The following is a 72,089-nucleotide window of genomic DNA, read 5'->3' on the forward strand; positions in this document are numbered from 1 at the left end:
GAAGGACTTCCCATTCAGAACATGTTTCATGACCGCAACACAAACCATGATGTTTATTGTCTTTGTTCTGTGTGGAACGAGGACAATAAACACACACGCCTAAAATACACCCTGTTTGAGTAGAGAGAGGGGGGGGGGGGAGAGAGAGGGGGGAGCGACGGCCCTCTCGCTCGCCCATGTCCGCCGCATGGCGTGTTTCTTCACGCGGAACGTTCTAAAGTTAAACTTCATGCAAAGAGACGCAAAGCAGCCTCAAGCAAATCACCCGAGGTCAAAGGTCACCCTGAGAGTCAGGAGCTCAGGGCGGCCAAAGACTTCAAGGGAGGAGAAGACTCATCATGATGTGAACAATAGAGACTTCCTGTCCATATATATATACATATACATATATATATATATATATATAAAGTGAAGTATAAGACGTCATAATGAAGAAGTCACGATGATCAACAGGAAGTCAGAAAAGTGTCTCTGTAATGGTTACAGGTACTGGAACCCAAAAGCACAACAAACGCAGGAATGCAGGAGGAGGCTGTTTACTTAATCTTTCAGGAGGGTCAAAACCGGGTGGTCCGTCAAACAGGGCAACAAATCCAAAAGGGGCAGGTAAACATCTCAAGTCGGGTTAACAGGCAAACAGGGTCGGAACAGGAAGATTAGTACTAGGAATTCGCTGGAGAGTTTGGCAACGACACACAAGACAATCTGGCAGAGGACAAGCGGAAGTGAGGGAGCTAAATTGTGAGGGACTAACGAGGGGAGGGGCTGCAGGTGAGAAGGGTGTGAGGACCAGGTGAAGGGTATGAGGGACTAACGAGGGGAGGGGCTGCAGGTGAGAAGGGCGTGAAGACCAGGTGAAGGGACAATCAGGTGAGGATGACAGGATCTGGAATGACAGGAGAGTTAATTAAACGTGTAAGCAGGATAAATTTAGCTAGGAAGGTGGGGAATTCGTGACAGTCTCGTGGACATGAATTAGCATATTTACACATAATAGAGCCTCTGTTCTATTGTTGTTGTTTCCTCATTCTCAGAGTTCAGTCATCAGGTATGAATGTGCATCAACCAGATATGACAACATTCACTTGAGGAACTCTTCATCTGATTGTTTTGTGTTTAGCATCAAGATAAAACACTTGAGATCTAAAGATGATTAATTTAGATGTTTGTGTGTGAGCGAGGTTCCCTTCTTTATTCTTTATCTTTATTCTTTATTCTTTATCTTTATTCATTACTCTTTATTCGTTATCTTTATTATTTACTCTTTATTCTTTATCTGTATTCTTATTCTTTATCTTTATTCTTTATTTTTATTCTTATTCTTTATCTTTATTATTTATCTATATTCTTTATTCTTTATCTTTATTCTTTATCTTTATTCTTTATCTTCATTTTTATTCTTTATTTTTATTCTTTATCTTCATTTTTATTCTTTATCTTTATTCTTTATCTTCATCTTTATTCTTTATCTTTATCCTTATTCTTTATCTTTATTCTTTATCTTCATCTTTATTCTTTATCTTCATCTTTATTCTTTATCTTTATCCTTATTCTTTATCTTTGTTCTTTATCCTTAATCTTTATTTTTATTCTTTATCTTCATCTTTATTCTTTATTTTTTATCCTTTATCTTTATTTTTATTCTTTATCTTTATTTTTATCCTTTATCTTTATTCTTTATTCTTAATCTTTATTTTTATTCTTTATCTTTATTCTTTGTCTTTATTCTTTATCTTTATCCTTATTCTTTATCTTTATTCTTTATCTTCATCTTTATTCTTTATCTTCATCTTTATTCTTTATCTTCATCTTTATTCTTTATCTTTATCCTTTTTCTTTTTCTTTGTTCTTTATCCTTATTCTTATTCTTTATCTTTATTCTTTATCTTCATTTTTATTCTTTATTCTTTATCTTCATCTTTATTCTTTATTATTTATCTTTATTCTTTATCTTTAGTCTTTATCTTCATCTTTATTCTTTATCTTCATCTTTATTCTTTATCTTCACCTTTATTCTTCATCCTTATCCTTATTCTTTATCTTTGTTCTTTATTCTTTATCTTTATTCTTTATCTTCATCTTTATTCTTTATCTTCATCTTTATTCTTTATCTTCACCTTTATCCTTATTCTTTATCTTTGTTCTTTATCCTTATTCTTTATCTTTATCTTCATCTTTATTCTTTATCTTTGTTCTTTATCTTTATTCTTTATCTTTGTTCTTTATCCTTATTCTTTATCTTTATTCTTTATCTTTGTTCTTTATCTTTATTCTTTATCTTTATCTTTATTCTTTATCTTTATTCTTTACTCTTTATTCTTTATCTTTATCCTCTGCGTTGGTCGGTTTGCATCTCGTTCCCATATTTTAATCTCATGTAAAATCACTAATCTATATTCAAAAAGATTCTTTCAAAATAAAAGTTATTTTACTTCAGTGAAAAGCTTCACTGTGACAACCAGCTGCGTCACGTTCAGCACGTTGTGGTTTATTATCGTTTATTATAGTTTATTATAGTTTACTATTGTATGTTATAGTTTATTATTGTTTATTATTGTATATTATAGTTTATTATTGTTTATTATTGTTTATTATTGTATATTATAGTTTATTACTGTGTATTATTGTATATTATAGTTTATTATTGTTTATTGTTGTTTTAGTTTTATTTGCTGCTCCTTTAATGTTTTAGAGTATTTATTATATCAAAATAAAACTATGAGATATAACTTCATGTTCAGTTTATGTTCGTAACAAATTTAAACGTAGAAAGTAACGAAAGACGTCACAAACATTTAAGGAAAGTTACACACACACAGAGACACACACACACACACAGAGACACACACACACACAGAGACACACACAGACAGAGACACACACACACACAAAGAGACACACACACAGAGACACACACACAGAGACACACACACAGACACACACACACACAAAGAGACACACACCCAGAGACACACACACAGAGACACACACAAACACAAAGAGACACAGACACACACAGACAGAGACACACACGCACAAAGAGACACACACACAGAGACACACACACACACACACACACAAAGAGACACACAGAGACACACACACACACACAGAGACACACGCACACAAAGACACACACACACACACAGACAGAGACATTTAAATGTCAGATTAGTTGAGTTGAGGGGGGAGAGAGAGAGAGAGAGAGAGAGAGAGAGAGAGTTAAACTTCATGCAAAGAGACGCAAAGCAGCCTCAAGCAAATCACCCGAGGTCAAAGGTCACCCTGAGAGTCAGGAGCTCAGGGCGGCCAAAGACTTCAAGGGAGGAGAAGACTCATCATGATGTGAACAATAGAGACTTCCTGTCCATATATATACATATACATATATATATATATATATATATAAAGTGAAGTATAAGACGTCATAATGAAGAAGTCACGATGATCAACAGGAAGTCAGAAAAGTGTCTCTGTAATGGTTACAGGTACTGGAACCCAAAAGCACAACAAACGCAGGAATGCAGGAGGAGGCTGTTTACTTAATCTTTCAGGAGGGTCAAAACCGGGTGGTCCGTCAAACAGGGCAACAAATCCAAAAGGGGCAGGTAAACATCTCAAGTCGGGTTAACAGGCAAACAGGGTCGGAACAGGAAGATCAGAACTAGTACTAGGAATTCGCTGGAGAGTTTGGCAACGACACACAAGACAATCTGGCAGAGGACAAGTGGAAGTGAGGGAGCTAAATTGTGAGGGACTAACGAGGGGAGGGGCTGCAGGTGAGAAGGGTGTGAGGACCAGGTGAAGGGTATGAGGGACTAACGAGGGGAGGGGCTGCAGGTGAGAAGGGCGTGAGGACCAGGTGAAGGGACAATCAGGTGAGGATGACAGGATCTGGAATGACAGGAGAGTTAATTAAACGTGTAAGCAGGATAAATTTAGCTAGGAAGGTGGGGAATTCGTGACAGTCTCGTGGACATGAATTAGCATATTTACACATAATAGAGCCTCTGTTCTATTGTTGTTGTTTCCTCATTCTCAGAGTTCAGTCATCAGGTATGAATGTGCATCAACCAGATATGACAACATTCACTTGAGGAACTCTTCATCTGATTGTTTTGTGTTTAGCATCAAGATAAAACACTTGAGATCTAAAGATGATTAATTTAGATGTTTGTGTGTGAGCGAGGTTCCCTTCTTTATTCTTTATCTTTATTCTTTATTCTTTATCTTTATTCTTTATTCATTCATTGAACGATCATCTCACTCTTCCGTAAGCTTTGGTTGCCAGCTCAACAGCGAGCATGACTTCTTCTTCTCTCCTCCCGCTCCCTCTTGCTCAGTGTGTCTCATGTATAGTTATCCCCCTGCCTCCCTTAATGATAACGATACATGCAACAAGTGTAGTTTATTTGCTAGGTTGGAGGCAGGTCTAAGTGGGTTAGATGCACGGCTCCGCTATCGAAGCTCAGACAGCTATGCTAGTTAGCCCGCCCTCTCCCGTAGTCGGCGCGAGCTACAGTCAGCTGTTAGCTGTGCCCCGCGGTAACCGTGCAGCCGGATGGTTGGGTAACTGTTCGCAGGAGTCGTAAGTCTACACAGAAGCCCGCTGTGCACCAACCACTTCACGTTTCGAACCAGTTTTCCCTGCTCAGCGACACACCCGCTGAGGAACACACCCTGGTTATCGGGAGCTCTATAGTCAGGAACGTGAAAATAGCGAAGCCACGGACCAGAGTCGTGTGCCTCCCGGGGCCAGAGCGGGCGACGTGGAGTCTTGTTTGAAGCTGCTGGCTAAGGATAAGCGGAGATACAGTCAGATTGTAATACACGCCGGTGGTAATGACGCCCGAGCCCGCCGCTCGGAACTCACTAAAATTAATGTGGAATCGGTGTGTGCTTATGCCAAGACGTTGTCGGACACCGTAATTTTCTCTGGCCCTCTCCCAAATTTGCAGACAGACGAATTGTATAGCCGAATGTCGTCTTTCAACCGCTGGCTGTCGAGGTGGTGCCCAGCGAATAATGTGGGCTACGTAGACAACTGGAAGACTTTCTGGGGAAAACCTGATCTGATGAGGAGAGACGGCATTCATCCCACGTTGGACGGAGCGCGTCTCATTTCTGCGAATATGACCAAGTTGATCACGGGACTTAATCTATGACAACCCAGGGTTCAGATCAGGAACTGGGAGCAGAGTTGTAGTTTAACACCCTTCTCTGCTCTTCCATTCGAGCAGTTACCCACCCATGACTCTAGAGTAGAGACTGTGTCTGTCCCACGGCCACTTCAATTAAATAAATCAAAAGTAAGCAGAAGAGGAGTCGTACACAATAACCTTATACAAGTTAACACCATTATTTCAGCAGTGCAACAAAATAGGTCTATTAAATGTGGTCTCCTAAATATTCGATCTCTGTCATCTAAAGCTGTGTTACTGAATGATTTAATATCAGATAATCACATTGATTTATGTTGCCTAACTGAAACCTGGCTGAGCCATGAAGAATATGTCTGCCTGAATGAATCGACTCCTCCAAGTCATATTAATACTCACATTCCTCCAGGCACCGGTCGAGGAGGTGGAGTAGCAGCCATCTTTGAATCGAGCCTATTAATTAATCCTCAACCAAAATTACACTACACCTCATTTGAAAGCCTTGTTCTTAGTCTTTCACATCCAACCTGGAAAACACTACAGCCAATTCTATTTGTGATTCTGTACCGGCCACCAGGTCCATATTCAGAGTTTATATCTGAATTCTCAGAATTCATATCAAGTTTGGTTCTTAAAACCGATAAAGTTATTATTGTTGGAGATTTTAATATCCATGTGGATGTTGATAATGATTGCCTTAGTGCTGCATTCATCTCCTTGTTGGACTCGATTGGCTTCTGTCAGAGAATACAGAAACCCACTCACAGCTTTGGCCACACGCTTGATCTTGTTCTTACTTATGGCGTTGACATTGAGCATTTGAACGTCTTCCCACAGAATCCTCTTCTGTCAGACCACAACCTCATAACTTTTGAATTTATACTACCGGAGTGTACTCCGTTAGTCAAAAGTTTCTACACTAGATGTCTAACTGATAGTGCTGTAGCTAAATTTAAAGAAGCGATTCCTTCTGTATTTGATTCGATACCACGTCTCAATATAACAGAGGACTCCTGGTCTAACTTTAGTCCGTCCCAGATTGATCATCTTGTTGACAGTGCCATAGGCTCTCTGAGAATGACACTGGACTCGATAGCCCTCTGAAGAAGAAGACAGTGAGGAAGAGGAGGTTTGCTCCTGGTATAACCCTCAGACCCGCAAACTGAAGCAACGTCACGAAAGCTTGAACGCATATGGCGTTCAACTAATCTCAAGAATCCCGCTTAGTTTGGCGAGATAGTCTTAAAACATATAAGAAGGCCCTCCGTAATGCCAGAGCAGCCTATTACTCATCAATAATAGAAAAATAAAACAACCCCAGGTTTCTCTTCAGCACTGTAGCCAGGCTGACAGAGAGTCACAGCTCTGTGGAGCCGAGCATTCCTATAAACCTTAGTGGTAATGACTTTATGAACTTCTTTAATGAAAAGATTTTAACTATTAGGGACAAGATTAATAATCTCTTGCCCATAACCAGTGCCAATCTGTTCTCAAGTGGAATGGCCTTGGAAACCGCTGTATGCCCTGGTGTATATTTGGAGCGATTTTCTCCTATCAACCGTGACCAATTATTTTCAACGGTTTCTACTTCAACACGCCTACCTGTCTCTTGGACCCCATCCCGACGAGGCTGCTTAAAGACGTTTTGCCTTTAATTGGCGGCTCTCTATTAGATATTATCAATGTGTCTCTGCTAACAGGCCACGTACCACACTCCTTCAAAGTGGCTGTTATTAAACCTCTCCTGAAGAAGCCCACTCTGGATCCAGAGGTATTGGCTAACTACAGACCGATCTCTAACCTCCCTTCCTCTCCAAGATCCTTGAGAAAGTGGTCGCAAATCAGTTGTGCGACTTTCTACATCATAATAGTTTATTTGAGAAATTTCAATCAGGATTTAGAAAACACCACAGCACCGAGACGGCACTGGTGAAAATTACAAATGACCTCTTAATGGCAGCAGATAAAGGACTCCTCTCTGTCCTGGTCTTGTTAGACCTTAGTGCTGCATTCGACACCATTGACCATGACATCCTGTTACAGAGACTGGAGCAGTCGATTGGCATTTCAGGCACGGCACTAATTTGGTTTAAATCCTATTTATCAGATCGATCTCAGTTTGTATTTGTAAACGATGACGCCTCGATAACCACCAACGTTAATCACGGAGTTCCACAAGGTTCTGTGCTTGGACCAATTTTATTTACCTTATACATGCTTCCTTTGGGCAATATTATCAGGAAACACTCCATAAACTTTCATTGTTATGCAGATGACACTCAACTATATTTATCGATAAAACCAGAGGAGAGCAACCAACTCTGTAAAATTCAAGCATGTCTTAAAGACATAAAAACATGGATGACCTGCAACTTCTTGATGTTAAACTCAGACAAAACCGAAGTAATTTTAATCGGCCCTGAGCACCTCAGAGATCAATTATCTGGTGATGTGGATTCTGTAGACGGCATTGCCCTGGCATCCAACACCACTGTAAAGAATCTTGGCGTTATCTTTGATCGACTTGTCCTTTAACTCCCACGTAAAGCAAATCTCAAGGACTGCATTCTTTCATCTACGTAATATTTCAAAATCAGGCACATCTTGTCTCAAAAGATGCAGAAAAATTGGTTCACGCGTTCGTTACTTGAGACTGGATTACTGCAACTCCTTATTAGCAGGCTGCTCTAATAAATCTCTTAGGTCCCTCCAGTTGATCCAGAATGCTGCAGCTCGTGTTCTCACTAAAACTAAGAAAAGAGATCACATCATTCCTGCACTAGCTGCTCTGCACTGGCTCCCAGTAAAATCAAGAATCACTTTTAAAATTCTTCTCTTAACCTACAAAGCCTTGATTGGTGATGCTCCATCATATCTTAAGGAGCTTGTCGTACCATATTGCCCCACTAGAGAGCTACGCTCACTAAATGCGGGACTACTTGTAGTTCCTAGAGTCTTAAAAAGTAGAATGGGAGCCAGAGCCTTTAGTTATCAAGCTCCTCTTTTATGGAACCAGCTTCCAATTTCAGTCCGGGAGGCAGACACAGTCACCTCGTTTAAGAGTAGACTTAAGACCTTCCTCTTTGACAGAGCTTATAGTTAGGGCTGAATCAGGTTTGCCCTGGTCCAGCCCCTTGATATGCTGCTATAGGCTTATAGCTGCCGGGGGACGTTTTAGGATGCACTGAGTACCTATCTCCTCTTTTTTCTCTCCTTAAGGATGAATTTTCATCTCTCAATCACACGTTACTAACTCTGCTTTCTCCCGGAGTCCTTTTGACTTTACGTCTCATGGGGTCATCGGACCCTATGAGACGGCATAGATCCTATCTGCCTGATGGATCGTCTGGGTCGTGGAATTCCTGCTCATGACTACGCCACTGTCCTGTTGAGACTCCGCCCCCTCCTCCTCCCCACCGCCATCTGCCTGATGGATCGTGGAGGTCTCCATCGTGGAATATGCCTACTATGAACTATTCATACACTCTGTCATATTCATTGAATGTATTTTAACTCTAAATCTGTCCTTCTGTACACATTACATCTATTGCATCTGTCCATCCTAGGAGAGGGATCCTCCTCTGTTGCTCTCCTCCAGGTTTCTTCCTTTTTCCCCTGAAGGGTTATTTGGGAGTTTTTCCTGGTCCGATGTGAGGTTTTGGGGCAGGGATGTCTATGTGTACAGATTGTAAAGCACTCCGAGACAAATTTGTAATTTGTGAAATTGGGCTATACAAATAAACTGAATTGAATTGAATTGAATTACTCTTTATTCGTTATCTTTATTATTTACTCTTTATTCTTTATCTGTATTCTTATTCTTTATCTTTATTCTTTATTTTTATTCTTATTCTTTATCTTTATTATTTATCTATATTCTTTATTCTTTATCTTTATTCTTTATCTTCATTTTTATTCTTTATCTTTATTCTTTATCTTCATCTTTATTCTTTATCTTTATTCTTTATCTTTATCCTTATTCTTTATCTTTATTCTTTATCTTCATCTTTATTCTTTATCTTCATCTTTATTCTTTATCTTTATCCTTATTCTTTATCTTTGTTCTTTATCCTTAATCTTTATTTTTATTCTTTATCTTCATCTTTATTCTTTATTTTTTATCCTTTATCTTTATTTTTATTCTTTATCTTTATTTTTATCCTTTATCTTTATTCTTTATTCTTAATCTTTATTTTTATTCTTTATCTTTATTCTTTGTCTTTATCTTCATCTTTATTCCTTATCTTTATTCTTTATCTTTATCCTTATTCTTTATCTTTATTCTTTATCTTCATCTTTATTCTTTATCTTCATCTTTATTCTTTATCTTTATCCTTTTTCTTTTTCTTTGTTCTTTATCCTTATTCTTATTCTTTATCTTTATTCTTTATCTTCATTTTTATTCTTTATTCTTTATCTTCATCTTTATTCTTTATTATTTATCTTTATTCTTTATCTTTAGTCTTTATCTTCATCTTTATTCTTTATCTTCATCTTTATTCTTTATCTTCACCTTTATCCTTATTCTTTATCTTTGTTCTTTATTCTTTATCTTTATTCTTTATCTTCATCTTTATTCTTTATTCTTTATCTTTATTCTTTATCTTCATCTTTATTCTTTATCTTCATCTTTATTCTTTATCTTCACCTTTATCCTTATTCTTTATCTTTGTTCTTTATCCTTATTCTTTATCTTTATCTTCATCTTTGTTCTTTATCTTTATCCTTATTCTTTATCTTTGTTCTTTATCCTTATTCTTTATCTTTATTCTTTATCTTTGTTCTTTATCTTTATTCTTTATCTTTATTCTTTATCTTTATTCTTTACTCTTTATTCTTTACTCTTTATTCTTTATCTTTATCCTCTGCGTTGGTCGGTTTGCATCTCGTTCCCATATTTTAATCTCATGTAAAATCACTAATCTATATTCAAAAAGATTCTTTCAAAATAAAAGTTATTTTACTTCAGTGAAAAGCTTCACTGTGACAACCAGCTGCGTCACGTTCAGCACGTTGTGGTTTATTATCGTTTATTATAGTTTATTATAGTTTACTATTGTATATTATAGTTTATTATTGTTTATTATTGTATATTATAGTTTATTATTGTTTATTATTGTATATTATAGTTTATTACTGTGTATTATTGTATATTATAGTTTATTATTGTTTATTGTTGTTTTAGTTTTATTTGCTGCTCCTTTAATGTTTTAGAGTATTTATTATATCAAAATAAAACTATGAGATATAACTTCATGTTCAGTTTATGTTCGTAACAAATTTAAACGTAGAAAGTAACGAAAGACGTCACAAACATTTAAGGAAAGTTACACACACACAGAGACACACACACACACACAGAGACACACACACACACAGAGACACACACACACACAGAGACACACACACACACACACACACACACACATTTAAATGTCAGATTAGTTGAGTTGAGGGGGGAGAGAGAGAGGGAGGGAGAGAGGGAGAGAGAGAGAGGGAGAGTTAAACTTCATGCAAAGAGACGCAAAGCAGCCTCAAGCAAATCACCCGAGGTCAAAGGTCACCCTGAGAGTCAGGAGCTCAGGGCGGCCAAAGACTTCAAGGGAGGAGAAGACTCATTATGATGTGAACAATAGAGACTTCCTGTCCATATATATATATATATAAAGTGAAGTATAAGACGTCATAATGAAGAAGTCACGATGATCAACAGGAAGTCAGAAAAGTGTCTCTGTAATGGTTACAGGTACTGGAACCCAAAAGCACAACAGAATCTGAATCAGAATCAGAAACAGGTTTATTGCCAAAGAATGAATGTTTTCACAAACAAACGAGGAATTTTTTTTGGTGGAAGGTGCAACATTTGGACATGACAAACAACAATCAACGCAAGGAGGGAGGAGGAGTGGGAGGAAGAGGGAGGAGGAGGAAGAGGAAGGAGCGGGAAGAAGGAGGAGAGAGGAAGGTGGAAGAAGAGGTGGTAGTCCTGGGGGTGACAGTCAGTCAGTCCCGGGGTCCATTGATGAGCCCGACCGCCGGGAAAAAGCTATTGGTGTGGCGGGAGGTCGTGGTCATGATGGACCGCAGCCTCCTCCCCGAGGGGAGGGACTCGAACAGGGAGTGTCCAGGGTGGGAGGGGTCGGCGACAATCTTTCTGGCCCGCTTCAGTGACCTGGAAGTGAACAGGACCTGGAGGGAGGGCAGATTGCAGCCGATAACCCTCTCGGCCGAGCGGATGATGCTCTGCAGCCTGCGCTTGTCTTTGGCTGTGGCTGCAGGGTGCCAGACGGTGATGGAGGAGCAGATGATGGACTCAACGATGGCCGTGTAGAACTGTACCATCATCTTCCCTGGCAGGTTGAATTTCCTCAGCTGCCTCAGGAAGAACATCCTCTGCTGGGCCTTCTTGGAGATGGAGCCGATGTTCAGCTCCCACTTGAGGTCCTGGGAGATGATGGAGCCCAGGAAGCGGTAGGACTCCACAGCGTCGACGGGGGAGTCACACAGGATGAGAGGGACGGGTGGGGCTGCATTCCTCCTGAAATCCACAACCATCTCCACTGTCTTCAGAGCGTTGAGCTCCAGGTTGTTCTGGCTGCACCAGGTCACCAGGTGGTCAGTCTCCCACCTGTAGGCGGTCTCGTCCCGCCAGAGATGAGTCCAATGAGGGTGGTGTCATCCGCGAACTTTAGGAGCTTGACGGACTGGTGACTGGAGGTGCAGCTGTTGGTGTACAGGGAGAACAGCAGAGGGGAGAGAACACAGCCTTGGGTTGAACCCGTGCTGGTGGTCCGGGAGCCTGAGACGTGTTTCCCCAGCCTCACGTGCTGCTTCCTGTCGGTCAGGAAGTCTGTGATCCACCTGCAGGTGGAGTCGGGCACGTGCAGCTGGGAGAGCTTGTCCTGCAGCAGGGACGGGATGATGGAATTGAAGGCAGAGCTGAAGTCCACAAACAGGATCCTGGCGTAGGTTCCTCGGGAGTCCAGATGCTGGAGGATGTAGTGAAGGGCCATGTTGACTGCATCGTCTACAGACCTGTTGGCTCTGTAGGCGAACTGCAGGGGGTCCAGGAGTGGGTCGGTGATGGTCTTGAGGTGTGACAGGACCAAGCGTTCAAAGGACTTCATGACCACAGAGGTCAGGCGATGGGCCTGTAGTCATTGAGTCCTGTGATCTTGGGTTTTGGGGACGGGATGATGGTGGAGGCCTTGAAGCAGGCTGGAACGTGGCATGTCTCCAGGAGGTGTTGAAGATGTCGGTGAACACCGGAGACAGCTGGTCAGCACAGTGCTTCAGGGTGGAGGGGAGACGGAGTCCGGGCCCGCTGCTTTGGGGTTCTGCTTTTAAACAGCCTGTTGACGGATCTCCAGGATGACGAGGCGTCGCTGAGTTGATGGAGGGTGCTCCAGAGGTGTGAGCCCCTGATGGGCTGGGGAGGTGGGCTGATGGTCTGTGGCTTGTTGGTGGGGCTGTGGGGATTGTCTCAGGACTGCTCCATTGTCTTTCAAAGCGGCAGTAGAACTCATTTAGCTCTGCCTGCCAGAAGCACATTGTTCATGGAGTGGGGTGATTTGGGCTTGTAGTTGGTGATCTGCCTGAGCCCTCTCCAGACAGAAGCAGAGTCGTTTGCTGAGAGCTGCTGTTGCAGTTTCTCAGAGTACAGTCGTTTAGCATCTCTCACCGCCTTGCTAAACCTGTATTTGGACTCTGTGTACAGGTCCTTGTCCCCACTCCTGAATGCCTGGTCCTTCTGCAGTCTTAGCTTCCTGAGCTCCGCTGTGAACCAGGGTTTGTCGTTGTTATAACTCACCCTGGAGCTGGATGGAATACAGCTGTCCTCACAGAAGCTGATGTAGGAAGTTACAGCCTCTGTGTACTCATCCAGGCTGTTGGTAGCAGTCCTGAAGACATCCCAGTCAGTACAGTCAAAGCACGCCCCCAGATCCTCCAGAGCCTCACTGGTCCACTTCTTGAACTTCCTCACCACAGGTTTGCAGAGCTTTAGTCTCTGCCTGTATGAGGGAATCAGATGAACCATGACGTGGTCAGAGTTTCCCAGTGCAGCTCGAGGGACGGCGTGATAGGCCCTGCTGATTGTTGTGTAGCAGTGGTCCAGAATGCTCTTCTCTCTGGTAGGGCATTTAATTAACTGTCTGTATTTAGGGAGTTCGTGGCTGAGGTTTCCTTTGTTAAAATCCCCGAGTACAATAACCAAAGAGTCCGGGAAGGTCCGCCCACACACCGTATCTGTTCGTCGAGGGGGCGCTGTGCCTCGTGCACGCCCCTGCGGCATGTAAACTCCGGCCAGGATGAATGAAGCGAACTCACGTGGGGAGTAGAAGGGTTTGCAGTGAATGATGAAAGATTCCAGGTCCGGCGAACAGTGCTGTAGAATCACCGTTACGTCGTTGCACCAGCCGTTGTTGAGGTAAAAGCAGATTCCTCCACCCTTTTTTTTACCGGAGAGCTCCGTGGCCCGGTCCGCTCGGAACAGCTGGAAGCCAGCGAGCTGGAGCGCAGAGTCTGGTATCGAGCCACTAAGCCATGATTCCGTGAAACACAGAACGGAGGATGAGGAGAAGTCTCTGTCTCTCCCCACCAGCAGCTGGAGTTCGTCCAGTTTGTTGCACAGTGAGCGGACGTTGGAGAGAAATATGCCCGGCAGCGCTGTACGAGATCCCCGTTTCCGTAGCCGTACAAGCGCTCCCGAACGTTTCCCTCTCCGCCGGCGTTTCACCACGTGGGCGAAGGTGAGCACACCTTTTACAAAAATGTCCAGTAACTCCACAGAAGTTAAAAACGCAGGAATGCAGGAGGAGGCTGTTTACTTAATCTTTCAGGAGGGTCAAAACCGGGTGGTCCGTCAAACAGGGCAACAAATCCAAAAGGGGCAGGTAAACATCTCAAGTCGGGTTAACAGGCAAACAGGGTCGGAACAGGAAGATCAGAACTAGTACTAGGAATTCGCTGGAGAGTTTGGCAACGACACACAAGACAATCTGGCAGAGGACAAGTGGAAGTGAGGGAGCTAAATTGTGAGGGACTAACGAGGGGAGGGGCTGCAGGTGAGAAGGGTGTGAGGACCAGGTGAAGGGTATGAGGGACTAACGAGGGGAGGGGCTGCAGGTGAGAAGGGCGTGAGGACCAGGTGAAGGGACAATCAGGTGAGGATGACAGGATCTGGAATGACAGGAGAGTTAATTAAACGTGTAAGCAGGATAAATTTAGCTAGGAAGGTGGGGAATTCGTGACAGTCTCGTGGACATGAATTAGCATATTTACACATAATAGAGCCTCTGTTCTATTGTTGTTGTTTCCTCATTCTCAGAGTTCAGTCATCAGGTATGAATGTGCATCAACCAGATATGACAACATTCACTTGAGGAACTCTTCATCTGATTGTTTTGTGTTTAGCATCAAGATAAAACACTTGAGATCTAAAGATGATTAATTTAGATGTTTGTGTGTGAGCGAGGTTCCCTTCTTTATTCTTTATCTTTATTCTTTATTCTTTATCTTTATTCTTTATTCATTCATTGAACGCATCATCTCACTCTTCCGGTAAGCTTTGGTTGCCAGCTCAACAGCGAGCATGACTTCTTCTTCTCTCCCTCCCGCTCCCTCTTGCTCAGTGTGTCTCATGTATAGTTATCCCCCTGCCTCCCTTAATGATAACGATACATGCAACAAGTGTAGTTTATTTGCTAGGTTGGAGGCAGGTCTAAGTGGGTTAGATGCACGGCTCCGCGCTATCGAAGCTCAGACAGCTATGCTAGTTAGCCCGCCCTCTCCCGTAGTCGGCGGAGCTACAGTCAGCTGCTAGCTGTGCCCCGGCGGTAACCGTGCAGCCGGATGGTTGGGTAACTGTTCGCAGGAGTCGTAAGTCTACACAGAAGCCCGCTGTGCACCAACCACTTCACGTTTCGAACCAGTTTTCCCTGCTCAGCGACACACCCGCTGAGGAACACACCCTGGTTATCGGGAGCTCTATAGTCAGGAACGTGAAAATAGCGAAGCCACGGACCAGAGTCGTGTGCCTCCCGGGGCCAGAGCGGGCGACGTAGAGTCTTGTTTGAAGCTGCTGGCTAAGGATAAGCGGAGATACAGTCAGATTGTAATACACGCCGGTGGTAATGACGCCCGAGCCCGCCGCTCGGAACTCACTAAAATTAATGTGGAATCGGTGTGTGCTTATGCCAAGACGTTGTCGGACACCGTAATTTTCTCTGGCCCTCTCCCAAATTTGCAGACAGACGAATTGTATAGCCGAATGTCGTCTTTCAACCGCTGGCTGTCGAGGTGGTGCCCAGCGAATAATGTGGGCTACGTAGACAACTGGAAGACTTTCTGGGGAAAACCTGATCTGATGAGGAGAGACGGCATTCATCCCACGTTGGACGGAGCGTCTCATTTCTGCGAATATGACCAAGTTGATCACCGGACTTAATCTATGACAACCCAGGGTTCAGATCAGGAACTGGGAGCAGAGTTGTAGTTTAACACCCTTCTCTGCTCTTCCATTCGAGCAGTTACCCACCCATGACTCTAGAGTAGAGACTGTGTCTGTCCCACGGCCACTTCAATTAAATAAATCAAAAGTAAGCAGAAGAGGAGTCGTACACAATAACCTTATACAAGTTAACACCATTATTTCAGCAGTGCAACAAAATAGGTCTATTAAATGTGGTCTCCTAAATATTCGATCTCTGTCATCTAAAGCTGTGTTACTGAATGATTTAATATCAGATAATCACATTGATTTATGTTGCCTAACTGAAACCTGGCTGAGCCATGAAGAATATGTCTGCCTGAATGAATCGACTCCTCCAAGTCATATTAATACTCACATTCCTCCAGGCACCGGTCGAGGAGGTGGAGTAGCAGCCATCTTTGAATCGAGCCTATTAATTAATCCTCAACCAAAATTACACTACACCTCATTTGAAAGCCTTGTTCTTAGTCTTTCACATCCAACCTGGAAAACACTACAGCCAATTCTATTTGTGATTCTGTACCGGCCACCAGGTCCATATTCAGAGTTTATATCTGAATTCTCAGAATTCATATCAAGTTTGGTTCTTAAAACCGATAAAGTTATTATTGTTGGAGATTTTAATATCCATGTGGATGTTGATAATGATTGCCTTAGTGCTGCATTCATCTCCTTGTTGGACTCGATTGGCTTCTGTCAGAGTACAGAAACCCACTCACAGCTTTGGCCACACGCTTGATCTTGTTCTTACTTATGGCGTTGACATTGAGCATTTGAACGTCTTCCCACAGAATCCTCTTCTGTCAGACCACAACCTCATAACTTTTGAATTTATACTACCGGAGTGTACTCCGTTAGTCAAAAGTTTCTACACTAGATGTCTAACTGATAGTGCTGTAGCTAAATTTAAAGCGATTCCTTCTGTATTTGATTCGATACCACGTCTCAATATAACAGAGGACTCCTGGTCTAACTTTAGTCCGTCCCAGATTGATCATCTTGTTGACAGTGCCATAGGCTCTCTGAGAATGACACTGGACTCGATAGCCCTCTGAAGAAGAAGACAGTGAGGAAGAGGAGGTTTGCTCCTGGTATAACCCTCAGACCCGCAAACTGAAGCAAGCGTCACGAAGCTTGAGCATATGGCGTTCAACTAATCTCGAAGAATCCCGCTTAGTTTGGCGAGATAGTCTTAAAACATATAAGAAGGCCCTCCGTAATGCCAGAGCAGCCTATTACTCATCAATAATAGAAAAATAAAAACAACCCCAGGTTTCTCTTCAGCACTGTAGCCAGGCTGACAGAGAGTCACAGCTCTGTGGAGCCGAGCATTCCTATAAACCTTAGTGGTAATGACTTTATGAACTTCTTTAATGAAAAGATTTTAACTATTAGGGACAAGATTAATAATCTCTTGCCCATAACCAGTGCCAATCTGTTCTCAAGTGGAATGGCCTTGGAAACCGCTGTATGCCCTGGTGTATATTTGGACGGATTTTCTCCTATCAACCGTGACCAATTATTTTCAACGGTTTCTACTTAGAACACGTCTACCTGTCTCTTGGACCCCATCCCGACGAGGCTGCTTAAAGACGTTTTGCCTTTAATTGGCGGCTCTCTATTAGATATTATCAATGTGTCTCTGCTAACAGGCCACGTACCACACTCCTTCAAAGTGGCTGTTATTAAACCTCTCCTGAAGAAGCCCACTCTGGATCCAGAGGTATTGGCTAACTACAGACCGATCTCTAACCTCCCTTCCTCTCCAAGATCCTTGAGAAAGTGGTCGCAAATCAGTTGTGCGACTTTCTACATCATAATAGTTTATTTGAGAAATTTCAATCAGGATTTAGAAAACACCACAGCACCGAGACGGCACTGGTGAAAATTACAAATGACCTCTTAATGGCAGCAGATAAAGGACTCCTCTCTGTCCTGGTCTTGTTAGACCTTAGTGCTGCATTCGACACCATTGACCATGACATCCTGTTACAGAGACTGGAGCAGTCGATTGGCATTTCAGGCACGGCACTAATTTGGTTTAAATCCTATTTATCAGATCGATCTCAGTTTGTATTTGTAAACGATGACGCCTCGATAACCACCAACGTTAATCACGGAGTTCCACAAGGTTCTGTGCTTGGACCAATTTTATTTACCTTATACATGCTTCCTTTGGGCAATATTATCAGGAAACACTCCATAAACTTTCATTGTTATGCAGATGACACTCAACTATATTTATCGATAAAACCAGAGGAGAGCAACCAACTCTGTAAAATTCAAGCATGTCTTAAAGACATAAAACATGGATGACCTGCAACTTCTTGATGTTAAACTCAGACAAAACCGAAGTAATTTTAATCGGCCCTGAGCACCTCAGAGATCAATTATCTGGTGATGTGGATTCTGTAGACGGCATTGCCCTGGCATCCAACACCACTGTAAAGAATCTTGGCGTTATCTTTGATCGGGACTTGTCCTTTAACTCCCACGTAAAGCAAATCTCAAGGACTGCATTCTTTCATCTACGTAATATTTCAAAATCAGGCACATCTTGTCTCAAAAGATGCAGAAAAATTGGTTCACGTTCGTTACTTGAGACTGGATTACTGCAACTCCTTATTAGCAGGCTGCTCTAATAAATCTCTTAGGTCCCTCCAGTTGATCCAGAATGCTGCAGCTCGTGTTCTCACTAAAACTAAGAAAAGAGATCACATCACTCCTGCACTAGCTGCTCTGCACTGGCTCCCAGTAAAATCAAGAATCACTTTTAAAATTCTTCTCTTAACCTACAAAGCCTTGATTGGTGATGCTCCATCATATCTTAAGGAGCTTGTCGTACCATATTGCCCCACTAGAGAGCTACGCTCACTAAATGCGGGACTACTTGTAGTTCCTAGAGTCTTAAAAAGTAGAATGGGAGCCAGAGCCTTTAGTTATCAAGCTCCTCTTTTATGGAACCAGCTTCCAATTTCAGTCCGGGAGGCAGACACAGTCACCTCGTTTAAGAGTAGACTTAAGACCTTCCTCTTTGACAGAGCTTATAGTTAGGGCTGAATCAGGTTTGCCCTGGTCCAGCCCCTTGATATGCTGCTATAGGCTTATAGCTGCCGGGAGACGTTTTAGGATGCACTGAGTACCTATCTCCTCTTTTTCTCTCCTTAAGGATGAATTTTCATCTCTCAATCACACGTTACTAACTCTGCTTTCTCCCGGAAGTCCTTTTGACTTTCGTCTCATGGGGTCATCGGACCCTATGAGACGGCATAGATCCTATCTGCCTGATGGATCGTCTGGGTCGTGGAATTCCTGCTCATGACTACGCCACTGTCCTGTTGAGACTCCGCCCACTCCTCCTCCCCACCGCCATCTGCCTGATGGATCGTGGAGGTCTCCATCGTGGAATATGCCTACTATGAACTATTCATACACTCTGTCATATTCATTGAATGTATTTTAACTCTAAATCTGTCCTTCTGTACACATTACATCTATTGCATCTGTCCATCCTAGGAGAGGGATCCTCCTCTGTTGCTCTCCTCCAGGTTTCTTCCCTTTTTTTCCCCCTGAAGGGTTATTTGGGAGTTTTTCCTGGTCCGATGTGAGGTTTTGGGGCAGGGATGTCTATGTGTACAGATTGTAAAGCACTCCGAGACAAATTTGTAATTTGTGAAATTGGGCTATACAAATAAACTGAATTGAATTGAATTGAATTACTCTTTATTCGTTATCTTTATTATTTACTCTTTATTCTTTATCTGTATTCTTATTCTTTATCTTTATTCTTTATTTTTATTCTTATTCTTTATCTTTATTATTTATCTATATTCTTTATTCTTTATCTTTATTCTTTATTCTTTATCTTTATTCTTTATCTTCATTTTTATTCTTTATCTTTATTCTTTATCTTCATCTTTATTCTTTATCTTTATTCTTTATCTTTATCCTTATTCTTTATCTTTATTCTTTATCTTCATCTTTATTCTTTATCTTCATCTTTATTCTTTATCTTTATCCTTATTCTTTATCTTTGTTCTTTATCCTTAATCTTTATTTTTATTCTTTATCTTCATCTTTATTCTTTATTTTTTATCCTTTATCTTTATTTTTATTCTTTATCTTTATTTTTATCCTTTATCTTTATTCTTTATTCTTAATCTTTATTTTTATTCTTTATCTTTATTCTTTGTCTTTATCTTCATCTTTATTCCTTATCTTTATTCTTTATCTTTATTCTTTATCTTTATCCTTATTCTTTATCTTTATTCTTTATCTTCATCTTTATTCTTTATCTTCATCTTTATTCTTTATCTTTATCCTTTTTCTTTTTCTTTGTTCTTTATCCTTATTCTTATTCTTTATCTTTATTCTTTATCTTCATTTTTATTCTTTATTCTTTATCTTCATCTTTATTCTTTATTATTTATCTTTATTCTTTATCTTTAGTCTTTATCTTCATCTTTATTCTTTATCTTCATCTTTATTCTTTATCTTCACCTTTATCCTTATTCTTTATCTTTGTTCTTTATTCTTTATCTTTATTCTTTATCTTCATCTTTATTCTTTATTCTTTATCTTTATTCTTTATCTTCATCTTTATTCTTTATCTTCATCTTTATTCTTTATCTTCACCTTTATCCTTATTCTTTATCTTTGTTCTTTATCCTTATTCTTTATCTTTATCTTCATCTTTGTTCTTTATCTTTATCCTTATTCTTTATCTTTGTTCTTTATCCTTATTCTTTATCTTTATTCTTTATCTTTGTTCTTTATCTTTATTCTTTATCTTTATTCTTTATCTTTATTCTTTATCTTTATTCTTTACTCTTTATTCTTTATCTTTATCCTCTGCGTTGGTCGGTTTGCATCTCGTTCCCATATTTTAATCTCATGTAAAATCACTAATCTATATTCAAAAAGATTCTTTCAAAATAAAAGTTATTTTACTTCAGTGAAAAGCTTCACTGTGACAACCAGCTGCGTCACGTTCAGCACGTTGTGGTTTATTATCGTTTATTATAGTTTATTATAGTTTACTATTGTATATTATAGTTTATTATTGTTTATTATAGTTTATTATTGTTTATTATTGTATATTATAGTTTATTACTGTGTATTATTGTATATTATAGTTTATTATTGTTTATTGTTGTTTTAGTTTTATTTGCTGCTCCTTTAATGTTTTAGAGTATTTATTATATCAAAATAAAACTATGAGATATAACTTCATGTTCAGTTTATGTTCATAACAAATTTAAACGTAGAATGTAACGAAAGACGTCACAAACATTTAAGGAAAGTTACACACACAGAGACACACACACACAGAGACACACACACACACACACACACACACACACACACACACACACACACACACACACACACACACACACACACACACACACACACACACACACACACACACACACACACACACACACACACACACACACACACACACACACACACACACACACACACACACACACACACACACACACACACACACACACACACACACACACACACACACACACACATTTAAATGTCAGATTAGTTGAGTTGAGGGGGGAGAGAGAGAGGGAGAGAGGGAGGGAGAGAGGGAGAGAGAGAGAGAGGGAGAGTTAAACTTCATGCAAAGAGACGCAAAGCAGCCTCAAGCAAATCACCCGAGGTCAAAGGTCACCCTGAGAGTCAGGAGCTCAGGGCGGCCAAAGACTTCAAGGGAGGAGAAGACTCATTATGATGTGAACAATAGAGACTTCCTGTCCATATATATATACATATACATATATATATATATATATATATAAAGTGAAGTATAAGACGTCATAATGAAGAAGTCACGATGATCAACAGGAAGTCAGAAAAGTGTCTCTGTAATGGTTACAGGTACTGGAACCCAAAAGCACAACAAACGCAGGAATGCAGGAGGAGGCTGTTTACTTAATCTTTCAGGAGGGTCAAAACCGGGTGGTCCGTCAAACAGGGCAACAAATCCAAAAGGGGCAGGTAAACATCTCAAGTCGGGTTAACAGGCAAACAGGGTCGGAACAGGAAGATCAGAACTAGTACTAGGAATTCGCTGGAGAGTTTGGCAACGACACACAAGACAATCTGGCAGAGGACAAGTGGAAGTGACGGAGCTAAATTGTGAGGGACTAACGAGGGGAGGGGCTGCAGGTGAGAAGGGTGTGAGGACCAGGTGAAGGGTATGAGGGACTAACGAGGGAGGGCTGCAGGTGAGAAGGGCGTGAAGACCAGGTGAAGGGACAATCAGGTGAGGATGACAGGATCTGGAATGACAGGAGAGTTAATTAAACGTGTAAGCAGGATAAATTTAGCTAGGAAGGTGGGGAATTCGTGACAGTCTCGTGGACATGAATTAGCATATTTACACATAATAGAGCCTCTGTTCTATTGTTGTTGTTTCCTCATTCTCAGAGTTCAGTCATCAGGTATGAATGTGCATCAACCAGATATGACAACATTCACTTGAGGAACTCTTCATCTGATTGTTTTGTGTTTAGCATCAAGATAAAACACTTGAGATCTAAAGATGATTAATTTAGATGTTTGTGTGTGAGCGAGGTTCCCTTCTTTATTCTTTATCTTTATTCTTTATTCTTTATCTTTATTCTTTATTCATTACTCTTTATTCGTTATCTTTATTATTTACTCTTTATTCTTTATCTGTATTCTTATTCTTTATCTTTATTCTTTATTTTTATTCTTATTCTTTATCTTTATTATTTATCTATATTCTTTATTCTTTATCTTTATTCTTTATTCTTTATCTTTATTCTTTATCTTCATTTTTATTCTTTATCTTTATTCTTTATCTTCATCTTTATTCTTTATCTTTATTCTTTATCTTTATCCTTATTCTTTATCTTTATTCTTTATCTTCATCTTTATTCTTTATCTTCATCTTTATTCTTTATCTTTATCCTTATTCTTTATCTTTGTTCTTTATCCTTAATCTTTATTTTTATTCTTTATCTTCATCTTTATTCTTTATTTTTTATCCTTTATCTTTATTTTTATCCTTTATCTTTATTCTTTATTCTTAATCTTTATTTTTATTCTTTATCTTTATTCTTTGTCTTTATCTTCATCTTTATTCCTTATCTTTATTCTTTATCTTTATTCTTTATCTTTATCCTTATTCTTTATCTTTATTCTTTATCTTCATCTTTATTCTTTATCTTCATCTTTATTCTTTATCTTTATCCTTTTTCTTTTTCTTTGTTCTTTATCCTTATTCTTATTCTTTATCTTTATTCTTTATCTTCATTTTTATTCTTTATTCTTTATCTTCATCTTTATTCTTTATTATTTATCTTTATTCTTTATCTTTAGTCTTTATCTTCATCTTTATTCTTTATCTTCACCTTTATTCTTCATCCTTATCCTTATTCTTTATCTTTGTTCTTTATCTTTATTCTTTATCTTCATCTTTATTCTTTATTCTTTATCTTTATTCTTTATCTTCATCTTTATTCTTTATCTTCATCTTTATTCTTTATCTTCACCTTTATCCTTATTCTTTATCTTTGTTCTTTATCCTTATTCTTTATCTTTATCTTCATCTTTATTCTTTATCTTTGTTCTTTATCTTTATCCTTATTCTTTATCTTTGTTCTTTATCCTTATTCTTTATCTTTATTCTTTATCTTTATTCTTTATCTTTATTCTTTACTCTTTATTCTTTACTCTTTATTCTTTACTCTTTATTCTTTATCTTTATCCTCTGCGTTGGTCGGTTTGCATCTCGTTCCCATATTTTAATCTCATGTAAAATCACTAATCTATATTCAAAAAGATTCTTTCAAAATAAAAGTTATTTTACTTCAGTGAAAAGCTTCACTGTGACAACCAGCTGCGTCACGTTCAGCACGTTGTGGTTTATTATCGTTTATTATAGTTTACTATTGTATATTATAGTTTATTATTGTTTATTATTGTATATTATAGTTTATTATTGTTTATTATTGTATATTATAGTTTATTACTGTGTATTATTGTATATTATAGTTTATTATTGTTTTAGTTTTATTTGCTGCTCCTTTAATGTTTTAGAGTATTTATTATATCAAAATAAAACTATGAGATATAACTTCATGTTCAGTTTATGTTCGTAACAAATTTAAACGTAGAAAGTAACGAAAGACGTCACAAACATTTAAGGAAAGTTACACACACACAGAGACACACACACACACAGAGACACACACACACACACAGAGACACACACACACACAGAGACACACACAGACAGAGACACACACACACAAAGAGACACACACCCAGAGACACACACAAACACAAAGAGACACAGACACACACAGACAGAGACACACACGCACAAAGAGACACACACACAGAGACACACACACACACAAACACAGAGACACAGAGACACACACACAGAGACACACACACACACAGAGACACACACAGAGACACACGCACACAAAGACACACACACACACACACACACACACAGAGACATTTAAATGTCAGATTAGTTGAGTTGAGGGGGGAGAGAGAGAGGGAGAGAGGGAGGGAGAGAGAGAGGGAGAGGGGGAGTTAAACTTCATGCAAAGAGACGCAAAGCAGCCTCAAGCAAATCACCCGAGGTCAAAGGTCACCCTGAGAGTCAGGAGCTCAGGGCGGCCAAAGACTTCAAGGGAGGAGAAGACTCATCATGATGTGAACAATAGAGACTTCCTGTCCATATATATATACATATACATATATATATATATAAAGTGAAGTATAAGACGTCATAATGAAGAAGTCACGATGATCAACAGGAAGTCAGAAAAGTGTCTCTGTAATGGTTACAGGTACTGGAACCCAAAAGCACAACAAACGCAGGAATGCAGGAGGAGGCTGTTTACTTAATCTTTCAGGAGGGTCAAAACCGGGTGGTCCGTCAAACAGGGCAACAAATCCAAAAGGGGCAGGTAAACATCTCAAGTCGGGTTAACAGGCAAACAGGGTCGGAACAGGAAGATTAGTACTAGGAATTCGCTGGAGAGTTTGGCAACGACACACAAGACAATCTGGCAGAGGACAAGCGGAAGTGAGGGAGCTAAATTGTGAGGGACTAACGAGGGGAGGGGCTGCAGGTGAGAAGGGTGTGAGGACCAGGTGAAGGGTATGAGGGACTAACGAGGGGAGGGGCTGCAGGTGAGAAGGGCGTGAGGACCAGGTGAAGGGTATGAGGGACTAACGAGGGGAGGGGCTGCAGGTGAGAAGGGCGTGAGGACCAGGTGAAGGGTATGAGGGACTAACGAGGGAGGGGCTGCAGGTGAGAAGGGCGTGAGGACCAGGTGAAGGGTATGAGGGACTAACGAGGGGAGGGGCTGCAGGTGAGAAGGGTGTGAGGACCAGGTGAAGGGTATGAGGGACTAACGAGGGGAGGGGCTGCAGGTGAGAAGGGTGTGAGGACCAGGTGAAGGGTATGAGGGACTAACGAGGGGAGGGGCTGCAGGTGAGAGGGCGTGAGGACCAGGTGAAGGGACAATCAGGTGAGGATGACAGGATCTGGAATGACAGGAGAGTTAATTAAACGTGTAAGCAGGATAAATTTAGCTAGGAAGGTGGGGAATTCGTGACAGTCTCGTGGACATGAATTAGCATATTTACACATAATAGAGCCTCTGTTCTATTGTTGTTGTTTCCTCATTCTCAGAGTTCAGTCATCAGGTATGAATGTGCATCAACCAGATATGACAACATTCACTTGAGGAACTCTTCATCTGATTGTTTTGTGTTTAGCATCAAGATAAAACACTTGAGATCTAAAGATGATTAATTTAGATGTTTGTGTGTGAGCGAGGTTCCCTTCTTTATTCTTTATCTTTATTCTTTATTCTTTATCTTTATTCTTTATTCTTTATTCATTACTCTTTATTCGTTATCTTTATTATTTACTCTTTATTCTTTATCTGTATTCTTATTCTTTATCTTTATTCTTTATTTTTATTCTTATTCTTTATCTTTATTATTTATCTATATTCTTTATTCTTTATCTTTATTCTTTATTCTTTATCTTTATTCTTTATCTTCATTTTTATTCTTTATTTTTATTCTTTATCTTCATTTTTATTCTTTATCTTTATTCTTTATCTTCATCTTTATTCTTTATCTTTATTCTTTATCTTTATCCTTATTCTTTATCTTTATTCTTTATCTTCATCTTTATTCTTTATCTTCATCTTTATTCTTTATCTTTATCCTTATTCTTTATCTTTGTTCTTTATCCTTAATCTTTATTTTTATTCTTTATCTTCATCTTTATTCTTTATTTTTTATCCTTTATCTTTATTTTTATTCTTTATCTTTATTTTTATCCTTTATCTTTATTCTTTATTCTTAATCTTTATTTTTATTCTTTATCTTTATTCTTTGTCTTTATCTTCATCTTTATTCCTTATCTTTATTCTTTATCTTTATTCTTTATCCTTATTCTTTATCTTTATTCTTTATCTTCATCTTTATTCTTTATCTTCATCTTTATTCTTTATCTTTATCCTTTTTCTTTTTCTTTGTTCTTTATCCTTATTCTTATTCTTTATCTTTATTCTTTATCTTCATTTTTATTCTTTATTCTTTATCTTCATCTTTATTCTTTATTATTTATCTTTATTCTTTATCTTTAGTCTTTATCTTCATCTTTATTCTTTATCTTCATCTTTATTCTTTATCTTCATCTTTATTCTTTATCTTCACCTTTATTCTTCATCCTTATCCTTATTCTTTATCTTTGTTCTTTATTCTTTATCTTTATTCTTTATCTTCATCTTTATTCTTTATTCTTTATCTTTATTCTTTATCTTCATCTTTATTCTTTATCTTCATCTTTATTCTTTATCTTCACCTTTATCCTTATTCTTTATCTTTGTTCTTTATCCTTATTCTTTATCTTTATCTTCGTCTTTATTCTTTATCTTTATTCTTTATCTTTGTTCTTTATCTTTGTTCTTTATCTTTATCCTTATTCTTTATCTTTGTTCTTTATCCTTATTCTTTATCTTTATTCTTTATCTTTATTCTTTATCTTTATTCTTTATCTTTGTTCTTTATCTTTATTCTTTATCTTTATTCTTTACTCTTTATTCTTTACTCTTTATTCTTTATCTTTATCCTCTGCGTTGGTCGGTTTGCATCTCGTTCCCATATTTTAATCTCATGTAAAATCACTAATCTATATTCAAAAAGATTCTTTCAAAATAAAAGTTATTTTACTTCAGTGAAAAGCTTCACTGTGACAACCAGCTGCGTCACGTTCAGCACGTTGTGGTTTATTATCGTTTATTATAGTTTATTATTGTTTATTATAGTTTACTATTGTATATTATAGTTTATTATTGTTTATTATTGTATATTATAGTTTATTATAGTTTATTATTGTTTATTATTGTATATTATAGTTTATTACTGTGTATTATTGTATATTATAGTTTATTATTGTTTATTGTTGTTTTAGTTTTATTTGCTGCTCCTTTAATGTTTTAGAGTATTTATTATATCAAAATAAAACTATGAGATATAACTTCATGTTCAGTTTATGTTCGTAACAAATTTAAACGTAGAAAGTAACGAAAGACGTCACAAACATTTAATGAAAGTTACACACACACACAGAGACACACACACACACACAGAGACACACACACACAGACACACACACACACAGAGACACACACACACACAGACACACACAGACAGAGACACACACACACAAAGAGACACACACACAGAGACACACACAAACACAAAGAGACACACACACAGACACACACAGACAGAGACACACACACACAAAGAGACACACACCCAGAGACACACACAAACACAAAGAGACACAGACACACACAGACAGAGACACACACGCACAAAGAGACACACACACACACACAAACACAGAGACACAGAGACACACACACACAAAGAGACACACACACAGAGACACACACACACACACAGAGACACACACACAGAGACAGACGCACACAAAGACACACACACACACAGAGACATTTAAATGTCAGATTAGTTGAGTTGAGGGGGGAGAGAGAGAGGGAGAGAGAGAGGGAGAGAGAGAGAGAGAGAGAGAGAGAGAGAGAGAGAGAGAGAGAGAGAGAGAGAGAGAGAGAGAGAGGGAGAGAGAGCGAGGGAGAGAGAGAGAGAGAGAGAGAGAGAGAGGGAGTTAAACTTCATGCAAAGAGACGCAAAGCAGCCTCAAGCAAATCACCCGAGGTCAAAGGTCACCCTGAGAGTCAGGAGCTCAGGGCGGCCAAAGACTTCTATTGTTCATCGAGTCACATGACATCTATTGTTCATCTAGTCACATGACATCTATTGTTCATCTGGTCACATGACATCTATTGTTCATCTGGTCACATGACATCTATTGTTCATCTGGTCACATGACATCTATTGTTCATCTGGTCACATGACATCTATTGTTCATCTGGTCACATGACATCTATTGTTCATCTGGTCACATGACATCTATTGTTCATCTGGTCACATGACATCTATTGTTCACCTGGTCACATGACATCTATTGTTCATCTGGTCACATCTATTGTTCATCTGGTCACATGACATCTATTGTTCATCTGGTCACATGACATCTATTGTTCATCTGGTCACATGACATCTATTGTTCATCTGGTCACATGACATCTATTGTTCATCTGGTCACATGACATCTATTGTTCACCTAGTCACATGACATCTATTGTTCATTTGGTCACATGACATCTATTGTTCATCTGGTCACATCACATCTATTGTTCATCTGGTCACATCTATTGTTCACCTGGTCACATGACATCTATTGTTCATCTGGTCACATGACATCTATTGTTCATCTGGTCACATGACATCTATTGTTCACCTGGTCACATGACATCTATTGTTCATCTAGTCACATGACATCTATTGTTCTTTATTCTTGTTCATCTGGTCACATGACATATATTGTTCATCTGGTCACATGACATCTATTGTTCATCTGGTCACATGACATCTATTGTTCATCTGGTCACATGACATCTATTGTTCATCTGGTCACATGACATCTATTGTTCATCTGGTCACATGACGTCTATTGTTCATCTGGTCACATGACATCTATTGTTCATCTGGTCACATGACGTCTATTGTTCATCTGGTCACATGACATCTATTGTTCATCTGGTCACATGACATCTATTGTTCATCTGGTCACATGACATCTATTGTTCATCTGGTCACATGACATCTATTGTTCATCTAGTCACATGACATCTATTGTTCATCTGGTCACATCTATTGTTCATCTGGTCACATGACATCTATTGTTCATTTGGTCACATGACATCTATTGTTCACCTGGTCACATGACATCTATTGTTCATTTGGTCACATGACATCTATTGATCCTCCTCTGTTCTCTCCTGAAGGTTTTTTCCCTTTTCCCCCCTGAAGGGTTGTTTGGGAGTTGTTTCTGATCCGATGTGAGGTCAAAGGTCAAAGGTCAGGGATGTCTATTTGTACAGGTTGTAAAACACTGAGGGGAATTTGTGAGAATTGGCTATACAAAATAAACAGAATTTAATTGGAATTTCTTTTTGGAACTTTTCATCTGATTATTTTGTGTTTAGCATCAAGATAAAACACTTCTTTATTCTATATTCTTTACTTCTTTATTTTTTATTCTTTATATCTTTATTCCTTAGTTCTTTCTTCACAGACATACACACAGAGACACACACACACACACACACACACACACACACATGTAAATGTCAGTTTAGTCGTTGCTCAACACTTATTCCCGCGTTGCCCCTGGCAACGGCAGGTGTCACTGTAATCAACACCTGGTTCAGCTCTCTGCTGCCCCCTGGTGGCGAGCAGCGGGAATACTAAATAAATTAAAATGATTGATAAAGTTATTTTATTTTGACGGGGAACGGAAAGTGTTTAAACTTCCGGAGCAGAAAATAAGAAACAACAAGAGTCACATTTTAGTAACCAATAATTTATTTGTTCAACAAGAAACCACCACCATGCAAAATAATGTGGCCATATATATAAAAAAATGTTTTTTAAATAAACTGAACATTTTTAAACATGAGCCTCCTGCAGTCACCAGAGAAACACAAACAAGAAGCACATGACACATCAGAGGCTCAACATGGAACAGAAGCCAGAGGATATAAACTCTATAAACTCATTGAAATGTGTTCGCTTCATCTCAACATATTAACTCAATCACTAAAGTCGTCATCAGGTCAACACGTTGCAGGAAGTCTGATTCAAATTATTATTATTAGAGCTTCAGACGAATGTTTTCATATTTTTCCTGTATGGAAAATTTTAATAAAAGTCTGACTGACAAGTCGTAGTGTTAGAATCCAAAAAGACAAACAAATAAAGTTACAGAATCTTCTTTACTTCTCGTCAGAAAACTATTTAAGCTTCTTTTACTGTCTGAACCGCGATGACGTCATCGCTCTGGGCCACTTCCTGTCTGAACCGCGATGATGTCATCACTCTGGGCCACTTCCTGTCTGAACCGCGATGACGTCATCATTAAAAACTAAATGTTCAGACCGTCTTCCTGCAGCGCCTTGGAGGCTCGGCGAGACCGCCGGTGGGCGTGGTCACGCTCCCTGTCACTTCCTGTCCTCTCTCGGTCACTTCCTGTCCTCTCTCGGCCACTTCCTGTCTTCTCTCGGTCACTTCCTCTCCTCTCTCGGTCACTTCCTCTCCTCTCTCCTTCCTCCTTCCTCTTCTCCCCCTCTCCTTCTGCTCTCTCAAACCTCCTCCTCGCGCTCTCAACCCTGCCTCCTCCTCCTCCTCCATCTCCATGGCAACTCCTCTGGGAGTCAGATTCTTCCCGTCTGCCCCCCCGCTCCCTCTCCGCCTCTTCTCCTTCTCTCCAGTGAGACTTCCTCCCCTCTTCCCTTTTCGACCCCCTCCCTCCTTCTTTCCTCTCCTCCTCCTCCTCCTCCTCCTTCCTCCTCCAGCTCCTCTTCTCGGTTTCCTTCGTGTCCCGGTGGCTCCCGGGTGGTCGTCCCTCGGCGCTCTCTCCTCCCGCCGCTCTCCACTCGGGCCTCACCTCGCCTCCCCTCTTCCTCTCCTCCTCCTCCTCCTCCTCCTCCTCCTCCTCCTCCGTCTTCCTCCCACTCTTCTCCCCCGTTCGGTTCATCTTGTGGTTCCTCCCGTCCTCTGGGCCTCGCTCATTCTCCTGCTTCTCTTTTCCAGCGGTGAGTTGGTTCTCGGCTTCTTTGTCCTTCTTTCCTTTTGGAGGTCGTTCTTTTACGACTTCATTGACCTCTTTGACCTCCTCTTCTTCTTCGCTCTTGCCCTTCTTTTTCTCCTTCTTTCCCTCCTCCACCTCCTCTTTGTCCTTCTTCTCCATCTCTTTGCTCTTCTTCTTTTTCTCCTTCTTTCCCTCCTCCACCTCCTCTTTGTCCTTCTTCTCCATCTCTTTGCTCTTCTTCTTTTTCTCCTTCTTTCCCTCCTCCACCTCCTCTTTGTCCTTCTTCTCCATCTCTTTGCTCTTCTTCTTCTTTTTCTCCTTCTTTCCCTCCTCCACCTCCTCTTTGTCCTTCTTCTCCATCTCTTTGCTCTTCTTCTTTTTCTCCTTCTTTCCCTCCTCCACCTCCTCTTTGTCCTTCTTCTCCATCTCTTTGCTCTTCTTCTTTTCTCCTTCTTTCCTCCTCCACCTCCTCTTTGTCCTTCTTCTCCATCTCTTTGCTCTTCTTCTTCTTCTCCTCCTCCACCTCCTCTTTGTCCTTCTTCTCCATCTCTTTCTCCTTCTTTCCCTCCTCCACCTCCTCTTTGTCCTTCTTCTCCATCTCTTTGCTCTTCTTCTTCTTCTCCTCCTCCACCTCCTCTTTGTCCTTCTCCATCTCTTTGCTCTTCTTCTCCTCCTCCACCTCCTCTTTGTCCTTCTCCATCTCTTTGCTCTTCTTCTTCTTCTCCTTCTCCTCCTCCACCTCCTCTTTGTCCTTCTTCTCCATCTCTTTGCTCTTCTTCTTCTTCTCCTCCTCCACCTTCCTGTCCAGCTTCTCCTCCAGGAGGTCCTGTTCCGCCAGCTTGCGCGGGTCCGACTCGTCTTCGTCGTCGTCGTCCACCTCCTCCTCCACCTCCTGCACCTCCTCGTACTCCTCCACCTCAATGCCGTCCATGGTCTTCTGCAGCGCGGTCTTCACGCGGTTCAGCTCCAGCAGGCCGTCCTGCAGCTCTTTGCACACGTCACGGATCTTGGTGGCGAACTTGGTCTTGGCGCCCTTGCGCAGCTCGTGGGAGTCCTTGGCGAGGAAGAAGACGTCCAGCGCGAGGAAGAGCGCTGACATGACGCCCGTGGTGATGCTGATGGCCTGCACCGCCTTGGCGGCGCCGCCCGCCACGCCCAGCACCTGCACGGTGCTGATGAGCTTGTCCGTGTTGATCATCAGCGCCTTGCCCGCCCGGCCGCCCTCCTTCATCACGTGCTTCAGGTTGTGGTTCATCGCCTTCTTCGCCACGCTCTCAGAGAACTTCTCAAAGTCCCACTCCTGGAGGGTGTCCATGCCCGCCTGAGGGAGCACGGGAGGGAGGGGGAGATCTTTATTTAGAATCAACCCTCGAGGGCTAAACTGCCCCCAAGGACTAGAATGTTGCCCTGATGTCAAATTATGATAATTTAATTAGGGTCCTAAAGGACCCTATTGAAATTGTTAGGATTCTTATTCTTATTCTTCCGCTTTTTATTTTTACTCTTTGCATATTGGGGGTACGCATCATACCCCAAAACTCACCAAATTTGGCAAGCTTGTCAGGATTGGTGAAACTAGACGTATGCCTCTGACCTCAAAATTCGGGTTTCAAAAATGGCTCTCTAGCGCCACCTCAAAGTTTGACCGGCGACGCCCCTCAGCCAGAATGTCTGATTGACTTGAAATTCGTCACACATGTCCACTTGGACCTGCTTTACAAAAGAGCCTCTCAGACCCCTAAGCTCCGCCTACAAATATTTTCGGCCATTTTGAATTTTGTGACAAACACATACGTGGCAACTTCTCCTACATGCTGGGTCTGATTCATACCAAACCTTATGGAGATAATGATTATAGAAGCTATATCACCTAAGATCTACCATCTTTTTTGAAATATCTCATTGTGTTAAGCATCTATGGCCCAACGAACATTTTAGGGGCGTGTCTTGTTTTGTAATGCTCATAACCCCAACAATATTGGGACAAAAAAATCCAAACTTACAGGATATGCACAGAATGTAGCCTAGAACATATACCGCAAATGTCGTGAAATTTGAACAATAGGGGGCGCTACAATAATTTGCCAAAGTTGGCCGTTTTTTTGCTTGAATTTGCCATTTTTTACTTTATACATCTTGGGATTTTTCCCACAAAACGCCAACAGAATCGGCACAAATAAGTTTTCGAGAATCTCAAGACTTGAACAATGAACACGAAGAAAAGAAAAGGACTTTTCGTCCGTAGGAAATTGACATTTTGTCACTGCCAATAATTGCCTACTTTCTGTGATTTCTTTATGTTAAAAACTATTGCTTAAACTCATCCATTCCTTCCAAAACAAATCATGCATGATGCCAGTCAAGGCTTGAACACATTCACATGAAGAAAGAAACACATTTTTTATAGGAGCACCTATTAAAATGTAAAATAACCATAATTTATTCACTTTTACAATAATGTTAACCCCTACCGCTGATGCAATTACATCTAATCAGTGTTGCAGAGCAATAGGTGCTTGCCTAGTGACACAGAGACTTGTTTTTGATTCCAGGCTAAGGCAAAAATAATGTTATCGGGTTTTTTTACATTTAATTTACATGACGTGGTCTACACTTCACTTAGAGACATATAATGCATGGATACGTTCACAGACTCAAAGCGCCACCTACTGGCTCAACTGGACTTTATTCAATCTGCCCCAAACTTGTCCTACCCAAAATAATGTCACCCCCGATGGCTGCCTGTAATCTAACCAGATCTATAGCTCAGCAGGTTAAGTGTTTGACTGGACACCCAGAGATCTGTGTTCGATCCCAGGACAAGACAGCTTTTCTTTCTTTTTTACATTGAATTTCATGACGTGGTCGACACTTAGGGCCACATGATGCATGAATATGTGGCTAAACTGGACTTTGTCGAATCTGCCCCAAACTTGTCGTGCTCGTTACAAGTCACGGCCTGCGTCCTCGGCCGAGCGGGCCGGCGTCTCGCCGGCGCCCCCGACCGGCGCAGATGAGCGAGGACCCGTTCAACGCTGCTCGCAGCTTTAATATTGTGTAGTTGTTGTTCTTGTTCTTGGTTGTTGTTGTGTTCTATCTGTACTTCCTGAACTAGGTACACAAAATAAAATCTATAAATATAATTTTGAATTATATTATCGTTAATAGTTGTTCAAAACGATGTAATATCACTAAATAACCACAGATATAATAATAGTTGATGTTCTGATGTTTCTTCTCGTGATTAAACTCTTAGAACTCGACTCACCTGGATGAACTAGAACACTAGAACACTGGAACAATAGAACACTAGAACACAAACAATAGAACAATGGAACACTAGAACAATAGAACCTCACCTGGACAAACTAGAACACTAGAACCCACCTGGACGAACTAGAACAATAGAACACTAGAACACTGGAACACTAGAACCCACCTGGACGAACTAGAACAATAGAACACTAGAACGCTAGAACAGAACACTAGAACAATAGAACGCTAGAACAATAGAACACTAGAACGCTAGAACAATAGAACACTAGATCAATAGAACGCTAGAACACTAGATCAATAGAACAACAGAACACTAGAACACTAGAACACTAGAACACCAGAACACTAGATCAATAGAACACTAGAACACTGGAACACTAGAACACTAGAACAACATAACACTAGAACAATAGAACACTAGAACACTAGAACAACAGAACATGAGAACACTAGAACAACAGAACACTAGAACATGAGAACAACAGAACGCTAGAACAACAAAACACTGGAACACTAGAATGCTAGAACAACAGAACCCACATGGACGAACTAGAACAATAGAACGCTAGAACAACAGAACAACAGAACGCTAGAACACTAGAACTCTAGAACAACAGAACGCTAGAACACTAGAACAACAGAACACTAGAACACTAGAACAACAGAACCCACCTGGATGAACTAGAATGCTAGAACACTAGAACAACAGAACCCACCTGGACGAACACTAGAACACTAGAACGCTAGAACAACAGAACCCACCTGGACGAACACTAGAACACTAGAACGCTAGAACAACAGAACCCACCTGGACGAACGCTAGAACACTAGAAAACTAGAATGCTAGAACAACAGAACCCACCTGGACGAACACTAGAACACTAGAACGCTAGAACAACAGAACCCACCTGGACGAACTAGAACACTGGAACAATAGAACAATAGAACACTAGAACGCTAGAACAACAGAACCCACCTGGACGAACTAGAACGCTTGAACGCTAGAACAACAGAACCCACCTGGACGAACTAGAACACTAGAACACTAGAACAACAGAACCCACCTGGACGAACACTAGAACACTAGAACAACAGAACCCACCTGGATGAACTAGAACGCTAGAACAATAGAACAACAGAACCCACCTGGACGAACTAGAACACTAGAACACTAGAACAACAGAACCCACCTGGACGAACTAGAACACTAGAACAGAACCCACCTGGATGAACTAGAACACTAGAACACTAGAGCAACAGAACCCACCTGGATGAACTAGAACACTAGAACACTAGAACAACAGAACCCACCTGGATGAACTAGAACGCTAGAACACTAGAACAACAGAACCCACCTGGACGAACTAGAACACTAGAACACTAGAACAGAACCCACCTGGATGAACTAGAACACTAGAACACTAGAACAGAACCCACCTGGATGAACTAGAACACTAGAACACTAGAACAACAGAACCCACCTGGATGAACTAGAACACTAGAACAACAGAACCCACCTGGACGAACTAGAACACTAGAACAGAACCCACCTGGATGAACTAGAACGCTAGAACACTAGAGCAACAGAACCAACCTGGACGAACACTAGAACACTAGAACAACAGAACCCACCTGGATGAACTAGAACGCTAGAACACTAGAACAACAGAACCCACCTGGACGAACTAGAACACTAGAGCAACAGAACCCACCTGGACGAACTAGAACACTAGAACGCTAGAGCAACAGAACCCACCTGGATGAACTAGAACACTAGAACGCTAGAGCAACAGAACCCATCTGGATGAACTAGAACACTAGAACGCTAGAGCAACAGAACCCACCTGGATGAACTAGAACACTAGAACGCTAGAGCAACAGAACCCACCTGGACGAACTAGAACACTAGAACGCTAGAGCAACAGAACCCACCTGGATGAACTAGAACACTAGAACGCTAGAGCAACAGAACCCACCTGGATGAACTAGAACACTAGAACACTAGAACAACAGAACCCACCTGGATGAACTAGAACACTAGAACACTAGAACAACAGAACCCACCTGGATGAACTAGAACACTAGAACGCTAGAGCAACAGAACCCACCTGGACGAACACTAGAACACTAGAACAACAGAACCCACCTGGATGAACTAGAACGCTAGAACACTAGAACAACAGAACCCACCTGGACGAACTAGAACGCTAGAACAACAGAACCCACATGGACGAACTAGAACACTAGAACACTAGAACAACAGAACCCACCTGGATGAACTAGAACACTAGAACACTAGAGCAACAGAACCCACCTGGACGAACACTAGAACACTAGAACAACAGAACCCACCTGGATGAACTAGAACGCAAGAACACTAGAACAACAGAACCCACCTGGACGAACTAGAACACTAGAACAACATAACCCACCTGGATGAACTAGAACACTAGAACACTAGAGCAACAGAACCCACCTGGACGAACACTAGAACAACAGAACCCACCTGGATGAACTAGAACGCTTAGAACACTAGAACAACAGAACCCACCTGGACGAACTAGAACACTAGAGCAACAGAATCCACCTGGACGAACTAGAACACTAGAACGCTAGAGCAACAGAACCCACCTGGACGAACACTAGAACACTAGAACAACAGAACCCACCTGGATGAACTAGAACACTAGAGCAACAGAATCCACCTGGACGAACTAGAACACTAGAACGCTAGAGCAACAGAACCCACCTGGATGAACTAGAACACTAGAACGCTAGAGCAACAGAACCCACCTGGACGAACTAGAACACTAGAGCAACAGAATCCACCTGGACGAACTAGAACACTAGAACGCTAGAGCAACAGAACCCACCTGGACGAACACTAGAACACTAGAACAACAGAACCCACCTGGACGAACTAGAACACTAGAACAACAGAACCCACCTGGATGAACTAGAACACTAGAACGCTAGAGCAACAGAACCCACCTGGACGAACTAGAACACTAGAACGCTAGAGCAACAGAACCCATCTGGATGAACTAGAACACTAGAACGCTAGAGCAACAGAACCCACCTGGATGAACTAGAACACTAGAACGCTAGAGCAACAGAACCCACCTGGACGAACTAGAACACTAGAACGCTAGAGCAACAGAACCCACCTGGATGAACTAGAACACTAGAACGCTAGAGCAACAGAACCCACCTGGATGAACTAGAACACTAGAACACTAGAACAACAGAACCCACCTGGATGAACTAGAACACTAGAACACTAGAACAACAGAACCCACCTGGATGAACTAGAACACTAGAACGCTAGAGCAACAGAACCCACCTGGACGAACACTAGAACACTAGAACAACAGAACCCACCTGGATGAACTAGAACGCTAGAACACTAGAACAACAGAACCCACCTGGACGAACTAGAACGCTAGAACAACAGAACCCACATGGACGAACTAGAACACTAGAACACTAGAACAACAGAACCCACCTGGATGAACTAGAACACTAGAACACTAGAGCAACAGAACCCACCTGGACGAACACTAGAACACTAGAACAACAGAACCCACCTGGATGAACTAGAACGCAAGAACACTAGAACAACAGAACCCACCTGGACGAACTAGAACACTAGAACAACATAACCCACCTGGATGAACTAGAACACTAGAACACTAGAGCAACAGAACCCACCTGGACGAACACTAGAACAACAGAACCCACCTGGATGAACTAGAACGCTTAGAACACTAGAACAACAGAACCCACCTGGACGAACTAGAACACTAGAGCAACAGAATCCACCTGGACGAACTAGAACACTAGAACGCTAGAGCAACAGAACCCACCTGGACGAACACTAGAACACTAGAACAACAGAACCCACCTGGATGAACTAGAACACTAGAGCAACAGAATCCACCTGGACGAACTAGAACACTAGAACGCTAGAGCAACAGAACCCACCTGGATGAACTAGAACACTAGAACGCTAGAGCAACAGAACCCACCTGGACGAACTAGAACACTAGAGCAACAGAATCCACCTGGACGAACTAGAACACTAGAACGCTAGAGCAACAGAACCCACCTGGACGAACACTAGAACACTAGAACAACAGAACCCACCTGGACGAACTAGAACACTAGAACAACAGAACCCACCTGGATGAACTAGAACACTAGAACGCTAGAGCAACAGAACCCACCTGGACGAACTAGAACACTAGAACACTAGAACAACAGAACCCACCTGGATGAACTAGAACACTAGAACGCTAGAGCAACAGAACCCACCTGGACGAACACTAGAACAACAGAACCCACCTGGATGAACTAGAACGCTAGAACACTAGAACAACAGAACCCACCTGGACGAACTAGAACGCTAGACCAACAGAACCCACCTGGACGAACTAGAACACTAGAACACTAGAACAACAGAACCCACCTGGATGAACTAGAACACTAGAACACTAGAGCAACAGAACCCACCTGGACGAACACTAGAACACTAGAACAACAGAACCCACCTGGATGAACTAGAATGCTAGAACACTAGAACAACAGAACCCACCTGGACGAACTAGAACACTAGAACACTAGAACAACAGAACCCACCTGGATGAACTAGAACACTAGAACACTAGAGCAACAGAACCCACCTGGACGAACACTAGAACACTAGAACAACAGAACCCACCTGGATGAACTAGAACGCTAGAACACTAGAACAACAGAACCCACCTGGACAAACTAGAACACTAGAGCAACAGAACCCACCTGGACGAACTAGAACACTAGAACGCTAGAGCAACAGAACCCACCTGGACGAACTAGAACACTAGAACGCTAGAGCAACAGAACCCACCTGGATGAACTAGAACACTAGAACGCTAGAACAACAGAACACTAAAACACTAGAACCCACCTGGACGAACTCCAGGCACTGCCGGATGTCTTTGATGTCGTCCTGGTAACCCTGGATCATCTTCTCCAGCCTCTTGCGCTCCATGTTGGAGCGCACCGTGTCGGTGATGTTGGCCGTGGCCGACGTGATGCTGCCGGCCGTCGCCACGCCGATGCCCACCGCCGTGACGATGATGGAGGCGCCGAAGGTGAAGGGCGCCAGGATGAGGCCCGTGATGGTGGCGATGCTGCCGGCGATGCTCGCCACGCCGCCGCCCACCGCCGCCTGCACCGTCTTCTTGTGGAACTCGTCCGCGGCGTCCGCCATGGCGAGCAGCTCCAGGATGCGGCGCTGCAGCAACGCGCCGCGCCGGTTGAACAGGCGCACGAACAGACGCGCCGCCATGTAGACGCGGTCCGCCGCCTGCTGCATCAGCCTGGAGGACGCAGGGGACACTCGTCTCCTTCAGGACGCAGGGGACACTCGTCTCCTTCAGGGGACACTCGTCTCCTTCAGGGCGCAGGGGACACTCGTCTCCTTCAGGACACAGGGGACACTCGTCTCCTTCAGGACGCAGGGGACACTCGTCTCCTTCAGGACGCAGGGGACACTCGTCTCCTTCAGGAGGCAGGGGACACTCGTCTCCTTCAGGACGCAGGGGACACTCGTCTCCTTCAGGACGCAGGGGACACTCGTCTCCTTCAGGGGACACTCGTCTCCTTCAGGACGCAGGGGACACTCGTCTCCTTCAGGGCGCAGGGGACACTCGTCTCCTTCAGGGCGCAGGGGACACTCGTCTCCTTCAGGACGCAGGGGACACTCGTCTCCTTCAGGATGCAGGGGACACTCGTCTCCTTCAGGACGCAGGGGACACTCGTCTCCTTCAGGACGCAGTGGACACTCGTCTCCTTCAGGGCGCAGGGGACACTCGTCTCCTTCAGGACGCAGGGGACACTAGTCTCCTTCAGGACGCACTTCACACACTCGTCTCCTTCAGGACACAGGGGACACTCGCCTCCTTCAGGACGCACTTCACACACTCGTCTCCTTCAGGACACACTTCACACACTCGTCTCCTTCAGGACGCGAGGTCATATCACACACTCGTCTCCTTCAGGGCGCGAGGTCACTTCACACACTCGTCTCCTTCAGGGCGCGAGGTCACTTCACACACTCGTCTCCTTCAGGACGCGAGGTCACTTCACACACTCGTCTCCTTCAGGGCGCGAGGTCACTTCACACACTCGTCTCCTTCAGGACGCGAGGTCATATCACACACTCGTCTCCTTCAGGGCGCGAGGTCACTTCACACACTCGTCTCCTTCAGGGCGCGAGGTCACTTCACACACTCGTCTCCTTCAGGGCGCGAGGTCACTTCACACACTCGTCTCCTTCAGGGCGCGAGGTCACTTCACACACTCGTCTCCTTCAGGACGCGAGGTCACTTCATATTCATAACCTATCAAATGTGGGTATTTTTAAATCTTTTTATGGGGTTTTTTATTCACTAGATCCTATGGAGAAAATCTTCAACTTTAAAAAGCTTGCAGTACCTTCCTTGCCTCCCTTCCTTCCTTCCTTCCTTCATTGTAAAAGGTAGGTAAGAAAGGAAGGAAAGGAGGCAAAGCAGGAAGGGAGGAAAGAAAGGTAGGAAGGAAGCAAGGCAAGGAGGGAAGGAAGGTGGCAAGGAGGGTAGAAAAAGAAGGAGAAAAGGAAGGTAGGAAAGGAGAGGGAGAAGTAAGGAAGGAAAGGAAGGCAAAGAGGCAAGGCAGGAAAGGGGGAAGAAAAGGTGGCAAGGAAGCTAGGCAGGCAAGGAGGGAAGGAAGGAAGGAAAGGTGGCAAGGATGGTAGAAAAAGAAGCAAGAAAAGGAAGGCAGATCAGGACCGGTGAAATATTTTGTAATCTTTGAGTTTTCGTATTAGTTTAAGGAATTCTCTCTCTAGCGCCCCCTAGAGTTTTCATACCCACGACTTTTCCCCCAATCACGATTGACTTGATATTTGTCATTCATGTCCGCCTGGACCGTCTCAACAAAATTGCCAATATCACCCCAAAGCTCCGCCTTCTTCGATTTTCCGCCGTTTTGTATTTTGTAAAAAAAAATATTATTTCAACTCCTCCCAAACGCTGAGTCAGAATCATACAAAACTTTGTATGGTTCATTATTGGTTCAATATTATCAAAAATGTTTGAAAGATTGTTGATACCTCATTGCGTTCAGAGAATATGGACCAACGAACATCCAAGGGGTGTGGCCTAATGTGTAAAGACACCTAACTTCCAAATCACTTCTTCGCTAAATTGCTCTGCTATGTCCACATGGCATCCCTTAACCTACCCTCATGTTTCCATAATATTTGAACACTAGGGGGCGCTGCAATAAATCGCTCAATATCTGCTTTTTTTCACATTTTGGAGGGTTGTAAAACAGTCAACTCCTCCTAGACATTAAAGCCGGATCATTCCAAACTTGGCCATTATGGTCTTGAGATCTTTGCAGTGAAAAATCTTTGAAAGATTTAAAAAATATTCATTATTATTATTACTACGATGTTCTGTCAAAGTTTAGTTTGGTTACTCAAACGGCCTGAAGTAGACGTGGATCTCCTTTGAGGACATAATCCTGAGAAAGTGAAGCGACACGTTCAGTGAACGTAGCAATGAAGGTCAACAAAGAGACGAGCGGCGCTCACATCTGCTCGTCGCCCTCCTGGAGGTGAGACGCCTCGTTCCACTCGGCCCAGCCTGCAGGTACAGAAAGAGTTATGTTGCTCATCACTTTATATTGAAATAAACGTCCTGAACATGAACGCATCTCGACCTTTGACCGTGTTCCACCAGTCCATCAGGTCATCGTCGGTTTCCTGGAGTAAACAAAAAGAGACCGTCGTCAGTGAACTCATAGAAACAAGATCAATAATATTCAGAATTCACGACATAAAAAAGAAAGAAAAGGAGACCCGTGTCCCAGAATGCACCTGTTCAGAGGTAAGAGGGTTTTCTTCGGTGGGATAAGCCGCCATCTCCACAGGCTGGATCTCCACTCGGTTCTCCTGAACAACAACAACAACAACAACAGTTTAAAGGTTTTTTTCTTTGTGCAGATTCTCACCTGTAATTATGTTTGTAAACATTTTTACAGAATTTATAGAACTAATGTGTTTATAGGGCCCGTTTATATATTTATTGGTTGTTTTTACAGCTTTAAGCTCTCATTTATAAGTGTTTATTCCTGTAAATAATTTGTTTTATGAAAGCTGCAATACGAAATAAACTTAAGTCATCTGATGTTTTCTAATATAGTGATGCATTGAACATGTAAACATAGTTTGTGAATCTTCTATTTTTATTTAGAGTCAATCGATTCAGATAACGGACTACACAGCAGGATGAACATGGTAAGACAATATATATAATTATTATTATAGTATAATATATAATTAGTATAATATATAATTATTATTATAGTATAATATATACTTATAATCATAGTATAATATATTATTATTATAGTATAATATATTATTAGTATAATATATACTTATAATCATAGTATAATATATAATTATTATTATAGTATAATATACCATTATAATCATCGTATAATATATTATTATTATTATAGTATAATATATTATTATTATAATGGTATAATATATAATAATTATAATAGTATAATATATTATTTTTATAATAGTATAATATATTATTATAATAGTATAATATATTATTATAATAGTATAATATATAATAATTATAATAGTATAATATATTATTATTATAATAGTATAATATATTATTATAATAGCATAATATATAATTATTATAATAGTATAATATATAATTATGCTGACCGGTGCCACGTTCAGCTCCTGCAGCTCAAAGGACTCCTCCATGATGGCCGTCATATCCGATCTCTGTGGACAGAAACATAATAATAATAATAATAATAATAATAATAATAATAATAATAATGAATTAAAAAGAGGACAAACTTTATTTATTATTAAACGTTCACATCGGGTCTTTGAGGCGAGTCGGAGCGAGAACGTACCTCCGAAGTTCGATTGAGTTTTGTTATTTCGGGAAGAGTTCTCTTGACTCTGAATGACACAACCTAAGAAAACAACAACAAGACAACAAAAACAAGAGGTTGTCAACGAGAAAATACATAAAATAATAAGCTCAAATAGTAGAAGAAAGAGACTCAAAGTTCAGCTGACTAGCTCCGGCGACTTTCTGTCACGTCTCTGGACGTTTCTTTAGAGTCAACAACAACAAAAACAACAACAACAACAACAACTCACTCGCTTCTTCCTCCTGATGGTCCTCCTGCGTTTCAGCCCGCCTCTTTCTGGCTCCTTCGTGTCCTCGCCATTTGCCGCCTTTAAATGTAACCAGATTCAAAGATATTAAACATTTATTCATTAAATCAGAAACTTTTATTCCATTTGTTTAACTTTTAAATCAGTTTTTTTATTATCGTTTTTAAATCTTCTTTACTTTTGCATTATGTTTTGATGCTTTTAAAACTTTCAATACAATCTCAAACACTAATATTACGACTATATAATTATAATAATAAGAAGGATAATAATAATAATAATAATAATAATAGTAATAATAATGATAATAATAAGAATGATAATAAAATTAATAGTAATAATAATGATAATAATAATGATAACAGTAATAATAATAAGAATAATGATAATAATATCGTACCTGTTGTGTTTTCGGCGTCTTCTTGAACATATTAGAAAACCCAGTTGTTTTCTCCTGTTAAAAACAAACAAACTAAAGAATTAATGTAAGTCCCAAAAAGACAAAAGAAGCTAATCTAATCAACCAGAGTGAACGCCTCTCGGCCGGCTCACCTTCGGGGTGCTCGTTGCTTCGGACAGGTTGTCGTTGCTGGTTGACGTTTCACCGACAGCCGGAGGAGCATCCTGAGAAATATAAACGTGATCGCTGAAAAATACATTAAAATCTAAAAATCTACGTACGGTCAACGTCACTGAGAAAAGATAACGACCCAACAAGTTGCAGACAGTACCAGAGTTGCTCAACAAGTTGCAGACAGTACCAGAGTTGCTCAACAAGTTGCAGACAGTACCAGAGTTGCTCAACAAGTTGCAGACAGTACCAGAGTTGCTCAACAAGTTGCAGACAGTACCAGAGTTGCTCAACAAGTTGCAGACAGTACCAGAGTTGCTCAACAAGTTGTAGACAGTACCAGAGTTTCTCAACAAGTTGCAGACAGTACCAGAGTTGCTCAACAAGTTGTAGACAGTACCAGAGTTGCTCAACAAGTTGCAGACAGTACCAGAGTTGCTCAACAAGTTGCCGAGGCGTGGCGCTCTCACCTCAGTGAGACTGTCGCAGCTGGCAGACAAATCCTTTGAGTCCTGGAGAGGATCCTGGAGAACCAGAACAACATTAACCAGCATGCACCTGGGCGTGTTGACCAGAGCAGGAGACGAGGTCCTTTGATCTTTTCATGTCTTTATTAATGTGGAGCACATTTACCTGATTAGCGACCGAGCGTGGAGCCAGTTTAGGAGACTTCTTAAAGATCCCAGAGAGTCCTCCAGTCTTCTCCTGCAACGTAGGAAACAATCACTGAGAAGGAAGGAGAAGAAGAAGGAGGAGAAGAACAACAACAACAACGAGAAGGAGAAGAAGAACAAAAAGAGGAACAAAAAGAAGAAGAAAAAGGAAGGAGAACAAGAGGAACATTTTGTACCTTTGAAGTGTCTAATAGATTTTCCCGGCTGGCAGATAACTTCTTGTCATCATTTGACTCCTGAACACACAACAAGAACACACACACACACACACATGAACACACACACACACATGAACACACACACACAAAAACACACACACACACGAACACACACAAACACACACACACACAAACACACACACACACACACGAACAGGTGACATCTGGGTGCGATTGTGCGCCGTGACCTTCGGGGTCGAGGTCGTCACCTCGTCCTCGGCGGCTTTAGGAGTCTTCTTGAACATCGCGCTTAGCATACTTTTCTCCTGAAAACATAAACATCACTTACACATTTAAATAAACACTTAAACATTTAAATGAACGTCAGTTTGTCTTTTATTGAGCTGAAATTCATTTTTGGGGGGGGGTTCGGGAACCCGCTCGTCATTACCTTGGCGTTGCCGGGGGCGTTGCCGGGGGCGTTGCCGTGTCCTTCCTTCTGGGCGTCGCTGTCCTGGAGGAAAACATAAAGTTGTGTTAGAATCACAGTTTATTTTCTGATATTACAATCCAAAGAGTAAAGGAAGTAGAGGACAGGAAGTAGAGAAAAGGAAGTAGGGGAAATTAAATAGAGGAGAGGAAATAGAGGAAAGGAAATATAGGACAGGAAGCAGAGGACAGAAGGTAGAGGATGGGAAGTAGAGAATGGGAAGTAGAAGACATGAAGTAGAGAACAGGAGGTAGAGGACAGGAAGTAGAGGACAGAAGGTAGAGGACGGGAAGTAGAAGACATGAAGTAGAGAACAGGCGGTAGAGGACAGGAAGTAGAGGACAGAAAGTAGAGGACAGAAGGTAGAGGATGGGAAGTAGAAGACATGAAGTAGAGAACAGGAGGTAGAGGTCAGGAAGTAGAGGACAGAAGGTAGAGGACGGGAAGTAGAAGACATGAAGTAGAGGACAGGAAGTAGAAGACATGAAGTAGAGAACAGGAGGTAGAGGACAGGAAGTAGAGGACAGAAGGTAGAGGATGGGAAGTAGAGGATGGTAAGTAGAAGACATGAAGTAGAGGACAGGAAGTAAAAGACAAGAAGTAGAGGAGAGGAAGTAGAAGACAGGAAGTCACTTCAGCGGAGAGAAGGAACAAGGAGTTTGTTCTCATGAGAGTTCAGATGGACTCTCAAGTTGTAACCATCGGAGGCGTGAGCCGGCGACACGAGAAGAAATATGTAACACACACACACTCTCACAAACATACACACTCACAAACACACACTCACTCACACACTCACTCACACACTCACTCACACTCACTCACACACTCACTCACACTCACTCACACTCACACACTCACTCACACTCACTCACACTCACACACTCACACACTCACTCACTCACACACTCACACACTCACTCACTCACACTCACACACACACTCACTCACACACTCACACTCACACACTCACTCACACTCACACACACACTCACTCACACACTCACACACACTCACTCACTCACCTCGGCCTCGGAGCCTTTGGGTGTTTTCCTCTTCAGTCCACTGAACAGTCCTTTCTCCTGGAGGGAACAGTTCCTTTAGGATCGTGGAGGTCGTTCACCTCCTGGTCTCAGAGGTCAAACACAACTCGGCTAATTAAACTCCTCCTGATGGCAAACGACTTCACGAAATACAAACCCTGCTTCCTCCGAGCTTTAGAGGAGTAGAAGTACAACGGGAGCAGAAATGCTCCTAAAAGTGTCCTCGTGTGAAGTATGAACGATGAGAGTAAAGACGCTGACCTCGTCGAACAAGTCGTCCACGCTGACGGACCTTTTGAAGATACCCGCCAGGCCCCCTCGCTTCTCCTGAAAACACAGTTTTTAAAAATTTAAATATACAAATAATATTATATATATATATAGTTATTTCTATATATATATAATATATATATAGTATATTTATAATATATATACACACATATATAAATATATATATTACTCCATCACTCCATGTGTATGTATGTGATTGTTTCTGTGTATGTCGCTCATTGTCGTTCGTCTCCTGTCTGTCTGTCTCACACTGTTTTCCCCCGACTTTGTTAAAGCGTCTTTGAGAATATTATAAAGCGCAATATAAATCTAATATATATTTTTTTATTATTATATATAAATATATATTTATCTATATAAATATATATATATATATATATCTTATATATATTTATATAGTTATTTCTCTCTCTATATATAATATATACAATATATATATACATAGTTATTTATATATATATATAAATATATATATTATATATATATATTGTATAGTTATATAATATATATATATATATTTCAGAGCTAAATGCAGGCCAGAAGAAGCTCAGGTGTGACGTCGTGGCATCAGGACCTTTGGGACGTTGTCAGACAGATTCTCACAGCTGCCGGATGACCAGACGTCTGGTTTCTCCTCCGGCTCCTGAAAGCCAAACAGGAAGCAACACCAAGCGTTAGCCGTGAAGACGTCTCGTCCACATGTCAGGACTCCGGTCACGCCACCTCGTCCTCCGCTGGTTTCTGTGGCTTCTTGAACATGTTGCTGAAGATATTTTTCTCCTGAAATAAACAACAACAACAAGATGGTGGTCGTCAGTGAACGGTTGTTCCTCTGCAGACGTGTGCAGCTCCGGACACGCCCCTCCTCACCTTGGCGGCGGCGGCGCTCTCGGCCGGCTGGTCGTCGCCAGCCGACAGCTCCTCCCGAGCTTCTCGCTCCTGAAACACAGAAGAAGAAGTGTGACGACATCAGGTTCAGAGCCCCCCCCCCTCCCCCGCCATGTTGTGGTGACGCTCGCTCACCGGGGACTCCGCCCTTTCCTGAAAGACACCAGACCCAACAATGCAAATGAGCTAAAGGCCGCTATTGAAGCATCCTGGGCATCCATAAACCCTCAGCAATGCCACAGGCTGATTGCCTCCATGCCACGCCGCATTGATGCAGTAATCCGTGCAAAAGGATTCCCAACCAAGTACTGAGTGCATTAATGGACATTTTCAAATGTTTGATTTTGTTTTGCTGTTATAAATCTTTTTTTTAACTTGGTCTGAGGAAATATTCTAATTTTATGAGATAGGATTTTAGAGTTTTCTTAAGCTGTAAGCCATAATCAGCAATATTAAAAGAATAAAAGGCTTGCAATATTTCAGTTGATTTGTAATGAATCCAGAATGCATGATATTTTTGTTTTTTTAATTGCATTACAGAAAATAAAGAACTTTATCACAATATTCTAATTTTCTGAGACAGTCCTGTATATATTATATATATATTATATGTTATTGAAGTTATATTCACTCACCTTGACGTTGAGAGCTTCTCTGCTGCCCGAGAGTTCATCGTCTGTGGACTGAGCTTCCTGCCGCAACACAATAAACTATCAGAAATACCTCGGGGGGATATTATTATTATTAATAATAATACTATTATTACAATTATTAATACTATTATTAATATTTATATTATTAATAATATTATTATCAATAATATTAATATTATTATTAATATCAATAATCATCATTAATACTATTAATAATATTATTATTAATATCAATATTATTAATAATAATATTATTGTTAATATCAATATTATTATTAATACTATTAATAATATTATTATGGAATCGTTGGCGCTGATGTCTGGCAATGTAAAAATGTGGGAGCAGCTCGAGGCTCCTTCAGCCGAGTTGCATTGTGGGTAATGAAGGTGCCCAATTTAACAAAGAAGTATAATTTTTTTGAGGAGAATTCCTCTTCTTTCACACGTAAATATTCAGGATCTCGTTTGTCTGAGTGCAGAGGTAACGTGACGACGGAGACACGTGAAGAGGAGCTGAAGGAGACTTCTTACTTCCTCCGCCGCTCGAGGAGACTTCCTGAACAGAGCGCCGAACGCACCGCCTCCTTTCTCCTGCACACAGGAGTCAACAACGTCAGGAGATTCACTCCTCAGCTGGCCGCGGGTCCAGGAACAGGGGAACAAGAAGAAGAAGAAGAAGAAGAAGAAGAAGGACAAAAATAACAAGGAGAAGGACAAGGAGGACAAGAAGAAGAACAAGAACAGGAAGAACAAGCAGAAGCAGAAGAAGAAGAAGCAGAAGAACAAGAAGCAGAAGAAGAACAAGAAGCAGAAGAAGAAGAAGAGCAGAAGAAGAAGAAGCAGAAGAAGAAGAAGAGCAGAAGAAGGAGAAGAAGCAGAAAAAGAAGAAAAAGAAGAAAAAGAAGAGGAAGAAGAAGAAGAAGCAGCAGAAGAAGAAGCAAAAGAAGCAGAAGAAGAAGAACAAGCAGAAGCAGAGGAAGAAGAAGAGCAGAAGAAGAAGAAGAAGAAGCAGAAGAAGAAGAAGAAGGAGACCTTTGTGCTGCCGCCGTCAGTCAGACTGTCGCTGCTCGCTGAAAGAGATTTCTGGGCCGACAGGTTTTCCTGAAACGAGACGTGAAAGGTGGTGACGCTTCATGTGTTGCCGTGGCAACAGGAGCAGAAGCCGAGCCCCCACCTCTCTGGGCCTGTGGGTCTTCTTGAGGAGTCCGCCGAACACGCCTCCTTTCTCCTGCGGAGAAGCAGATCAGACCAATCCTGTTAGAGCCCAGGACGCAAGCCCCGCCTCCTCGGGGACGCCACTCACCGATAGGCTGTCCGTGCTGGCGGAGAGCTCGCCGTGCAGCGGCTCTGCAGCCTGAAAGTAAACAACAACAACAAGTTATTACTGCGGGAAATCAGGTGTTGACGTGTGTGGCAAAGATAATGGATTATATAGATTATATGGATTATATGGATTATATGAATTATATGATTATATTTGACCTCCTCAGGCGGTTTGGGAGATTTCTTGAACATTCCACCGAAAGCGCCTCCTTTCTCCTGCTGGGTGAAGAGACATCAACTTAAAGCCTCAAGGCTTCCTTCAGAGAGGACAGGAAGTAGAGGACAGGGAGTAGAGGACAGGAAGTAGAGGACAGGGAGTAGAGGACAGGAAGTAGTGGACAGGAAGTAGTGGACAGGAAGTATATGACATGACGTAGTGGACAGGAAGTAGATGACAGGAAGTAGTGACAGGAAGTAGTGGGCAGGAAGTAGAGGACAGGGAGTAGAGGACAGGAAGTAGTGGACATGAAGTATATGACAGGACGTAGTGGACAGGAAGTATATTACAGGAAGTAGTGGGCAGGAAGTAGAGGAGAGGGAGTATAGGACAGAAAGTAGTGGACCGGAAGTAGAGGACAGGAAGTAGTGGACAGGAAGTATATGACATGACATAGTGGACAGGAAGTAGAGGACAGGAAGTAGTGGACAGGAAGTATATGACAGGACGTAGTGGACAGGAAGTAGAGGAGAGGGAGTAGAGGACAGGAAGTATAAGACAGGGAGTAGTGGACAGGAAGTATATGACAGGAAGTAGTGGACAGGAAGTACAGGACAGGAAGTAGAGGACAGGGAGTAGAGGACAGGAAGTATATGACAGGAAGTAGAGGACAGGGAGTAGAGGACAGGAAGTAGAGGAGAGGGAGTAGATTACAGGAAGTAGAGGACAGGAAGTATATGACAGGAAGTAGTGGACAGGAAGTAGAGGGCAGGACACGAAGTATAGGACAGTAGTATATATGTATATATATATATATATACACACATATACATTTATAAATACACACACACACATATATATATACACACACACACATATACATTTATGTATAAATATATATCTATAGCTCATGAACCTCGGGGCTCTTGCCTTCGTGTCTCTGTCGTCGTGTGACGTCGTTTGTTTGTCCTGAAGCTGAAAGACGGTCAAACGGCGTTGTGTCAACACTCAGCGACTCCCCGTGACTCGGAGGTCTGTGTACTTTACTTTGTTACACCAAAGTACTCAGAACCACACCGTCATGTGACATCACTGAGGTTGTAGGGGTATACAAATTCACGAGGGCCCTTTAAGGAAAGGGGCGTAGCCCTGGTGACGAGGGGGGTTAAAGGGCACCAGGAAGTAGCGAATGACACAGGTGTTGGAAAGGAAAATAAACAACTACGAGCAAGCAGAATCACTCGACTCTTCGTTATTTTCCACGCACCTACAAGGTAATTATATATCATATAAGGGCATTCAAGTTTTAAAACTATTACGTCAGAGAATGAAAATATAGAAAACACTGTTAATAATAAAATAGATAATAATACATTACATTTCTATAGCGCTTTTCAAAATACTCAAAGACGCTTGATCTATTTTCATAGGAGCAGTTGTGATCACTCAGAGAGTTAGATCACTTTAAATGTGTTATAACCCATTAACTACCGTTCTATTGAGTGTTTATACATCTTAAAATAGGTCATGTTGCATATAAACATTTAAAAAAGGTCGATAGTGTGTTATTGACGCTTAGAGGTTCAACGTTACCTGCTCAGCTGCTCCCTCTGCTGGAATCTTGGGAGACTTTCGGAGGATCCCGCTGAATATTCCTCCTTTCTCCTGGAATCGGACACAAGAACAGTTATGAAGGTCAAGAGGTCACGAGGTCAAGGTCATCCGTTGCTCACCTTCTTGTTGCCGTTGTCAGACAGACTGTCGTTGCTTGCAGAAAGCTCCCCTCGACCACTGAGGCCGTCCTGAAAGCACCGAAGAGGTCAAAGAGGTCATCTCTAAGGTCACGGACCCTCACAGTGATTCAGGACGTCACTCACCTGTTCAGCCGCCTCGTCTCTTCTGTTGGGTTTCTTAGAGAAGAAGCCTCGCTTTTCCTATAAAAAAGGCCTGTTTGTTATTGACCAAATACTTATTTTACCAATTAATTCTTTAAAAATCAGACAATGTGATTTTCTGGATTTTTCCCCCTCATTTTGTCTCTCACAGTTGAGGTTTACCTGTGATGACCGTTACAGGACTCTCTCATCTTTTTAAGTGGGAGAACTTGCACAATTGGTGGCTGACTAAATACTTTTTTTCCCCACTGTATATATACAACGTGTGTTTTTATATATATAGTGGAGGAGCGCTGTGCCAACGGCTGCTTGTTTCAGTAGTGGCGTTTTGCTTTTATTTTATTGTCTTTTTTTGCACTTTTCCTCTCTTTTTCTTTTTCTTTTCTTTCACGTTTGTCTTAGTTACGGTCGGACACTGGACCATAACTACTTTTTTCGATAATTCTACTGTGGCTTTTGTTCACTTTGTCGTGAGTATCGGTGAGCCACAGCAAAACAATGACTGGGACCGTCGTCTACTCGCGTGCTCAGCTGATCGCGCTGTGCAGGCCGAAGCTTCTGCCTGGAGACAGACCTGTGATCCCGCTGGAGCTACGGAGAAGGGCTCGCGGTTGCAGATCGGGTGTCAAGCGGAGGGCTAAAACGAGGAGATACAAACCCTCGGTACCGTCGATCATAACGGGGAACGTGAGGTCTTTGGCGAATAAGACGGATGAGCTCGGCGCTGGTAATGTCCGAGAGGATCTTCCGTGAGAGCAGTCTCTTGTGCTTCACTGAGACGTGGCTACACGCGGACTATCCGGATCACAGCGTCTTTGCCCGGCTTCAGGACTGTTCGGGCTGACAGAGACGCTACACAGAGCGGTAAGAAGAGGGGGCGGATCGCTGTTTATGTGGATGAACGGTGGTGCCATCCGGACCATGTGTGCGTGAAGGAGCGCTTCTGTAGCCGAACATTGAACTGTTGGCCGGGATGCGCCCGTACTATTTGCCGAGAGAGTTCACGTCCGCCATTGTGGTTGTCGGTACGTGCCGCCATCAGCTGACGCTGAGGAAGCTGTGGACACCATCCACTCCACTGTGTCTGCTCTGCTGAACCATCAGCCTGGAGCATTCATGGCTATCACTGGTGACTTTAACCACACCACATTGGAAAAAGCTCTGCCAACCTTCCATCAATACATAGACTGCCCAACAAGGAACAATAACACTCTGGACTTGCTGTATGCTAATACTAAGGACGCATACAGCGCCACTGCCCTTCCCCTCGGCAGGTCTGATCATGACCTGGTCCGCTGACACCAGGTCTGTTCCTCTGGTGAAGAGGCTGTGACCACCAGGACTGTGAGGAGGTGGTCTCTGGAGGCTGACGACGCCTACAGGACTGCTTGAGTCAACGGACTGGGATGTGTTGTGTGGACCGCACGGGAGGACATCAACAGTATGACCGACTGCATCACGGAATACATCAAGTTCTGTGAACACACCACCATCCCATCACGGACTGTGCGCTGCTTCCCAACAACAAGCCCTGGATCACCAGGGACCTGAAGGCGCTTAACATGAAGAAAGCTGCTTTCAGGTCTGGAGACAGGATGAGCTGAGAAAGCCCAGCGCAACCTAAAGGTGAAGCTCAGGAGGGCAAGGACTCCTACAGGAGGAAGCTGGAGGCCAAACTCCAGCTGAACAACACAAGGGAGGTGTGGTCTGGCATGAAGCAGATAACTGGCTTCAAGGTGGAGGGAGACAGCCAGGGGCTCCTGGAGAGGGCCAACGAGCTGAACTGTTTTTTCAATAGGTTCAGTTCACAGCCCTCCCCAGTCTCCTCCACACATCACATCTCCCAAACACCTCCTCCCCTCTGTCCCCCTGCTGAGCTGCACATCCACCGAGCCCTCAATAACAATGGGCTCCTCCACCCTCCCCTCTCTCTGTGACGACTGACCAGGTGAGAAGACAGCTGGAGAAACTACACCAGCGCAGAGCTGAAGGTCCTGATGGCATCAGCCCCAGGGTCCTAAAGACCTCGCCACCCAGCTGTCTGGTGTCCTGCAGCGCCTCTTCAACCTCAGCCTGAGGCTGGGGAAGTCCCGTGCTGTGGAAGACGTCGTGCCTGGTCCCTGTCCCAAAGAAGTCAACACCATCTGGCCTCAACGACTACCGACCGTCGCCTCACCTCCCATGTGATGAAGGTGCTGGAGAGGCTGGTCTTGGCCCACCTCCGCCGCAGGTGAAATCGTCGTTGGACCCTCTGCAATTTGCTTACCAGCCTCATGTGGGAGTGGACGACGCCATCATCTACCTGCTGCAACGAGCTCAGTCGCACCTGGATGGAACCGTGTCTCTGTGAGAGTCACTTTGACTTCTCCAGTGCATTTAACACCATCCAGCCACTGCTGCTGAGTGAGAAGCTGCGGTGGCCGTGTGGACGCGTCCACCATCTCCTGGATCACTGACTACCTCACAGGCAGACCACAGTTTGTCAGGATGGGCAGAGTGCTGTCTGGAACGGTGCTCAGTGATGTTGGAGCCCCACAGGAACTGTTCTGTCTCCTTCCTCTTCACCCTGTACACCAGTGACTTCCAGTACAACACGGAGTCATGCCATCTGCAGAAGTACTCTGATGATTCTGCAGTGGTCGGGTGTATTAGGGATGGACAGGAGGAGGAGTACAGGGCAGTGGTGAGTGACTTTGTAAAGTGGGCCGATGAGAACCACCTGCGGCTGAACGTGGCCAAGACCAGAGAGATGGTGGTGGACTTCAGGAGGAAGGCGACAGCTCCTACACCTCTGAGTGTCCTGGGAGTGGACGTGGACATGGTGGAGGAGTACAAGTACCTGGGCGTCTCATCGACAGCCGACTGAACTGGAAGGCCAACATCAACGCTGTGTACAAGAAGGGATGAGTCGACTTTTTCCTGAGAAAGCTTGATCCTTCAACGTGTGCAGCAAGATGCTGGAGTTATTCTACCAGTCGGTTGTGGCCAGTGTGCTGCACTTTGCCATTGTCTGCTGGGGAGCAGCATCGGGCCGTGACACCAGCCGTCTTAACAAACTGGTTAGGAAGGCTGGCTCCATCATCGGCTGCCAGCTGGAGCACCTGGAACAGGTGGTGGAGAGGAGGACGTTGAAGAAACTGGTGTCCATATTGGACAACCCGGACCACCCTCTCCACCACCTCCTACAGGGACAGAGGAGTACTTTCTCCAGACGTCTCCTCACGCTCCGCTGCCACAAGGAGAGATACAGGAGAACATTCCTGCCGACGGCTATGAGGCTCTACAACAGTTCACCTCTTGCCAGATCACCCTAACCCTTCTTATATTTTGTGTTTTGGTTTTTTATTCTTGTGTGTTGCTGCTACTGACTCGACAAATTTCCCCTTGGGGATTAATAAAGTATATATCTATCTATCTATCTATCTATATACAGGACTGTCTCAGAAAATTAGAATATTGTGATAAAGTTCTTTATTTTCTGTAATGCAATTAAAAAAACAAAAATGTCATGCATTCTGGATTCATTACAAATCAACTGAAATATTGCAAGCCTTTTATTCTTTTAATATAGCTGATTATGGTTTACAGCTTAAGAAAACTCTAAAATCCTATCTCATAAAATTTTAATATTTCCTCAGACCAAGTAAAAAAAAAGATTTATAACAGCTGAGTGTTTGTCAAGGCTCAGGAAACCCTTGCAGGTGTTTCAGTTAATTAGACAATTCAAGTGATTTGTTTAATACCCTACTAGTATACTTTTTCATGATATTCTAATATTTAGAGATAGGATATTTGAGTTTTCTTAAGCTGTAAGCCATAATCAGCAATAAATCAGAATAAAAGGCTTGCAATATTTCAGTTGATTTGTAATGAATCCAGAATGCATGACATTTTTGTTTTTTTAATTGCATTACAGAAAATAAAGAACTTCATCACAATATTCTAATTTTCTGAGACAGTCCTGTATATATTATTATATATATATATATTATAATATATATATATAATAATACTACTACTACTACTCATAATATATACAAATAAATAATATATAATATATTTTTTAATATATATATATATAAAATGCAACAATTTGAATAAAAATACACAAAACATTCACAACATACACCCTCGCCTCCATCACTGCACAAAAACATCTACGAAAAGAAAATCTCTGATTTTAACTATGAAATCAAACATTTACTGAGCTTGATGTGTGGATTCACATTTATATATATATATGTATATGTATATTTGATATATTATTTAAAATATATGGTATTTATACAATATGTGTGTTTATATACATATATCGAATATATTATATATATACACATATATAAATAAATATAATACAATATTAAAAACAGATAATATATATATATATATAATATACACACACACACATTATATATATATATATTATACAGAGGGAGTTTTTTCATTTACTTTTTACTGATCTACCTGCATGACATCACACATGTCGGCCAACCACCAGGGGGCCTCGATCAGGCCTTAAAGTTGAACAGCAGATTGGTGAGATCATCTCTAGATCTACTAAAACTAGACCTGCACCTCTAGAGATCATGGTCCCTACTCTAGATCTACTAAAACTAGACCTGTACCTCTAGAGATCATGGTCCCAACTCTATATCTACTAGAACTAGACCTGTACCTCTAGAGATCATGGTCCCTACTCTAGATCTACTAAAACTAGACCTGTACGTCTAGAGATCATGGTCCCTACTCTAGATTTACTAGAACTAGACCTGTACCTCTAGAGATCATGGTCCCTACTCTAGATCTACTAAAACTAGACCTGTACGTCTAGAGATCATGGTCCCTACTCTAGATCTACTAGAACTAGACCTGTACCTCTCGAGATCATGGTCCCTACTCTAGATCTACTAAAACTAGACCTGTACCTCTAGAGATCATGGTCCCTACTCTAGATCTACTAGAACTAGACCTGTACCTCTAGAGATCATGGTCCCTACTCTAGATCTACTAAAACTAGACCTGTACCTCTAGAGATCATGGTCCCTACTCTAGATCTACTAGAACTAGACCTGTACCTCTCGAGATCATGGTCCCTACTCTAGATCTACTAGAACTAGACCTGTGCCTCTAGAGATCATGGTCCCTACTCTAGATCTACTAGAACTAGACCTGTACCTCTAGAGATCATGGTCCCTACTCTAGATCTACTAGAACTAGACCTGTACCTCTAGAGATCATGGTCCCTACTCTAGATCTACTAGAACTAGAAAGGGAATTTAATAAATCGTTTATTTCAAACCTGAAATCGGTCGACCAAGTGTTTATACTGGGGGAAAAACCTTTTCCCCTTGTAAGGGAAATATTTTTTTATGAAAAAGGAAAACATTCCCAAACGAAGAAAAACCCACGGGGAATTTTGGGGTTTTTGGTTCGAACCCCGTGTGGGGAACTCTTGGGCCCAAGTCCAGTCTCCCATAACAAAGCCGGGAACTTCCCAGTCCTCCTTTTTTAAAAGTCAGTATTCTTTTTGTATTATTATATCCATTTTAATATATGTTTTAACAATGCTTTTTTCTCAAATATAAATATACAATATATAAATTGAGATAAGGTAGTACAGTGAACGATTTATCTTGCTGGAGACATTCGTTATTATAACACACAATATATATATATATATTGATACGTTTATTTAAACATAAAATAAATGATCATGCATGAATAACTTGAATATTAGGGCTCGTCAGTTAAAAGTCGATTAAGGAGATCATTCTAGATACTAAAATTAGATGCCCTCTTTGAGAACATTCCACTCTAGATTACAAAACTAGATTAAATCATTCAACTATATACTACTAGAATGACTTACCAGAGACATAGGTCCTACTCTAGATTATATAAATAGAGCTTACCTAGATCATGGTCCCATCTGATTTATAGATATAATGTACTATGAATCAGAGTATCAATTCTAATTCAGTTTATTTGTATAGCCCAATTTCACAAATTACAAATTTGTCTCGGAGTGCTTTAAACCTGTACACAAGAATCCCGGTCCCAAAACCTCACATCGGACCAGGAAAATCCCAAATAACCCTTCAGGGGCAAAAGGAAGAAACCTGAGAGACGAACAGAGGAGGATCCCTGTCCAGGATGGACAGATCAATAGATGTAATGTGTACAGAAGGACAGATTTAGAGTTAAAATACATTCAATGAATATGACAGAGTGTATGAATAGTTCATAGTAGGCATATTCCACGATGGAGACCTCCACGATCCATCAGGATCATGGCGTAGGAGGAGTGCGGAGTCTCAACAGTGGGCGGAGTCTCAACAGGACAGTGGCGTAGTCAGGAGCAGGAATTCCACGACCCAGAGATCATGATCCTAGGCAGATGATCTAACGCCTCATAGGGTCCGATGACCCCATGAGCGTGAAGTCAAGGACTGGGAGAAAGCAGAGATAGGTGATTGAGAGATGAAAATTCATCCTTAAGGAGAGAAAAAGAGGAGATAGGTACTCAGTGCATCCTAAAGACCGCCTTACCCTAAGAGCATGGTCCCCAAGATCTACCAGAACTAGACCTGTACCTCTAAGATCATGGTCCCTACTCAAGAGAGCCTTCCAGTCGTCAACGCTCACTGGTGTGCCCGAAGGTAAATCAGGTGGGCGCAGGTTATTTACAATAAATAAATAAAAGGTTTTCTTCAATTTTTAAGACTTTGAAATTAAATAAAAGTAGTTCGATTTAAATGAGCGTATTCTCTTATCTGACCTAATATCCGTGACAAGTCCTTTATTAGCAATAGCATCAAATCTTAGTTTTGTTTGATCAGAGTTGTGAACAGCGGTCCATAGCGGACCATGCAGAGCAGCACGTCCTGATGGGCTCCTTAATTAGGCAACTAAAAATCCTCATAGTTATAATAATTATAATGCCTGATATTATTTCAGTCTAGAAATATAGGGTTTAGGCATTTATATCACAAAACAGGCAGAACAAGAGATATATTTAATCGCTCAGCACCCCCCGCTAACACTTCTCGGGTCGCATCGCTCTGCGGTGATGCGTGCCGACACATCCGCGCGCATAGGTGAGCACACGCTCACTAGCCCCCCCCCCCCGTCGACAACGCCGTGGGGGCCGCAGAAGATTTTCAGATTTCAAATTGGGCCGCGGCATTCTTGAGTTTGGGAACCGCTGCTCTAGATCTACTAGAACAAGACCTGCACCTCTAGAGTTCATGGTCCCTACATCTAGATCTACTAGAACTAGAACTGTACCTGGTCTTCTGGTTCTGCCGTATCTTCTGAATCGCTCTCTGCTTTGCTGACCTGGCAATGAGAAGAAGAATCCGTGAGCGGGAGGAGAACCCGTGAGCGGGAGGAGAACCCGTGAGCGAGAGGAGAACCCGTGAGCGAGAGGAGAACCCGTGAGCGGGAGGAGAACCCGTGAGCGAGAGGAGAACCCGTGAGCGGGAGGAGAACCCGTGAGAGGAGAACCCGTGAGCGAGAGGAGAACCCGTGAGCGGGAGGAGAACCCGTGAGCGGGTGGAGAACCCGTGAGCGAGAGGAGAACCCGTGAGCGGGTGGAGAACCCGTGAGCGGGTGGAGAACCCGTGAGCGGGAGGAGAACCCATGAGCGGGAGGAGAACCCGTGAGAGGGAGGAGAACCCGTGAGAGGGAGGAGAACCCGTGAGCGGGTGGAGAACCCGTGAGCGGGAGGAGAACCCGTGAGCGAGAGGAGAACCCGTGAGCGGGTGGAGAACCCGTGAGCGGAAGGAGAACCCGTGAGCGAGAGGAGAACCCGTGAGCGGGAGGAGAACCCGTGAGCGGGAGGAGAACCCGTGAGCGAGAGGAGAACCCGTGAGCGGGAGGAGAACCCGTGAACGAGAGGAGAACCCGTGAGCGGGTGGAGAACCCGTGAGCGGAAGGAGAACCCGTGAGCGAGAGGAGAACCCGTGAGCGGGAGGAGAACCCGTGAGAGGGAGGAGAACCCGTGAGCGAGAGGAGAACCCGTGAGCGGGTGGAGAACCCGTGAGCGGGAGGAGAACCCGTGAGCGGGTGGAGAACCCGTGAGCGGGAGGAGAACCCGTGAGCGAGAGGAGAACCCGTGAGCGGGAGGAGAACCCGTGAACGAGAGGAGAACCCGTGAGCGAGAGGAGAACCCGTGAGCGGGTGGAGAACCCGTGAGCGGAAGGAGAACCCGTGAGCGAGAGGAGAACCCGTGAGCGGGAGGAGAACCCGTGAGAGGGAGGAGAACCCGTGAACGAGAGGAGAACCCGTGAGCGAGAGGAGAACCCGTGAGCGGGTGGAGAACCCGTGAGCGGGAGGAGAACCCGTGAGCGAGAGGAGAACCCGTGAGCGGGAGGAGAACCCGTGAGTGGGAGGAGAACCCGTGAGCGGGAGGAGAACCCGTGAGCGGGAGGAGACCAGAACTCAAGCCACAAGGAGTCGACCTTACCGTCACGGCAGGAGACGACGGAGACGGAGACGGCTTCTCTTTGGGCGTCTTACGGAACATTCCGGCGATCAGCCCGCCGATGTCCTGAGGAAGAGAAGAAGACCTTCAGGGTTCCTCCAACGGACTCTGGGGAACCGACTAAGTAAATGAGCTATAACCTCAACAACATGAAAATAAATTCCAAAATTGCAGTAATACTATATGAAAACAGAGAAATCATAATATCTTGAGAAGCAAAATCCACGTTTTGAACCTGCGGACATAGGCCAGTATTGTGGGATTGGTTTAAATTCAATTCAGTTTTGTATAGCCCAATTTCACAAATTACAAATTTGTCTCGGAGTGCTTTACAATCTGTACATAGACATCCCTGCCCAAAACCTCACATCGGACCAGGAAAACTCCCAAATAAAAAAAAAAAAAAAAAAAAAAAAAAAAAAAAAAAATACATTCAATGAATATGACAGAGTGTATGAATAGTTCATAGTAGGCATATTCCACGATGGAGACCTCCACGATCCATCAGGCAGATGGCGGTGGGGGGGAGGAGGCGGAGTCTCAACAGTGGGCGGAGTCTCAACAGGACAGTGGCGTAGTCAGGGGCAGGAATTCCACGACCCAGCGATCCATCAGGCAGATGGGGTCTATGCCCCCTCATAGGGTCCGATGACCCCATGAGGCGTGAAGTCAAGGACTTCCCGGGGGAAAGCAGAGTTAGTAACGGGGATTGAGAGATGAAAATTCATCCTTAAGGAGAGAAAAAGAGGAGATAGGTACTCAGTGCATCCTAAAACGTCCCCGGCAGCTATAAGCCTATAGCAGCATATCAAGGGGCTGGACCAGGGCAAACCTGATTCAGCCCTAACTATAAACTCTGTCAAGAGGAAGGTCTTAAGTCTACTCTTAAGCGAGGTGACTGTGTCTGCCTCCCGGACTGAAATTGGAAGCTGGTTCCATAAAGAGGAGCTTGATAACTAAAGGCTCTGGCTCCCATTCTACTTTTTAAGACTCTAGGAACTACAAGTAGTCCCGCATTTAGTGAGCGTAGCTCTCTAGTGGGCAATATGGTACGACAAGCTCCTTAAGATATGATGGAGCATCACCAATCAAGGCTTTGTAGGTTAAGAGAAGAATTTTAAAAGTGATTCTTGATTTTACTGGGAGCCAGTGCAGAGCAGCTAGTGCAGGAGTGATGTGATCTCTTTTCTTAGTTTTAGTGAGAACACGAGCTGCAGCATTCTGGATCAACTGGAGGGACCTAAGAGATTTATTAGAGCAGCCTGCTAATAAGGAGTTGCAGTAATCCAGTCTCGAAGTAACAACGTGAACCAATTTTCTGCATCTTTTGAGACAAGATGTGCCTGATTTTTGAAATATTACGTAGATGAAAGAATGCAGTCCTTGAGATTTGCTTTACGTGGGAGTTAAAGGACAAGTCGATCAAAGATAACGCAAAGATTCTTTACAGTGGTGTTGGATGCCAGGGCAATGCCGTCTACAGAATCCACATCACCAGATAATTGATCTCTGAGGTGCTCAGGGCCGATTAAAATTACTTGGTTTTGTCTGAGTTTAACATCAGAAGTTGCAGGTCATCCATGTTTTATGTCTTTAAGACATGCTTGAATTTTACAGAGTTGGTTGCTCTCCTCTGGTTTTATCGATAAATATAGTTGAGTGTCATCTGCATAACAATGAAAGTTTATGGAGTGTTTCCTGATAATATTGCCCAAAGGAAGCATGTATAAGGTAAATAAAATTGGTCCAAGCACAGAACCTTGTGGAACTCCGTGATTAACGTTGGTGGTTATCGGCGTCATCGTTTAAAATACAAACTGAGATCGATCTGATAAATAGGATTTAAACCAAATTAGTGCCGTGCCTGAAATGCCAATCGACTGCTCCAGTCTCTGTAACAGGATGTCATGGTCAATGGTGTCGAATGCAGCACTAAGGTCTAACAAGACCAGGACAGAGGGGAGTCCTTTATCTGCTGCCATTAAGAGGTCATTTGTAATTTTCACCAGTGCCGCCTCGGTGCTGTGGTGTTTTCTAAATCCTGATTGAAATTTCTCAAATAAACTATTATGATGTAGAAAGTCGCACAACTGAATTGCGACCACTTTCTCAAGGATCTTGGAGAGGAAGGGAGGTTAGAGATCGGTCTGTAGTTAGCCAACACCTCTGGATCCAGAGTGGGCTTCTTCAGGAGAGGTTTAATAACAGCCACCTTTTAAGGAGTGTGGTCGTGGCCTGTTAGCAGAGACACATTGATAATATCTAATAGAGAGCCAATTAAAGGCAAACGCCTTTAAGCAGCCTCCGGGATGGGGTCCAAGAGACAGGTAGCGTGTTCAGTAGAAACCGTTGAAGATAATTGGTCACGGTTGATGGGAGAAAAGCCCTCCCAAAAATACACCAGGGCATACAGCGGTTTCCCAAAGGGCCCTTCCACTTGAGGACAGATTGGCACTGGTTATGGGCAAAGATTATTAATCTTGTCCCCAATAGTTAAAATCTTTTCATTAAAGAAGTTCATAAAGTCATTACCACTAAGGTTTATAGGAATGCTCGGCTCCACAGAGCTGTGACTTCTGTCAGCCTGGCTACAGTGCTGAAGAGAAACCTGGGGTTGTTTTATTTTTTTTATTATTGATGAGTAATAGGCTGCTCTGGCATTACGGAGGGCCTTCTTATATGTTTTAAGACTATCTCGCCAAACTAAGCGGGATTCTTGAGATTAGTTGAACGCCATATGCTTTAAGCTTTCGTGACGTTGCTTCAGTTTGCGGGTCTGAGGGTTATACCAGGAGCAAACCTCCTCTTCCTCACTGTCTTCTTCTTCAGAGGGCTATCGAGTCCAGTGTCATTCTCAGAGAGCCTTGGCACTGTCAACAAGATGATCAATCTGGGACGGACTAAAGTTAGACCAGGAGTCCTCTGTTATATTGAGGCGTGGTATCGAATCAAATACAGAAGGAATCGCCCTTTTAAAATTTTGCTACAGCACTATCAGTTAGACATCTAGTGTAGAAACTTTTGACTAACGGAGTACACTCCGGTAGTATAAATTCAAAAGTTATGAGGTTGTGGTCTGACAGAAGAGGATTCTGTGGGAAGACGTTTAAATGCTCAATGTCAACGCCATAAGTAAGAACAAGATCAAGCGTGTGGCCAAAGCTGTGAGTGGGTTTCTGTACTCTCTGACAGAAGCCAATCGAGTCCAACAAGGAGATGAATGCAGCACTAAGGCAATCATTATCAACATCCACATGGATATTAAAATCTCCAACAATAATAACTTTATCGGTTTTAAGAACCAAACTTGATATAAATTCTGAGAATTCAGATATAAACTCTGAATATGGACCTGGTGGCGGTACAGAATCACAAATCGAATTGGCTGTAGTGTTTTCCAGGTTGGATGTGAAAGACTAAGAACAAGGCTTTCAAATGAGGTGTAGTGTAATTTTGGTTGAGGATTAATTAATAGGCTCGATTCAAAGATGGTGTACTCCACCTCCTCGACCCCGGGGCCTCGAGGAATGTGAGTATTAATATGACTTGGAGAGTCGATTCATTCAGGCAGACATATTCTTCATGGCTCAGCCAGGTTTCAGTTAGGCAACATAAATCAATGTGATTATCTGATATTAAATCATTCAGTAACACAGCTTTAGATGACAGAGATCGAATATTTAGGAGACCACATTTAATAGACCTATTTTGTTGCACTGCTGAAATAATGGTGGTAACTTGCACAAGGTTATTGTGACTCCTCTTCTGCTTACTTTTGATTTATTTAATTGGAGTGGCCCTGGGACAGACACAGTCTCTACTCTAAAGTCAAGGGTGGGTAACTGCTCGAATGGAAGAGCGTTAACACTTATCGATCTCCGTCTCGCGCGCCACAGAGCTCCGTGCGCGCCAAGATCGACCGAGCAAAACAAAAGTCACTTGTCAATCTATCCACCTGTCCGGGCCGGTGAGGTTTCAGCTTTGCAGCGGTGTCCCCGCCGTCCCTCTCATCACGGCCCAGTTCATGAAGAAAACCCACACAGTCAGTTTGCCTCAGCAGCTGCTAGAGGAAGACTAGAGGCCTTTAGATTGTATCATGGTGGAGTTCATGGTTGACAAACAAGAGAAAAATGTTCTGTTTAACCTCCTGTTACCTTTACATTTACTAACATATTTTACCCTCGGGTCAATTTGACCTCAGCAATTAAAACCTCCAGAAAATTATTAGAAATAATATTGCTTCCCAAGTTTAAGTGTGAGGTACTTTATGTTTGTTTGTTGACTACCTAAATAGCCTTTAAATAAATAAAAAGTTGATATTTTATATGTTTGACACAGTGAAAATAGCCTGGGTCAAATTGACCCCAAAGAACACCGACATTAAACATTGAATGGGGTCAAATTGACCCGAAAGGTAACAGGAGGGTTAAACATTCTGTTTAGGATGAAGATGTATTCATGTTCCATATGGAAGAAAACTGCTAAATAACTGCTGAGTTGCAGCACCATTGTATAGAAGAATGTATAAATGTATATATCCGTCTTTTGTCATAAATCTCTATGTTCTCACAAAATATACAGAGAATATCGGTAATATGTGATTAATCATGATTAATCCACAAAAACCTGTGATTAACCCGATTAAAAATTTTAATCGTTTCACAGCCCTAATATATATATATATTTATAATATTAATATACTTTTTATATTAATATATATATGAAACAGGCCAGTGATCATTGTTTCTCTTTCTTTTAAAGATAGAGAAACAGGGCGCTTCATAATTAATATAATAAAAATGTGATCTTATCAATATATAAAATATATTGTATTATGATTTATTGTATTATGATATATAATTTATTATTTTATCTTATTTGGCATTTTTTTGGACTGCTTATGTTTTGCAAAAATATCCAAATTGCAAAACCATTATTTTAATAACTATTTGCAAATAACTAAAATATATTTCTAATATGAGTTTTAAAGAATTAAGCATTTACAGATATTTGAATGTTTCTGAGTGCATGTATGTTACCGGGCTTTACACCCGCGTGTTGTTTAAGTGTGTTACATGTAATCTGTCGGTTTGTGGGCGTTAGATTTGGGGTCATGGACTCTGAAGCTTTCGGGCGTCACTCACTTGGCCTCTTCTTTCTCCGTCATGTCCTCTTCTTGAGGCGTGTCCTCCCACGCTGAGGAGATGAAGAAGAAGACTTCATTAATACATCCACAACTTGTTATTGCAAACAATCAGCAGCAGCTGGATCCACTGAGGGGACCTGGACACAGGGACGGGGCCCCAGGCTCAAGAGGAATTATTAAATATCTTTTTAAGGGACCTGGCTTTGTTCTGTTGAAACACAAAACTAATGTCTGAAATATATTTATATATATAAATGTATATAAATATTTAAATATCAATATATATAAATATAACTATATATAAAAAAATGTATATAGATAGAAATATATGTATATACATATATATTAACATATATAATTATGATATAAATATATGTTTATAAATATTAACAGATAAATATTAATATATAAACATATAAATATATTTATATATAAAATATATATATTAATATTTATATATACAAAAATATATATAAATGAAACTATATATAACAAATTTAGATATATAAATAAATGTATAAATATTAATATATACATATATATATTAACATATATAAATATTAATATATATACTATTATATGTAATAATTAATAGATATAAGTATTAAAATAAAGATATATGTATTAATATATGTAAATACTAATATATATATATTAATATATATAAGTATTAAAATAAAGATATATAAATATATAAATATATGCTGCAGCACTAAGATTTCCTTTAATTGGGACTCAGGGGCCCAACCATGACGAGTGAAACACATTTCATGTGTAACTTACACTCCACGTTGTCCCACCACGCCATGAGGTTCTCCACATCCTGAAACACACCGTTATGTACACATGTAAAGATATGGATTTTTTAATGGGACGGTTCGTTTGTCGGTTGCCGTGCAAACGGTCGGTGACAATGTGATTGACGCGTTGCCACGGAGACAGAAAACCCCCAACCTGTCTGTCCTCAGGGCGCAACGGGTCGATGCGGAAGTCCTCCAGACGGTCGAACAGGGACCGCTCGCTCTGAGGGAACACACGACAACACAGAGTTACACTCTCTGGAGAGGGAGAGGGAGGGAGGGAGAGAGAGAGAGAGAGAGAGAGAGAGAAAGAGGGAGAGAAAGAGAGGAAGGGAGAGAGTGAGGGAGGGAGAGAGAGGGAGAGAGAGAGAAAGAGGGAGGGAGAGAGAGAGGAAGGGAGGGAGAGAGAGAGACACAGAGAGAGAGAGAGAGACACAGAGAGAGATAGAGAGTGCGTGAGGCGGCGGAGAGGAAGTGATGCTGAGAAAGAGATTCTGGGTTTATTTGGTTTGGTTTTGCAGAAGTAAGAAAAGCGGGAGGAACAAGTCCGGGCACATTGCAACCCAATCTCACCTCTACTTCCACAGGGGGGGGGAGAGAGAGAGAGAGAGAAGGGGAGAGAGAGAGGGGGTCGCCACGGAGACAATGACAAACAATGAATGAGACGAGGACAAAGAAAAATAGGTTGTTTTCAGGGATGGGCTGAAACCATGAACCACCACGAGGAAGAGTCAGTCTGCTGGGAGAGAGAGAGAGGGGGGGGGGATGGAGAGAAAGAGAGGGGGGTGGAGAGAAAGAGAGAGAGAGGGGGAGAGAGAGAGAGAGAGAGAGGGGATGGAGAGAGAGAGAGAGAGAGAGAGGGGGAGAGAGAGAGAAAGAGGGGGGATGGAGAGAAAGAGAGAGAGAGAGGGGAGAGAGAGGAGAGAGGAGGGAGAAAGAGGAGAGAGGGGGGGGTGGAGAGAGAGAGAGAGATGGGGGGATGGAGAGAAATAGAGAGAGAGGGGGGGAGAGAGAAAGAGAGAGAGAGGGGAGAGAGAAAGAGAGAGAGAGGGGATGGAGAGAAAGAGGGGAGAGAGAAAGATAGAGAGGGGAGGGAGAGAAAGAGAGGGGATGGAGAGAAAGAGAGAGAGGGGGGGAGAGAGAAAGAGGAGAGAGGGGGGGAGAGAGAGAGAGAGAGAGAGAGAGAGGGGGGAGAGAGAGAGAAAGAGAGAGAGAGATTTTTGATTTTAAAACACTTTATTTACATTTTTCCATCACAACGTTTCTCTACAAATAAAGTGTTTTAAAATCAGGTTATTTAAAATAAAAGCAAACAAACAAAACATTAAAAACATTAAAAAAGAAAACATGTTTTACCGAATAAAAAGTGGTGCAAACTCCAGCTCCTCCTCTACCACAGAACAAACAATATCTTTAAAACACCAGCGTTGTTTAAAAGCATCCAGGTCTCCAATGTGTTTGTAAACCTGAACTCCAGCCAGAGTCTGGCTCTGATGTTACAGAGCCACACTGCCTTGGCCTCCTGCCCCTCTCTGTTTTCCACCCGGGACTTCCTAGTTAAATAAATTGCCATTTTTGCTTCACCGGATAAAAAATTTAAGGAGCTGCCACTTTTCTTTTTCTGTTTTTGTAGGCAGCTCCCATGATAAAAACCTTCTCTGTAAAACCACATTAAAAGACTAAAACCACTGTTAAAAGAGCCAAGAAACTCAAAAGTCTCTTACACTGTTAAAAACATGGTAAATAGTCTCCCGGAGGTCACAGAAGGGCACTGGCTCAGGACAGCGGGATTGATTACCGAAATAAAAGCGTTGGGACGCGACAGCACCGTGTAAAATCCGCCACTGGAGGTCAGCGGTCCTTTTCTTTAGGGAGGCTTGTATAGGACCCCACTGCGGCCAGGGCCTCCATGCCCCAGTCTCTCTGACCACACAGTGGGCGGTCTGTTGCACAGTCTGGACCTGTTGATGCTCTTCACGAGGTTAAAATACAAAGTCTTCTTGTCTGCTTTGTTCAGTGTGCAGTTTTCTGGGTGGCCTGCTCAGCAGGGGCAGTGAGTCCCCTAGCCCCGGGCTGAGGGAGATGTTTGGGAAGGGTCTGCAGGGTCCGCCTGCTCTCTGCAGGCTGTAGTCGTTGAGGAGGCTCCTCTCCAATCCGGTCAGCCTCTGCCTCCACAGCTCCAGGAGCCTCCTCGCCACCCGGTCGGAATGCAGACCCAGCAGGGAGCCCAGGGCCGGGGTCGCTCAGCGCCGGCCCCACTGCATCCACCAACTGCTGCAGAGAAAGGGTCTTTGTTGCAGCAGCCCCCGTTAGTCCAGGGTGACGCTGCTGCTAATGTCTAGTTTTGCCCGTGAATTAATGGTTCTCTCAACAACCAGAACAGAGAGTCAGACTGTGGGCACCTTCGTGCTTAAAAGGGCCCACGACTTAAAAACACCCTGATAAAAAGGAGGCAGCCCACTTAGTTTTAAAAAGCTGGGGTCTATTAAAAACAGAGCAGTATCCAGCCCTAGGTTGTCAGCACGTCTGAGGATGCAGCTGGCCACGTCTCGCCACACTAAAAACCCCGGACTCGTTAAAAACTTCTGAACAAACTGTAATCTAAAGTGGCCGTCTGCTGGCCAGGTGGACAAGGCCCTGTCCCCTCCTCTCTGGCTAAAAACAGCACCCCCTGTGGCACCCAGTGTAGACCCTCCCAAAAGAAATCCACCATCTTCTTTTGTATGTTGGCTAAGAAGCCCGAGGGAGGGTCTAAAACTGTCAACCTGTGCCACAGTTGGGATGCAATAAGATTGTTTAAAACCAGTACTCTACCTTTAAAAGACATCTCGGGGAGCAGCCACTTCCACTTGGAAAGTTTCCCCTCTATCTTCTCTGTGACGCCCTCCCAGTTCTTCTGGACCATGCTCGGTTTCCCCAGGTATATTCCTAAATATTTAAAACCGTCCGTCTTCCATATGAGTTTTTGTGGAAGAACCGGGAGGCCGCCACGCCACTCCCCCACAGCGAGGGCTTCGCTTTCTTCCAGTTCACCGCTGATGATGCCGTGCTAAAATCATGTACTATTTGATTTAAAAGGTTTACATCGTTTTGATTCTTGATAAAAACAACAACGTCGTCGGCATATGCCGATAAAATCATTCCTTTACTAAAACCAGGTAAAACAAACCATGTAGGCTAGAGCGTATTTTAATGAGGAGGGCTCGAGGAGAGTGCGTAGAGCATCCCGGACAGAGCACAGCCCTGCCGGACCTCTACTCACTCTAAAAGGAGCACACAGCCTGCCGTTTATCTTCAGCACACTCTCAACATTACTGTACAACACCTTGATCTTAGCTATGAAACCAGCGCTGAACCCAAACTTCCCCAGAACTTTCCAGAGGAAACTGTGTTCAACGCGGTCAAAAGCCTTTTCCTGATCTAGAGAAATCAGACCAGTATCCATACCCAACGAGCTGCAGACCTCCAAAACATCCCGAATGAGGTGGACGTTATCCACCATGGACCTGCCGGGCACACAGTAGGTCTGGTCCCGATGGAGGACCTGCTCCATAGCTCCCCTCAGCCTGGAGGCCAGGACCCTGGACAGAAGCTTGTAATCCACACACAGCAGAGACACAGGCGCCAGTTACCGATGTCCTGCGGGTTTTTTTCGGCAGTAGCGTCAGCACTGCCCTCCGCAGGACACCGGCATGGAACCAGAGGCCAGACTCGTTGAAGACGCGTCTAGGATGTCCTCCGAGGACATCCCAGTATTTTGTAAAACTCAGCGGGAGGCCGTCGATCCGGGCGCGCCTCCTGCATTCCTGCAGGGCAGCTTTCAGCTCTTGGGGTTATGGGTCTGTCGAGCTCCTCATTAGTCTCCTCGGAGACCTGAGGCAGCTCCCACAGAGCCCCTCCGCTGACTCTCCTCCTCCCTATACTCAGTGGCATAAAGGGAGGAAAACCCCACCGCCGCTTCCGGATCTGGCTTGGCTCCACAACCGCTGCCCTGCGTCCGTCAGCAGTGAGTGGATCACTCGCCCCTGCCCACTCCTCTTCTCCAGGCCGAAGAAGAAGCTAGAGGAGTGTCCATCTCCGCGATGGTCTGGAATCGGGACCTGACCAGTGCGCCTTGTACTAACTCAACAGGTCGGTGAGCTTTTTACTTTGAGGACTTCAATATGTCCTCGATCTCCTGTGGACTCGCTTAAACTTTCTAGGTCCACTATCTCAGTCTCCAGGTCCTTCATAGATCTGGTGACGTCTCTAGTGACGTTGAAAGTGTGCTGCTGACAAAGGAGCTTAATTTCTACCTTACCACGGTCCCACCACTGCCTAAGATTATTAAAATCACTCTTCCTCAGCCTAAAATGCCCCAAAATAACACAACACCTCTCTCAAACTCCTATCGAAAGTTAAAACTGTATTAAAATGCCAATATGCGCTCCTGGGTAAAAAGTTCCTGATAAAAACATGACATAAAACCAAAGAGTGATCAGTAAAACCAGCCGGAACAATGCTGCACATTTTAAAAATACTAAAATGGTGCTTAAAAACATAAATACGGTCTAACCTGGCTGAGGAGATCCTTCCTCCCTAACGTGGGACCATGTGTACTGTCGGCAGTCCGGATGCATCCTTCTCCACACGTCCACCAGGCCATGAGAATGGACCAGCCTCCTCAGCACCTGCTGTGAAGCTGGATGTGGCTCTGTGTGATTTCTGTCTTAAAATCATCCTCTGTGCAGTTAAAATCCCCCCCCAAGAATAAAATATCCTCCGAGGCACAGTCATTTAAAACATCATTAATTTTGGATAAAAACAGCTTCCTCTCTGCCCCGGTTGTTGGAGCATAGACATTAATTAAAACAACATTAAAAGGGTCGAACCGTGCTTTCACAAAGAACAGCCTCCCTCCACGATGTCTTTGACCTCCACTGACCGTCGGCTGAAGGCCCTGGAGAAGAGGAAGCCCACTCCTCCGCTGAGGTTGGTGTTGTGGCTCAGGAGAACTTCCCCCCCCCACTCCCTCCTCCAGTCCGCCTCGTTGGTGCTGTCGCTGTGCGTCTCTTGTAAGAAGAGAACATCGTTGGCTTTCATCTTGTTAAATTCATAAATAGATGTTCTCTTCTTACTGTCCCTCGCTCCATTTACGTTTAAAACTCCGACTCTGAATGTGTTCATTAAAAGAAGAGTTTAAAAAACAAATAAAACTTAAAATCAACAAATCAAATAAAACATTGGAGCTCTCCACCTCCCCCTGCTGGATGCACTCCTTTACTTTGAGTAAAATCTTTTTAATCCTAAAAACCTCTTGCTTTTCAAACTTTTTCTTTTTCATATAATATCTGCAAGACTGTACAAAGTTCACGAGGTCAGGAAGTGATCCTGACCTCCACTTTCCTCCTTTTGTTTTGTTCTGTGTAAAAACTGGCTTATTTCATCCACTGTATGAAGTTTTTGAGCTTGACTGTTTGTTAAAACTAGAGTAGAGTCGCTGTCGCCTGCCCCTCCTCATCACTGCTGTCCTCCACCGGCCCCCTGACTCCTCCTCCTCTCCTCCACCCTGCTGGCCTTGGCCTCGCTGCCAGCGCTCTGGCGCTCTTCTTTCTTTGGGGCCCTTTCTGCCCCTGCTTCCTCCTCATCCATCTCTACCTGCTCCGCCCCTCTTCTGCACCGTCCTCCTCCACCTCTTCGCCTCCACCCACCTTCCTACCCCTCTATGGGCTTCTCACCACCCTTGTCCTCGTCTTTATTTCCTTTTCCTCCTCTTTCCACTTTCCTCATTATTCTCCACCCCACTCCCACTTCCACCTCTAAGCCCGTGCCACCATCACCACCATCACCAATATTTTTGTTGTTTTTAAATCTTTTTGTTTGTTTTTTTCCCCTTCTTTTCTTGTTTTCCTTCCTCCTCCCACTTCCCACCTCACCCACAGCCTCTACCCCACTGTCTTGGCAGATCCCCCACATCCCTCCATTTTCTTGGTCCGCTTTTCCTTTTTTCCCTCGCTCCCGACTCCACCCACAGCCTGCTTCTCACTGCCCTGTCCAGGCTCCCACCTCTTCCCCCCCG

General features: G+C 42.5%; 2 protein-coding genes across 8 annotated transcripts in view; both read right to left on the reverse strand.

Moving 5' to 3' along the window:
- Positions 1-31,403: 31,403 nt before the first annotated feature.
- On the reverse strand, positions 31,404-60,146 carry LOC130190905 (uncharacterized; the record flags this gene model as incomplete). Its single annotated transcript, XM_056410509.1, has 32 exons — positions 60,068-60,146; positions 58,888-58,938; positions 51,583-51,639; positions 51,439-51,507; positions 51,299-51,370; positions 49,708-49,764; positions 49,529-49,579; positions 49,400-49,453; positions 49,258-49,326; positions 48,757-48,816; positions 48,208-48,264; positions 47,708-47,725; positions 47,555-47,623; positions 47,408-47,464; positions 47,259-47,327; positions 46,655-46,720; positions 46,376-46,432; positions 45,312-45,374; positions 45,109-45,186; positions 44,879-44,938; positions 44,662-44,733; positions 44,499-44,552; positions 44,010-44,081; positions 43,858-43,911; positions 43,440-43,517; positions 43,187-43,249; positions 42,987-43,049; positions 42,111-42,185; positions 41,954-41,996; positions 41,826-41,877; positions 39,153-39,567; positions 31,404-32,249 (listed from the first exon to the last, which is right to left on the reverse strand). Coding segments are annotated over exons 1-32 (3,081 nt in total), but the record flags the coding sequence as incomplete, so codon positions are not given.
- A 3,931-nt stretch (positions 60,147-64,077) lies between these two features.
- LOC130190914 (trans-Golgi network integral membrane protein 2-like) overlaps positions 64,078-72,089 on the reverse strand; it is a 24,523-nt gene continuing 16,511 nt past the window's right edge. For 3 of the 7 annotated variants that reach the window (XM_056410526.1, XM_056410530.1, XM_056410525.1), the window contains 4 exons: positions 66,186-66,254; positions 66,015-66,054; positions 65,230-65,281; positions 64,080-64,167 (listed from right to left, as the gene is read on the reverse strand). In XM_056410526.1, coding sequence (XP_056266501.1) covers positions 64,149-64,167; positions 65,230-65,281; positions 66,015-66,054; positions 66,186-66,254 — 180 coding nt within the window. In that variant the 3' untranslated portion in view covers positions 64,080-64,148. Of the gene's footprint in view, positions 64,168-65,229; positions 65,282-66,014; positions 66,055-66,185; positions 66,255-72,089 lie in introns of all 7 variants that reach the window. The other 4 variants (XM_056410528.1, XM_056410531.1, XM_056410532.1 and 1 more) reach the window with 4 other exon arrangements.

The sequence above is a fragment of the Pseudoliparis swirei genome, unplaced genomic scaffold, assembly GCF_029220125.1.
Source record: "Pseudoliparis swirei isolate HS2019 ecotype Mariana Trench unplaced genomic scaffold, NWPU_hadal_v1 hadal_25, whole genome shotgun sequence".
NCBI lineage: Eukaryota > Metazoa > Chordata > Actinopteri > Perciformes > Liparidae > Pseudoliparis > Pseudoliparis swirei.